Source organism: Canis lupus, chromosome 19, assembly GCF_048164855.1.
Source record: "Canis lupus baileyi chromosome 19, mCanLup2.hap1, whole genome shotgun sequence".
Lineage (NCBI taxonomy): Eukaryota > Metazoa > Chordata > Mammalia > Carnivora > Canidae > Canis > Canis lupus.
The window spans coordinates 48,739,614-48,810,242 of NC_132856.1; the positions used below are offsets into that span (position 1 = coordinate 48,739,614).

At 44.0% G+C, this 70,629-nt stretch overlaps 4 protein-coding genes and 2 long non-coding RNA genes across 9 annotated transcripts; 1 reads left to right on the forward strand and 5 right to left on the reverse strand.

Moving 5' to 3' along the window:
* Positions 1-3,652: 3,652 nt before the first annotated feature.
* Positions 3,653-10,958, reverse strand: TEKTL1 (tektin like 1). The gene is made up of 7 exons (XM_072786950.1): positions 10,280-10,958; positions 8,782-8,886; positions 5,548-5,746; positions 5,021-5,187; positions 4,800-4,895; positions 4,598-4,711; positions 3,653-4,026 (listed from the first exon to the last, which is right to left on the reverse strand). The coding sequence occupies exons 1-7, from the start codon at positions 10,847-10,849 to the stop codon at positions 3,778-3,780; spliced, it is 1,500 nt and encodes a 499-aa protein (XP_072643051.1). The 5' UTR covers positions 10,850-10,958; the 3' UTR covers positions 3,653-3,777.
* On the forward strand, positions 3,801-48,234 carry SLC1A6 (solute carrier family 1 member 6). 3 transcript variants are annotated; one of them, XM_072786948.1, is made up of 10 exons: positions 3,801-3,946; positions 37,688-37,899; positions 38,089-38,226; positions 39,740-39,944; positions 40,706-40,748; positions 41,232-41,575; positions 44,108-44,341; positions 45,532-45,726; positions 46,713-46,847; positions 47,656-48,234. In XM_072786948.1, the coding sequence occupies exons 2-10, from the start codon at positions 37,695-37,697 to the stop codon at positions 47,849-47,851; spliced, it is 1,695 nt and encodes a 564-aa protein (XP_072643049.1). In that variant the 5' UTR covers positions 3,801-3,946; positions 37,688-37,694; the 3' UTR covers positions 47,852-48,234. The 3 variants fall into 3 exon arrangements, with proteins under 3 accessions (XP_072643049.1, XP_072643048.1, XP_072643050.1); XM_072786947.1 differs by lacking the exon at positions 3,801-3,946 and adding an exon at positions 31,202-31,354; XM_072786949.1 differs by lacking the exon at positions 3,801-3,946 and adding an exon at positions 31,514-31,538.
* On the reverse strand, positions 23,267-32,074 carry LOC140610656 (uncharacterized). Of its 2 annotated transcripts, none has more exons than XR_012012233.1 (5): positions 31,624-32,074; positions 30,533-30,648; positions 27,734-27,881; positions 24,971-25,076; positions 23,267-24,852 (listed from the first exon to the last, which is right to left on the reverse strand). It is a non-coding gene; the product is annotated as an uncharacterized lncRNA (long non-coding RNA). The 2 variants fall into 2 exon arrangements; XR_012012232.1 differs by having other exon boundaries at positions 27,734-27,886.
* LOC140610655 (uncharacterized) lies at positions 48,140-49,706 on the reverse strand. Its single transcript, XR_012012231.1, has 2 exons — positions 49,372-49,706; positions 48,140-49,009 (listed from the first exon to the last, which is right to left on the reverse strand). It is a non-coding gene; the product is annotated as an uncharacterized lncRNA (long non-coding RNA).
* A 417-nt stretch (positions 49,707-50,123) lies between these two features.
* On the reverse strand, positions 50,124-51,113 carry OR7C2 (olfactory receptor family 7 subfamily C member 2). Its single transcript, XM_072788180.1, has one exon. The coding sequence runs from the start codon at positions 51,111-51,113 to the stop codon at positions 50,124-50,126; it is 990 nt and encodes a 329-aa protein (XP_072644281.1).
* Positions 51,114-64,932: 13,819 nt separating this feature from the next.
* LOC140611416 (olfactory receptor 7C1-like) lies at positions 64,933-65,871 on the reverse strand. The gene has a single exon (XM_072788181.1). It carries the CDS (start codon positions 65,869-65,871, stop codon positions 64,933-64,935), a length of 939 nt encoding a protein of 312 aa, XP_072644282.1.
* Positions 65,872-70,629: the final 4,758 nt, after the last annotated feature.

The window sequence follows — 70,629 nt, forward strand, 5'->3', positions numbered from 1 at the left end:
ATGTCATAGTCCAAAAAACACCTTGCATCCTGAGAAAACCACTCCAAAATTGCACCTTGTCTTTTCCTAAGTTTTTCAGTAGTTTTGCTTAACAATCCTCAAATGGATTAAATTTTGGGCCCTGTGGTAGGCAGCTTCTGACATTACTGGCAAAAGTTTCCACCTCCTGGTATATACTTCCTTGTGTAACCTACTCACCTTCAGTGTAGGCTGGACCAAGTGACATGTTTTAATGAGTAGAATATGACAAAAGTGATGGGATGTCACTTCTGAGATCAGATTGCGAAAGGACTGTGACTTTTGCAGTCTTTGACTTGTCTCATTTGTCTTATTTTTCACACTATGACGATATGAGTTGCCATGTTGGAGAGGCCCATGTGGCCAAGAGCCTGTGAGGAACTGAATCTGCCATAACTTGGTGAGTAAGTCTGGAAGCAGAGCCTCTCTCAGTAGAGCTTTCAGATGAAACCAGAACCCCAGGTTACATCTTGCCTTCAGCTTTGTGAGAGACCCTATAACAGAAGACTGAGGAATAATGTTATTTCAAGCCACTGAGTTTTGGGATAATTTGCTACATAGCAGTAGATAACTAATACAACCATACGTTGCTGACTCCTTAAAAGAAAACAATGTACTCTTGAAATTTTTGCAATGCTGATTCCTACAAACAACCATAATTAAAAACCTACTTCAGGATGCCTTGGTGGCTCAGCAGTTGAGCATCTGCCTTCAGCTCAGGGCGTGATTCCAGAGTCCTGGGATCAAGTCCCACATCGGGCTCCCTGCATGGGGTCTGCTTCTCCCTCTGCCTATGTCTCTGCCCCTCTCTCTGTGTCTCTCATGAAAAAAAATAAAAGAAACACTATTCCCCCCACCCCCCACCAATTAGAATATTGAACAGAATAACCTTACTTTTGTGGGGTTAGTTTTAAAATATATATCAAATATTGGTTCTGAGAGTTGGTTCTCTGAAGGTGAGACTCTCTTGTATGTTAAAAAAATTCTCAGCTCTCAAATTTATTCCTGAGTTTTTCTTTTTACCATTAAAAACTGAGATAAAATTGACATATAACTCATGTAAGTTTAAGGGGTACAACATATTGATTTGATACATTTGCATTACAATGTGATTGGCTAACCAACTCACATTGGCTAACCACTGTCACATTACCAAGTTATCATTTCTTCTAGGGGTGGAACAGTGAAGATCTTTTCTCTTAGCAAGTTTGATTTTATAATATAGCTTTGTTGTCTGTCATTACTGTACTGTGTATTAGATCTCCGAGCCTGATTTATCCAAGAATTGTATGTGCCCTTAAACAAAATTCTTAATTTTCTTGAACAAAAGGAACTTACTCTATTCCCAGAGAAAGAATCTTTAATATTCTGCACAGAAGGATTTGTCCTTTGCTAATGACCATGGGCTGCTCTGTGTCAACTCTTTCCCCTCCATTTACTAATGAGGGTCTTAAATCCTCACTCTCCTATTTGAATCCCATCATTGCTTATTTGATGTGTATGGGGGAGATAATTTACTGTTTGGTTTGCTGACTACAAGGCCATGGAATCTCTGCATTTGGACCTAATGGAGAAAACTGAGCATCACCCAGAGGTCCTGGAGTATGATGGGACTTTGGGATGTCACCCTACATGGAAAGAAGGATGGATGAAATAACTACTCTCAAATGTTGTATTTCCTTCCATGATCTGCAAGAATTTTTGACTCACAAACCCAAAGAAGCAGAGAGTAGAATGGCAGTTGCTAGGGGCTGGGAAGACAGGACATGGAAGAGATGTTGATCAAAGGATACAAGCTTTTAATTATGCAAGATGAATAAGTTCTGGATATTTTGTGCACAGTATGGTGACCATAAATAACAATACTATATACTGGAAATTTTCAAAGAAGGTATATCTTAAGTGTTCTCACCACATACAAAAAAAAAAAAAGAAGAAAATTGGTAACTAAGTGTGGGGTGATGGATATATTAGATTGATCATGATGATCATTTCATCACACATATGTATATCAAACATTAAGTGGTACTTGTTGAACATATACAATTTTTATTTGTCGATCATACCTCAATAAAGCTGTTAAATTTTTTTTGACTTTGAAGATGATTCTGAGAAGCACTTAATTTAGTCCACAGTTTCTCAACCTTAACACAATTGACTATTTTCAGTCAAGTAATTCTTTGTTATAGCGGGGGTTGCCTTGGACACTGCAGGACACTTAGCATCCCCTACCCCTTGCCCTTAGTTGTGACAACCAAAAATGCCTCCAGACATTGCCAAATGTCCCTGGTTGGGGGCAGAATTACTTCTGATTGAGAAACTGTTTTCATCCAACCTCTTTTGGATAAAAACTACTGTTTCAGTTACTTTTTTTTTTTTTTTTTTAGGGATGAAATATTTTTTCCTATTTTATTTTTTGTTTCAAGTTTTAATTCTCATGAATTTAAATTCTAGTGTAATATTGGTTTCAGGAGGAGAAATTAATGATTCATCACTTACATACAACACCCAATGTTCATCATAACAAGTGTAATCCCTGACACGATAATATGATGACACCCACTTTATGGTGTCACTGAGAGGCTTACTGGGTGCCCATGATGTGACCTGGGGCAGTAACTGAAATCTCAGCTTGGAGGCAAGAGAGGGGATTATGCAATCGCTGTTGTGGAATACTGGGTGAGCAGAGTGACAAGCTGGGGCTGTATCAGCAAAAATGAGGGTGGCAGATTGCAATCCAGAGTGTAAGACATTGTATGCAAAAGAAGTATCTGCATCTCTATGCAAGGTTTTGGGGCTTGATGGATCTTTGTCCAAAGATGCAGGGGAAGGGACAATTCCCAGCCCCAGGAAGCATCTGCAAGAGACTCAAAAGTCAACAGGGTGGTGGCAGCTCTGTGCCCTAAAGGATATATGGACTGCACCTAAGGGGTTCTTTTTTTGTCATTGGCTTCAACCAATAGAGAACACTGGTCAATGGAGAGAGCTGGGTAGGGGCATGAATTCCTCTAGCATCCACAGGGCAGCACTGCAAGGCTGGCTGCTTTTGATTACCTTGTCCCTTCAGATTTAGGAGTGGCAAAGGTGGCTCTCCACAATTACCAGCACCTTGGTACTGTGCTTTCCATTGAGGATTTTCTCTATCCTGCTTACACCTTTGCAAATACAGTTGATTCTCATTATATTTGTAGTAGTTATGTTCCATAACTCTGTGTGTGTGTGTTTGTGTGTTTGTGTAGTGTTAATAATGGCAACCAGTGGGGGGAACCTGCGTTCATTTAAGAGAACAGAGGGGAGCTTCAAGTTTTGCCCAGAGTGTAGACTTTAGAGCAGGGATTAAAATTTTAGCTCTTCTGCTTACTAGCTGTGTAACATTGGGCGGCCACCATTCTACAGGCCTTACACATTATCCTTATGCCAAGCCTTTGAGCGCTGTAATCCTTTCCATTTTATAGGTGAAAGCACTGAGGCTAGAGAGGAACAACGACTTGCCCAAGGCTACACAGTTGAAATTGGGGAGCTGGCATTTGAATCTCAGAAATCTGGTGCCCAGATCCAGCCTGTTAACTCCCAGGATACAGTGCCCATAACGTGTTGTAGGGTAAGTGACTGATATACAGTAGGAGCCTAATAATGGCAATCATTGTCATTTTTAATCATAGTTCTGCTAGAGGATGCTTAAAGGGAGGGTAGGTCAGGCGAGAGGGAGGGCCACTGAGCTGTGAGTGGGCGGGATGGCCGGGGCAGGGGGAGAGGCTGTCATTTCGCTGCAGCATCCGACTCGACGCGCGGAGGCGTGCGCGGATCCCAGTCGTTGACCAGACGCTGCGCCTGCTCGTAGCACACGTGCGGGTGCCGCTGGCGGAGGCGCAGGCGCACCACATTGTAGTCCACTTCATACCCGGTCTTCTTGCAGTTGAGGCTCCCGGTGAGGTTCTTGTGCGTGGCGAGCAGCTCCTTCAGGTTTTTTTCCACGTGCGAGATGTGGCGCTGCAGCTTGTCAGTACCCTGGGGAGGAAGCGGGACCGTGCTGGGGGCCGGGCACTGTCTGGGGTGGACTACCGCGCCGGGGCCAGGTGTGCGTGTGAAAGGAGCACACCTTTAAGAAAGGGCAGGCCTCAGAAGGGGAGGGGCACACCCGGGCCACGTGTGCTGGCGGAAGATCCCCCCCCCCCATCCTCCCCCTTCCCGGGAAGGAGCACAGGAGAGGGGGGACTCGCAGAGATTGGGGGCAACGTTCTCCGGCCAGAGGCGCTTTGTAGACAAGCCCGCGACAGGGCGGGGCCGAGGGGCGGGGCGGGAGGCGGACGCACCTGGAGACCCGCAGGGCTGACCTGGGATGTGGGGTGCATCTGCGCAAGGAGTGCTGGGAGGAGCTAGGCTGAATGAGGGCGGTATCAAGATGGAGTGAGGCGGGCACTTTTTTGATAGAGGTGTGGGTATCAGAGGGCCTCCTCCAGGGCGGCGGTGGGAGGACCGGCGGACCTGGGTCAGGTGTGCTTGAGGAAGCGGTGTTACCATGATGAGGCTGTGCCTAGAGACGGCGGGGAGGCTCGGAAGGGGCCAGGTGGGAACATACCTGAGCGAGGCGCGAGGCTTCGGGCAGCTGGGTGCCCACGTGTCTCTGGTACACCCGAACCAGAGGTCTATCCAGTTTCTCTCGAGTCTCCAGGTGACTTTTTGACAGAGGACCCTGGCAGAATGTGGTATGCGGAGCAGTGAGGCTCAGGCTAGGCGAGCAAGCCCGGCCCCACCCCCGCACACTCTTGTACAAAGCACACCTTGATGAGGCCCCGAGTGATGTACATTTCCTGGTTGAATTTCGTGCACCGATGGATAGTTCCCCTCATGAGTCCTAAGGTCATATTCATTCTTTCCTGGGTGAGTGAGAGCACAGAGGGACCACGCTGGCTTCCTGGCTTCTCTCTGCCCCGTGTCCCCCTCTCTGTCCTCTGCAGTCCACCCTAGCCTCGCGCCGCCAACTAGCAGTCGCCGCACCCACCTTCAGCTCCAAGGTCTCACGCATCTTCTGCGCCAGCGAGGCGCACACTCGATCGCTTATCAGTTGTTGTTGCTCCTGGATGGCCTCCTCGTTCTTTGCCATTTCTAGCAAGGTGTCCTTGGACTCCATCAGCAGTCGCTTGGCTTCGTACAGCGCCGTGGCGCACTCTGCGGGCAGGGAGGGGCATGCGTGGAGAGCCAAGACCTCCTTTTCCTGATCCTGGCTTTCTGAGTTCCCCTCTCTATCCTCAGGTTGTGTTGGGCCCTGGGCGAAGGGGTTTATGGAAGGATTTGGAGAAAGTCCAGAGGAGGGGCTGCTCATCTGAGATTGACTGAGGGAGTGCTCACTTGCAGGAGTGTGCAAGGGGAAGAGCTGATCAAAAACATGGTCCCAGGGGAGATGGGCTCTCAGCGCTCTCACTTGGTCTAGGGGCGCAATTCCCCAGGGAAGGCAGTGGCTGAGAAATAGAGGAGGATTGGGCACCCAAGGGTACCTATGATAGTGGGCTCCTTTCTGTGGGGGCTTACCTGGGGTATAGGTGCCCACAGGGTCGGGGGGTGGCGTTTTCTGGCCCTGAGTGCGGGGGGAAGGAACGCGGGACAGGTTCACCCAGGAGTGGCGGCCAGCCTGCTCCAGAACCTTATCCAGCGGCTGGTTCATTAGGTCCACAGCTTGGAGCCTGTCCTTACAGCAGAAGGCCAGAGTGTCACGACAGGAGGCCAGGGCCTGGAGGCAAGGTAGCAGAGAGAGGCAGAGAAAAAGGCAGAGTGTGAGTGGGGAGGTTCTCCCTTTTCAATTTCAGACTTTCTTGAAGGATTTTTCAGGACTCACCAGATTTAAAGGAATGTGACAGTGACCTGGGGGTGTGGTGGGGTGAGCTCAAGGAAGGTTCTGCACCACGGACAGTGGTGTGCCAGCTCCTAAATTTCCTCCCCCAACCCCATCCACCACCCCATCTGCCTCTTATTTGAGTGTCTTTATAATATGCACTCTGTGAGGGCAAGGCCATTTCTGTCCTCTTCACTACTTTGTTCCAATGCCAAGCAAGGTGCCCAGACACCAGGGCACTGGATTAGTATTTGTCAAATAGATGAGTCAAAAGCACACACAGGTTACCAGCTAACTTTAACCAGTCCCAGGGCTCTATCAAACTCAGCTGCTCTTTCACCTCCATTAGTGCCCTCATAAAGAAATCTTCATTGCAAGGGTTAAGGATATAGTGAGACCATCTTTGGCTGGAGCTGACAAAGACTGGGCACATATTACAGTGTAAAGAACTAGGCTCAAGACACTTGAACTGAATCTATAAGGTAGTTCTCCCATTTCCTGGTATATATCCAAAGAAGATCAGGATTTCAAAGAGATAGTTGCACTTCATGTTCATTTCAACATTATTCACAATAGCCAAGACATGGAAACAATAAAAATGTCTCTAGGCAGGTGAGTGTATAAAGAAAATATGATATATATACTATTGTAATATTAATGTGTTAATAATCAAAACATTGGGCAGCCTGGTGGCTTAGCGGTTTAGTGCCGCCTTCAGCCCAGGGCATGATCCTGGAGACCTGGGATTGTGTCCCACGTTGGGCTCCCTGCATGGAGCCTGCTTCTCCCTCTGCCTGTGTCTCTGCCTCTCTCTCTGTGTCTCTCATGAATAAATAAATAAAAATCTCAAAAAATAATCAAAACATTGATATAGTAATATATTATAAATAATTCTATAATAAATAATATATTATAATATGTAATATTTCATACAATATATTGTTAAACAATATCATATATAGAAATTACACATAATATGATTTAATATATAATTATTATATAACATATAATTATATTTTATATCATATAGAAGCTATAAAAATTTATAATAATAAATTATATAATTATAATGTAATATATAAAATATAATATAATTATAATATACTATTATATAAAATAATATAATTATATTATATAAAATATAATTATAATATGTATTAAAAAGATACTTAATGTAAATGTCCATTTATATTATACATGCTATATATTATTATATTACAACATATAGTATATTTTAGTATATATAGCATACATAATATAGTATATGTAGTATATAGCATATTGTTTTTTTTTTTTTAATTTTTTTTTATTTATTTATGATAGTCACACAGAGAGAGAGGCAGAGACACAGGCAGAGGGAGAAGCAGGCTCCATGCACCGGGAGCCCGACGTGGGATTCGATCCCAGGTCTCCAGGATCGCGCCCTGGGCCAAAGGCAGGCGCCAAACCGCTGCGCCACCCAGGGATCCCTATAGCATATTGTTATAGAATATATTAATATGTAATATAACATAATTGTTTATAATCTAATAATAGTAGAATTTATATTTATATTAATTATTATATAATTATATAGTATGTATATTAATAATATAATAGTATATGACATGTAATACATAATGTAATATGTATATAATAAAATATATACAATGGAATATTTAGCCTTAAAAAGGATACCTTGCCATTTGTGACAACATAGATGAGCCTTGAGGTTCATTATATATATGCTAAGTGAAATAAGCCAGATGCAGAAAGATCTCACTTGTATGTGGAATCTAAAATAGTCAAATTCGGAGTGCCTGGTTGGCTCAGTGGTTGAGGGTCTGGCTTTGGCTCAGGTCGCGATCCAAGGGTCCTGGAATCAGCGCCCTGCATCAGGCTTCCCACAGGGAGCCTGCTTCTCCCTCTGTGTCTCTGCCTTTCTTTGTGTCTCTCATGAATAAACAAAACCTTTCAAGAAAAAAATAAAATAGTCAAATTCATAGCGGCAGAGTGTAGAATGGTGGTTGCCAGTGCCTGAGGGGGAGGGAGAAATGGGGAGATGTTGGTCAAGGGGCACAAAGTTTTTGTTATGCAAAATGATTAAGTTCTGGAGATCTAATGTAGAACAATGTGACTATGGATACCAATACTGTATTTTATAATTGAAATTTGCTAAGAGTTTGGATCTTAAGTGTTCTCACCACACACATCAAGCTAACTATGCGAGGTGATGGATATGTTAATTACCTTGATTATGGTGATTATTTCACAATTTACACATATGTCAAATCATCAAGTTGTGTTCAATATACATGATTTTAAATTGTCAATTATACCTCAATAAAAATGGAAAGCAAAAAGACGCCTGAGCTGAAACCACAGCCCTGCCCCTGGCTAACTCTGTGCTTTGGGTGAGTCTATATCTCTCTGAGCCTCAGTTTCCCCATTTCTAATAAGGGGATCTGTGTATGTATTTCACAGGAATGTTTTAAGAAATTAACTCAGTGGGGGCACCTGGGTGGCTTAGTCAGTTAAGTGTCTGCCTTTGGCTTAGGCCATGATCCCAGGGTCCTGGAATGGAGACCTACATCACATCCGGCTCCCTGCTCAGTGGGGAGCCTGCTTCTCCCTCTCCCTCTGCTGTTCCCCCTGCTTGTGCTCTCTGGCTCTCGCTCTCTGTTAAATAAATAAATAAAATCTTAAAAAAAAAGAAGTTAACTCAGTGACTGCATAGGGTTCAGCAGGGGTGTTCATTGTTATTTTGGGGTTCACTCCATCTGTCAAAGCCTCAGTTTCTCTACTGCACCAAATGGAAATATAGTGAGTGTCAGGGCAGAGTGGGTAGGGGTATGGGTTGAGGGATTACTGTGGCTACAGTCCCAAATGTCAGAGTGGTCTGCTAATTCAGATTCGCCTCCAGCCCTCCTCACTTGGCCCTAGGTGTTCCCAACCTTGAGCAGGGCCTCTGATTTTTCCATATCTTTTTCCATCTTCCTCTTCATGCTCTGTAGCTCCTCCCTCTCCCAGGTGAGCATGCTGTCAGCTTTGTCAGGGACCTAGAACAGAAGGAAAGAATCTCTCACACTTTCCAAAGGGGGCTGGAGGGAGATTTCTCCTTTCAGGGTAGTAGAGGTTTGCCAATTTCATAGACTCTAGGCTTGGAGAATGGAGTTGGGGGTGCTGTCACCCTTTGGGAATCTCACTCTGAGAAGGCTTTATTCTTTCAGAGGCTTTCACTTGGTGGGGGAGGCCTTACCCTTTAGAGAGTGGGGCTGGGGGCTTCTCCATTTTATAGGTAGGAGTCCAATGAGATGGGATGAAGTGACTTAACTTGGGGGAAGGCTGTTCTCATACCCTGGGCCTCGGGGGAGTTCACCTTCATTCATGATGGTCTTATCCTCACTCCTTGGCTATATAGGGATGATGAGGGGGTTGCCTTTTTGGGTTCTTACTATCTGGATTTCGGGGCTGGGCGTAAGAATTCCACCTGGTGTATGTATAGTGTGTGTATTGTAGTGTGTGTGTGCGTGTGCCTGTGTGTGTGTGTGTGTGTGTGTGTGATTTCTTCCTAGGGAGGCTAGAATGTTCCTCACTTTTGCAGTTGTGGTCTGCAGTTTCACTTTAGGGGAAGGATCTCACCAGGGCTGAGACTAGGGGTCTTATTCTTTTCTTTGACTGGGGACCTAGCTCTCAAGTGCAGTGGCTTGGAGTCTGAGGGTCTCAACTTGTTGGCAGGACCTGTTTCTTTCTCCTGAGAGGACGTCTGGGGAGGGGTTCACACTGTCTGAGACTATGGGGCAGGATTTGGGTTTAGTAAAACATTTTGAGGAGGGGCGCCTGGATGGCTCAGTTGGTTAAGTCCCACTCTTGATTTCAGCTCAGGTCATGATTTCAGGGTCCTGAGATTGAGCCCCGCATGGGGCTTTTCTGCTCGGTGCAGATTCTGCTTATCCCTCTCAGTTCCCCTGCTTGCTCTCTTTTTCTCAAGTAAATAAAGACTTTAAAAAACAAAACAAAACAAACTCACAAAAATTTTGAGGAGCGTTTCATGTATTGGGACCAGGACATCACCCACTTTCCGGGGAGGGGGGTTGGGTGTGTTTTCACTGGGGCCATTGAGGGTTTCCTGCCCATGGACAGGTCTCACTCTCTGGGCCTGGGGGCTGGGTGGGTGATTTCATACCTGGGCTGGGATCTGTGATTACTCTTTGGGAAGAGTTTCATCTAGTGTGATTCAGAGTCCCACCTTCTCTCCTTGGCTGGGGGACTGGAATAGCTTCTCTGGGGCAAGGGGGCTTGGGGATCCTGTCCCCTGGGCTCAGAAGGAGGGAGCGTCATCTTGTGCCCTCACTCTGTGGGGGCTGGGGCCTGGGGTGGAGGTGGGTGGTCTCTCTACCGTCCCGGAGCTGAGAGGCCTGGGTCTCCGCGAGGGTGGGGGGATGGTCCCACCTTCTCAGACTTGGGCCTGTAGCCCCGAAGCTTGCAGCTCTGCTGGTTAATGAGCAGGCCTTTGCGCACCTCGCTGAGCCTGCGGTCCGTAGCTTCCCGCTGGCGAAGCAGCAGCCGCAGCTGCCCATTGATCCGGTGCTGCGCGCGGCACAGGCGGGCGGCTGCGAGGCGGGCCCCTCGCGCGTGCGCGTGCACCACCTCTGCGGTCTGCAGGGCGCGAGCGTCGCGGTGCATGGGCAGCGGCAGGCGGGCGTGCCAGGCGGGGGGCTTCATCTTGCCTTTCCACAGCGTGACGCCCTCGCCCGGCGGCGGCTTCTCCACGGTGCTGCCGCCCTTGAGCATCTCCACGCGGAAGCGCCAGGGCAGGATGTAGGCAGCGCGGCAGAGGTGGCGCGCCACGTGCGGGTCCCTCACGCTGTCCTTGGGTTGCCACATGGTCACTGCCTCCTGCCCGCAGCGGTCGGTCAGGTGGTGCGCCTTCTGCGTCATGGCTTTGGCCACCTCGCGCCATGCGGGAGCCCCTACGCGCGTGTCCTGGCGGCGCTCCGCTGGGGGTATCAACACGGGCATGGTCCCTGCTGGCTCTCGCGGGGTGGCCCGGGGCCCCCACGAGGAGGGGCAGGGACTCCCGAAGACGCGCCAACTCCTTCCTGGCTTGAGCAGTGAGTGCAAACGGAGTGCCCATCACCATGACGACGGTGGCAACGGCGCAGAGTTCCATGGGTGGGGGAGGGGAAAGGCTACAGAGAGGGTGCACCGTGTTAATGCTTTGGGACTTGGCCACGTTGGCTTGGAATTCTGGCTCCTTAAGAAGGCAACCTCATCTAGCACATCTCTCACTAATGCTCTTTTTTTTTAAGATTTTATTTATTATGAGAGACACAGAGAGAGGCAGAGAGACACAGGCAGAGGGAGGAGCAGGCTCCCTGCGGGGAGCCCGATGCGGGACTCGATCCCAGGACCCCGGGATCACGACCTGAGCGGAAGGCAGATGCTCAACCACTGAGCCACCCAGGCGCCCCTCACTATTGCTTCTTACCCCCAGCAAGACAGTCCTTCTTCCAGCTCTTGGGAGAGGCTAAGCTCTTTCCCGCCTCAGAGGCTCACAGTCGCTGTTCCTTCTGGTTAGCATACTCCCTTCCAGTCCTTTCCATGGCTGGTTCTTCTCCAGTCTTCAGAACCCAGCTTAAATACCACTATGTCAAAAGACTCTTAGTACTATATCTAACTCCAACTCTTCTTTCCCATTATTCGGGATTTTTTTGTGCAAGACACAGAGACAGAAAAAATGGCCTCACAGTCAGAATCATACCCCTTGAATATAAAAAATAGTGAAAGGGAATAAAGGGGAAAGGAGAAAAAATGAGTGGGAAATATCAGAAAAGGAGACAGAACATGAAAGACTCCTAACTCTGGGAAACTTACTAGGGGTGGTGGAAAGGGAGGTGGGCGAGGTGTGGGGGTGACTGGGTGATGGGCACTGAGGGGGGCACTTGACGTGATGAGCACTGGGTGTTATTCTGTATGTTGGCAAATTGAACACCAATAATAATAATAAAAAAGAATCATACCCTTTCCCCCAAAAAGGCATGCAGTGGCTCTTGAGAACATCATGGCTACTATTGCAGAACTCCTAGCTGTATTGTCTCTCTTGGAGGCTGCCACTTTAGCCACCCATGGAATGTGTTCTCTGTGGCATCTGCTTCTTTGCCTTTCTGGTTCCTGGGGTCTTAACTGGGCTGCATCTAATTGGTTGCGTCTGTGACACATGACCATGCCTTAGCTTCCAAGGGAAGCTGGGAAAGTGAGTCATTTCTGAACTTCCTGTTTCTTTTTAAAGATTTTATTTATTTGTTAGTGAGAGACACACAGAGAGAGGCAGAGACATAGGCAGAGGGAGAAGCAGGCTCCCTGTGGGGAGCCCAATGCGGGACTTAATCCCAGAACCCCAGAATCACCACTTGAGCCAAAGGCTGACTCTCAACCACTGAGCCACCCAGGTGCCCCAGAACTCCCTGTTTCTTTGGCAGGAATGAGAACTTTATTTTCTACTGAGACTCATCTGATGTGGATTTCCCTCAACATAGGAAGCAGATTAGAGTCTGGGGAAGACAAAAGAGATCTGCCCACCATCCCTCCTCCATGATTCTCCATCACATCACCTTGTTTGTTTCTTTCTAACAGTGGCATTTTTATGTGAGCATTTGGTGGGCACCTCTAACTCAATAGGTCCTAAACCAAACCTTTGATTAATCTCCCTGATCTTTTCCCCCACTAGTATTGCTTGACTTGATAGTTGGCCCACCATCCCCGCCACCCCCCTCCCAGCTGCTTTTATTAAAAACTTAGAAGCTTCTTTAATCTTTCATGTCTGCATCCAACCCATCAACAAGTTCTGCCAGCCTTACTTTTAAAATGTATCCCAGGAGATCCCTGGGTGGCTCAGCAGTTTAGCGCCTGCCTTTGGCCCAGGGCGTGATCCTGGAGTCTCGGGATCGAGTCCCACATCAGGTTCCTTGCACGGAGCCTGCTTCTCCCTCTGCTTCTCTCTCTCATTCTGTGTCTCTCATGAATAAATAAATAAAATCTTAAAAAAAAAGAAAAAATGTATCCCCCAAATATTCATCCTTTTTTCCATTGTTACCACTATTATTTTTTTGGAAAGATTTTACTTATTTATTTAGAGAGAGACAATGTGAGTGTGGGGAGGGGCAGAGGGAGAGGGAGAGACAGATTCTCAAGAGACACCATGCTGAGTGCAGAGCCAGATGCAGGGCTCGATCTCACAACCCTGAGATCATGACCTGAACCGAAATCAAGAGTTCTGCTGAGCCACCCAGGCGCCCCCATGGCCAACATTCATATTCTTGCTCCCATCACCATGTTGCATTCATATGATCTCTCTGCCTATTCCTGCCCCTGCCCCACTTGCCTCCTTCAGTCCATTCTCCACACCACAGCCAGCACTATGTTTTAAACTAGAGCACATCTTTTTTTTTTTTTTTAACTTAAAACACTTCAGTGAATCCCATTGTATTTAGAATAAAATCCAAACTCTTTACTCATAAGGCTCTGCATGATCTGACTTTTCTTACTTCCCTGAACTAACTCATCTTCTACCTCCCACCCCCAGGCCCACTCATTATGCTTCAGCTTCCCTGGCTATCTTTGAATTCCTCTAACACATCATGTTAGTTCCTACCCCAGGGCCCTTGCATTTGCTATTATCTTTTGGTCAGATCTCTTTCCCTGAAGATTTTTGCCTGGGTGGCTGCTTGGTGTCCCTCAAGGAGGCCTTCCTTGACTACTTACTCAAAAGTAGCTCTCTTAGTCTTAAAGTTCCTTCATATAGTGTCTTCACAGCACTAATCACTACCTGGAAGTCTTTTATCTATTTGTTTACTTTTTAATTTTTGATCTCCCCCCGTCTCCTGGAAGAAACCGTGCTCTTATTTTTTTTAATAATAAATTTATTTTTTATTGGTGTTCAATTTGCCAACATACAGAATAATACCCAGTGCTCATCCCATCAAGTGCCCACTTCAGTGCCCGCCACCCAGTCACCCCTACCCCCCGCCCTCCTCCCCTTCCACCACCCCTAGTTCGTTTCCCAGAGTTAGGAGTCTTCCATGTTCTGTCTCCCTTTCTGATATTTCCCACTTATTTTTCCTTCTTTCCCCTTTATTCCCTTTATATTTCCCAAATGAATGAGACCATATAATGCTTGTCCTTCTCCAATTGGCTTATTTCACTCAGCATAATACCCTCCAGTTCCATCCACATTGAGGCAAATGGTGTGTATTTGTCATTTCTAATGGCTGAGTAATATTCCATTGTACACATAGACCACAGCTCCTTTATCCATTCATCTTTCAATGGACACCGAGGCTCCTTCCACAGTTTGGTTATTGTGGCCATTGCTGCTATAAACATCGGGGTGCAGGTGTCCCGGCGTTTCATTGCATCTGTATCTTTGGGGTAAATCCCCAACAGTGCAATTGCTGAGTCGTAGGGCAGGTCTATTTTTAACTCTTTGAGGAACCTCCACACAATTTTCCAGAGTGGCTGCACCAGTTCACATTCCCACGAACAGTGTAAGAGGGTTCCCTTTTCTCCACATCCTCTCCAACATTTGTTGTTTCCTGCCTTGTTAATTTTCCCCATTCTCACTAGTGTGAGGTGGTATCTCATTGTGGTTTTGATTTGTATTTGTATTTAAGAGCCTAGCATAGCTCATGGCATACAGTAGGTTCTCAGTACGCATGTGATGAAGGAATGCTGTGATCGTGTTATTTGTTTCCTTTTATTTTTTAAAGATTTATTTATGAGAGAGAGAGGGAGAGGGAGAGAGAGAGAGAGAGAGTGCATGAGTGGGGGGAAGGACAGAAGAAGAAGGAGAGAGATAATCCTCAAGCGGACTCCCAGCTAAGCATAGAGCCTGACATGGGGCTCAATCCCATGACTCCGAGATCATGACCTGAGCCAAAACCAAGGGTCAGATGAGATGCTTAACCAACTGAAGCATCTAGGCACCCCTCCTTTTTTATTTTTTGAGGTGAAATTCTCATAATAGAATTAATATTGTTAAAGCACACAATTCCGAGGCATTTAGTATATTTACGATGTTGTGTAACCACCAGCTCTATATAGGCCCAAAACATTTTCATCATCCTCACATAAAACCCCGTACCCATCAGCAGTCACTCCCCCTACACCCACTCCCTACCCCACTCCTGACAACCACTAGTCTACTTTCTGTCCCCATGGATTTGCTTGTTCTCATATTTCACGTAAATTAATCATACATTGTGACCCTTTGTTCTCTTCCTCTTAGCATAATGATTTCAAGGTTTGTTCATGCTGTATCATGTAGCAGTTTTTCATTCCTTTTTTTTTTTATGACCAATTTCTACTATACTTATATACCACAACTTCGTTTATCCATTGACGGACATTTAATTTTTTTTTAAAGATTTTATTTATTTGGATAGCCCCGGTGGCTCAGCGGTTTAGCGCCGCCTACAGCTCAGGGCGTGATCCTGGAGACCCAGATAGAGTCCCACATCAGGCTCCCTGCTGGATCCTGCTTCTCCCTCTGCCTGTGTCTCTGCCTCTCTCTTTCTCTCCTCTCTGTGTATTCTCATGAATAAATAAAGTTAGCATACAATATTTAAAAAAAAAGATTAAAAAAAGATTTTATTTATTTATTCATGAGAGAGAGAGAGACAGAGACAGAGACATGTATTTATTACATGATATATGAGTATGTGCTTTCTTGTTGAGTGTTTGAATGGTGCAAGGATGAAGAGGGAATGAGTGACCCTGGATTTGGAAACCAAAGGATCATTCAATAATGGGGAGGGATAAGATGGCCCATGGAAGCTTCCCAGGCCAGCCATGCTGGAAACCTACCAGGGTCACCAGGAAGTGATGGAGGCAAGTAATCTTTGGTGATGGAGACGTATTTCCAGGATTTACAAGAATGTGGATTTAGCATAGTCATGGGGCCCAGTGGTATATGGTGCAACAGACCTTCACTAGAGTCAGGATGGTGCTATGGTCAAGATTCTGGAGCTGGGGGATCCCTGGGTGGCGCAGCGGTTTGGCGCCTGCCTTTGGCCCAGGGCGCGATCCTGGAGACCCGGGATCGAGTCCCACGTCGGGCTCCCGGTGCATGGAGCCTGCTTCTCCCTCTGCCTGTGTCTCTGCCTCTCTCTCTCACTGTGTGCCTATCATAAATAAATAAAATTAAAAAAAAAAAAAAGATTCTGGAGCTGGAGGAGTTGAGTGCACATTATGACTCTGACATAATGTTTGTGTGATCTTGGGCAAGTCTCTGGCTTCTCTCTCCCTCTGTTTCCTCATCTGTGAACTAGGATAATAGGAGCATGGCATGGATTAAATGTATTAATATGAGGAAAGAGCTTAAAATGATGGCTCACATAGAATAAGCATGATTCAAGTGCTTACTTTTCATTTTTACTACTTGAATGAATGGATGCACTACTCTAACAGCAGGAGAGGCAGAAAGGGTTTCCCAAAGAACCAGGGAGACCGCTCACTTGGGACAACATTCTGTGCTTAGTCCATTTAGTGCTCCTATTTTCCCAACCAGAGGATTATACTGGGTTGCTGCTGCCTGGTGTACAGAGCACTGTGCCTGCCAACCTACCCGAGGGACACCTGAGAAGGCTTTTTTGTGCCAGACCAATATGAAGGATTGCTCTAACAAGCATCTGAAGGATTGCTCTAATAAGCATCTGTGGTGAAATTCATTAGGGTTATGAGTGAAGGTGTGGTCAGTTCTGTTCTGGCTTTTTATTGGCTCAATCCATTAACTTCAAAACACTCTCAATGTCTACCACCATTTTTGAACATTGAAATTGGTGCATACTACTGCCCAGTGCTTAATCCACCAACTTCTAATTTTCATCTTCAGACCCAAATTTGACTGTATCAACTTCTAAAACTCACCTCTGGTTCCTGGCTCTGATGGCCTGTTTTAGATACCTTTCACTAGCCTGACACATATAAGCGTGTGTTTGGGGGAATGAGTGAACTGTCTTCTGCACTGTTTTCAAAGCCTAATGGTCATAGCCTGGATTGACATCTGCTAGAAACTGAATGTTTGTGTCCTCCCAAACATTTTATATGTTAAATCCTAACGCCCAGTGTGATGGTATTAAGAAGTGGGGCCTTTGAGAGATGGTTAGGTAATGAGGGTGAAACCCTTATAAATGAAATTAGTGCCTTACAAAAGAGACCCCAGAGAGCTCTCTTGGCTCTTTTTCCATGTAAAGTCATAGTGAGTAGATGGCTGCTTATAAACCAAGAAGTCCTCTCGAGATGATGAATCTATTGGCATCTTGATCTCATATGTCCCAGCCTCCAGAACTGTGAGAAATACATTTCTGTTGTTTTTAAGCCACCCTGCCTATGATACTCTGTTATAGCAGCCCTAACACTCTAAGACAGCAGGTGTCTGGAAAAGAACCATAGAAGCGCTGGAATTAGTTTACAGTCTCCAAGAGATTCAACTACGTGTGGTTGGGCAGCAATTATGAGATTCAGAAAATGCCGCAGAAACATTTATATACATGAGCAGAGGGCTAGGAAAATTTTTCATTACTCTTCAAATACAAATATTCTCTTAAGCTAACAAATAAGCCCGTTTTTACGCCACAAAAGTAACAGATACGCATTGTGTAAAACGTGTAAAATACAGAAAGTCAGAATGAAGAGAATGAGAATCATCTGTAATTTTATCATCCAGAGACACCTATTATGAACATGTTTGATTTTACTCCAGCTATTTCCCTATATTCCTTCCTCCCTATCTATAGTTATGGTTATACACATCTCCCTCCTCCCATCATACCAATGTTCAAATATTTCTAACGCAGCCCAATAGGGAATAATGTTTGTGAAATTAGCTCTCTGGTTTTTGTTATGAAGAAGGCTTTACAGCAACTCCTTTTTGTAGCCATCTCTGCTGGACCACCTGTTCTGCCTAACAAGTACTGCAAAGTGGGGAGCAGAATTTTGCCCTTGGATTTAATAGTGTGAAATTGCAGGATGTATGAAGAAGGAGAGCCTTCTAAAACTTCTAGCTTTTCTTTCTTTTTTTTTCCTTTGGTATTACATGGAGATGCCCTTCACTCTGAAATTTTGGCAGGTAATTATCAGAGACTCCTTTTTAGGTTCCCCAATGTCTTTCCTTCTGGGGCACCAGGTTCTACTTTTAGCAGGTGCCCCCCTTTCTCTTGGAGATAATCACATCAGTTGGTCTCTTGTTCCAGGGGGATATGACCTAGAATCAATTTTGTCTTTGAGAAATGAGGCCACTCTCCTGGGGGAGGTGTCAGGAGACAGTGGGAAGCCCCAGGCTGGGAGAGGAGGTTCTTCCCAGTCACCTCCTGCAAAGGTGGTGACCATGCTTGGTGAGGGATAAGGACTGGTCCCTATAACTCTAGTCCCCACCACTCCCCTGAAATGGTTCAGGCAAAAGGTCATCAATGTTATCTTACAATTGACAAATTCTGTAGTTTCTTTTCTGTCCCATTCAACTTGACCTCTAGGTAGCATTTGAAATTATCAACCACCTGGAACTTGGGTCTCCTCTCCTAAAACTCATTCACACCTTTCTCCTTTTGCCTCTAGTCTTGGTCTTTCATGGGCTCGTTGTCTGCCACCCACCCATCAAGTGCAGTGTTCTTCAGGTTCTTCTTAATTAGGTGGCCTTGAAGTTGGCCCCCAGTGGTCTGTACCTTTTGGTCTTCATACCTTGTGTAATCTCCTCCCTTTGTGGGCTAGAGTTAATGATTCACTTCTAACTACTACAATATGGCAAAAGTGATAAGATGCCACTTCTGAATTAAGTTATAAAGACATCGTGGCTTTTGTCTTGCTCACTCTTAGCAATGGGGAAGTCCACATGGCAAAGAATTGAGGAAGCCTCTGGCTATCAGCCAGCAATGACCTGAAGCCCTCAGTCCAATATTCCATGAGGAACTGAATCCTGCCAACAACCATATAAGTGAGCCTAGAATCACATTCTTTCCTAGTCTAGCCTGGAGAAGACATAGCAGCCCCAGCTGACATCATGTCTGCAGATTGGTTAGAGCTTGAGCTAGTAGGCCCAGCTAAGCCATGCCCTGACCCACAAGAACCCATTTAATTAATATGTGTTGTTTTAAGCTGTTGAGTTTTGGGATAATTTGTTATACAGCAAGAGCTAACTAATATATGAGGTTTCCATCCCCCATTCACTTCTCATTTCTCACCTTCTCCTTAGAAAAGCTCATCCATGCTAGTGGATTCAGGTATTACTGGTTAGGTGAGGACAACTGTGGCTTCAGTCTAATGGGTAGATTCAGTGAGGTGAGCCTTAAGTTTAGAAGAGCACCCAAATTTCTTACCATGATCTCCAAGTTGCTTGTTCCATGCCACTTTGCTTCTGTCTACCTTTCCTTCTCCATTTCCTGCCACTCTGTCCTCTAATCATAAAGGGTCAGCTATGCTAGTGCTCAGACTCCCCTCTTTGGAATGTTCTTCCCTCTCTGAGATGTTCTCCTGCATCTTTTTTTTTTAAAGATTTATTTATTTATTTATGATAGACATATATATATATATATATAGAGAGAGGGGCAGAGATACAGGAGGAGGGAGAAGCAGGCTCCATGCCGGGAGCCTGACGTGGGACTTGATCCTGGGACTCCAGGATCGTGCCCTGGGCCAAAGGCAGGCGCCAAACCTCTGAGCCACCCAGGGATCCCTCTCCTGCATCTTTATATGGTTTACTCTCTCTTTCATACCTTATGTCTCTGCTCAAATATTATCTCCTAATGGATACCTGTTTGATTATCTGATCGGAAATCATGCCACTTACCAGTTTGTGATTGTTACCACCCTCTCTAGATGTCAGCTCTTTGAGGAGGATCTCCTCTGTCTTAGTCATCACTGAATCCACAGTACCTAGGCCAGTTCTTGGCACAGAGCAGGCCCTTAATACCTATTTGTTGAATGACTGAATGACAGTGGCCTTGCCACACTTGGACATAATCCATGTGTAGAGCAACAGAAAAGACTTTGAACTGCTTCTGCTATGGACATTCCTGTTCTGGCCACTCATCCCATCCTCCAAACACCCTTTTCATTTATGGGAGAGTCCAAATTAGGGGGGAGGCAAGACTGCTGAAGGGTCTTATCTATTGTCGTAGTTTGAATTGTCCCCTGCTCCACAAAAGATATGTTGAAGTCCTGACTTCTGGCACCTGTGAATGTGAACTTGGCAATAGGGTTTTGCGGTTGTAATGAGTTAAGTTACCATGAGGCTATGCTGGAACAAGATGGGTCCTTGATCCAATGACTGACGTCTTTATAAAAAGGCTATGTAAAGACACTAGGCCATGTAAGGAAGGAGGCAGAGACTGGTGTGATGCATCTACAAGCTGAGGAACACCAAGGTTGTTGGTAACTCCTAGAAAGTGGAAGAGGCAAAGAAGGATCCTCTCCTGGGGCCTTTGGGGGAAGCATAGCACTGCCAACACCAACACCTTGTCTTCTGGGCTCTGGGAGAGTAAGAGAATATTGCTGTTGTTTTAAGCCTCCCAGTTTGTGATAATTTGTTAAAGCATTGTAGGAAACTAAGATAATGGTGTCTGCCCCTTTAGTCTGGGGTCCCCTGTATACTCCTGGTCTATCTCTATGTGGTGTTCCCTGTCACTTGGGCATATTGCAGACACCTTTTCAGTGCTCAGAGTGCAGAACCACAGCCATTTCCTCTCCTGGCTACCTGAGCTCACCTTCTAATTGCCAGATTTCCCATCATAATCCTCTCTGGAGCTTTCATCTCTTGCTGGAGCCTTCTTTATTTTGTTTTATTTTTAAAAAAGATTTTATTTATTTATTCATGGGGCGGGAAGAGAGAGAGAGAGAGGCAGAGACACAGGCAGAGGGAGAAGCAGGCTCCACGCAGGGAGCCCCACGCGGGACCCGATCCTGGGACCCCAGGATCATGCCCTGGGCCAAAGGCAGGCGCCAAACTGCTGAGCCACCCAGGGATCCCTGGAGCCTTCTTTAAATGGAGCCTTACAGATTTCCCAAAGCAGGGAGTCTATTGATTGATACGGTCCACAAAGATCTGCCTCCTGCAGTGCAGAGCAGGTTGGAGATAGATAGTGGACTCAGGGGTCCACTAGAAAATCTCTTTCCTAATGGGCTAATTGATTTGACAACTATTTACTGAGCACCTGCTCTGCGTCAGGCACTGGGCTGAGAAGAGAGCGACAAGACAAAGCCCCTTCTCTTATGGAGCTTCTTGTCCAGTGGTGGAGACAGAACATGAAGAACTAAAGTAAACTACCAAGATCATGGCAGATAGAGGTGATTGCTTAAGGCGTGTGACAAATAATAATAATACTGTGATCATCATGATAAACTGCCAAAATGACGTGATTCTAATTCTTTTTATTGTAGCAAAACATACATGGCATAAACTTTATTATTATAACCATTTTTTTAAGTGTATAGTTTAGGGGCATTGGGTACATTCACATTGTTGTGCAACACTCACCGCCATCCTTCTGCAGAACTTTTCCATCTTGCAAGCTGGAACTTTGTCCCTGCTAAACATAACTCCATTCCTCCCTCCCCTCCACCCCCAGTCTCTGACAACCACCATTCTATTGTCTGTCTCTATGAATTTGATTACTCTAAATACTTCATAGAAGTGGATTCACACAGCACTTGTGCTTTTGTGACTGGTTTATTTCACTTAGCAAAATGTCCTCAAGGTTCACTCATGTCATAGCATTATCAGCAGAATTCTAATTTTGAACTAGGAAAAGTATCCCCGCCTGGAAACGAATCCACCAACATTTTAATGGTAATTAGTAATAGGATTAAGATTCTACATTTTCTGCATTTGAAATTTTTTCTACAAGGGACACGAATTACCTTGATCATAAAAGAAAGTCTTTAAAATGTCTGCTTTCTGGTCTTTCTCTCATGTCAATGGTGCTGCTTTTCAATGTTTCCCCAGCTTTTCCATGTTCCACCAAGGATACTTCTGCTACTACTATTTCCATAGCCTGTTTATTTATGTTTTATTTTCTTGAGTTGAGATGGCTAATTTTATTAATTTGTTTTTTATTGAGATAGAATTGACACACACAGTAGTTCCCCCTTGCCCTTGGTTCTGCTTTTGATGGTTTCAGTTACCCTCAGTCAGCTGAGTTCTGGAAGCAAATGACCCTCCTCCTGACGTATTGTCAGAAATGCCTAATGATATATCACAATGCCCCAGTCATTCCCCTCACTTCATCTCGTCATGTAGGCATTTTATCATCTCACATCATCACAAGAAGAAGGATGAGCACAGAACACTAAGATATTTTGAAAGGGGGAGGAGAAAGAGTAAGCACGTTCACACAAATATTGCAGTATATTGTTATAGTTGTTCTATTTCAGTATTATTGTTAATCTCCTACTATGCCTAAATTATAAATTAAACTTTATCACAGAGGTGTATGCATAGGAAAAAAAAACATACTATATATAAGGTTGTGTGCTATTTGGGATTCAGTCATACAGCGGGGAGTCTTGGAACTTCCCCCACAGATAAGGGGGGGCTACTACAACATTGTGTAAGTTTAAAATGTACAGTATGTTGGTTTGATACATTTATATATTGCAATATGCTTGCTACCATAGCATTAGCTAACACCTCTCTCTTATCACATACTTATCATTTCTTTTTTGTGGTGGCAACAATTAAGATCTAGGCTCAGCAACTTGGAAGTTTATGGTACAGTATTGTCATCCGTAATCCCTATGCCATGCGTTACATATCCTGGACTTATTTATCTATGCCTATGTATTTTGCTACTGCTTTTTCTAAATGCCTTTCTAGTCGAGAGTCTCAGCAGGAAGCAGATGCACACTCAAACTGGGTAGTGTGGTGACAGTTTGGTGAAGAGGTGGTGGGGAGGGGGTGAGGAAACCATACGGGATGGTGCAGGAGCCTGGAGCTAGTGGTGCCTGGACAGAACCAGAGAGGGAAGAGGGAGTATTTAGTGCCAGGACTGGGAGAGGGTCACAGTCTACGGTCTAGGGGCACAGTGAATTTGTGAGGAGGAACCTGAGGGAAAAATACCCTGACCTCAAGTTCCTGCATCCCTCTTACTTCCTGCAAAAGTCTCCCTTTGCCTGAACCCAGGGAGTGAGGGAGCCTGTTGGCATGATCCATGACAATCAGAGTCCTAGGACACAGAAGAAGGGGAGGACAGAGAGTCTCAGGAAGCCATATGAAAGTTATGCAGTGCTGTTTCTCAGTCAGACAGAGCTCTGAGGGCAGGGCCATGCCTCCCCACTCAGTATAATGCTGGGCACAAAACAGATGTCCTTAAATGCTGAATAAGTATTCATGAACTGGAAAGAGACTAATTTTTTTTAAAAGATTTTATTTATTTATTTGAGAGACAGAGTGAGTGAGAGAGAACACACGGGCAGGGGCAGAGGCAGAAGGAGAAACAGACTCCTTGTTGGGCAAGGAGCCCAGCAGGATGCAGGGATGGGGTGGGGGGTTCAATCCCAGGATCCTGGGATCATGACCTAAGCCAAAGGCAGACACTTAACCAATTGAGCCACCCAGACACCCTGAAGCTAATTTTTAAAATTGTAAACTATACATAATGTAAAATTTTTTTTAATAATGTAAAATGTTACCATTGCAACCATTTTATCAGCTTGATGGAGATACCATTGATATATAGCATTGTGTAAGTTTAAGGTGCATGATGCACTGATTTGATACATTTATATATTGCAAAAGGATTATCACCACAGCCCTTGCAACCGCTTTGAGGTCACAACTTGATGGTTTTAAGTTCATTCACCATGTTGTACAACCACTACCATCATCTAGCTCCAGAACATTTCCATCACCCCCAAAAGAAAACTTTACACACGTTAGCCGAAGCTCTCCATTCCCCATGCCAGCCAGTACTGCCCGGGGCCCCATCGCCCCCACAATTACCTATTCTGAATATCTCATATAAATATAAATGCAGACTGAATTGGGAGGTAGGAAGGAAACTAATCCCCTCATCTCTTTCTTCTTCTTCCCCACCCTGAAATTCTGCTTGTGGTTTCAGGCACTTGCATATCAGGCCACTCTGGTAGTAGGAAGGGTGGGTTTCAGAGAAGGAGGACCTGACCTTCCTCTCCCTTTTCCTAGGCTCCCTATGGGGCCCCAGGAATGATGGGGAAGCTTAGCTGATAATGAGACCCCCTCTCCCTTAATGACTCTGGGGGCTGCGGGGATGCCGCAGGCTAGCTCTGCCCTAATTAATTAATAGGGAGCGCTTCCCACAGAGGAATTAGCCTCAATTCTTACATTTCAGGCTCCTCTTGGCTCATGCCCTGCACAGGCCCCACTCCACAGCAGGGACAGTCTGGGGATGCTCCACCAGCTGGCTTACCTTCCTCATGCTAGAACCAGAGTTGGAACCACTGGTCAGAGGGGTCTACGGAGGGGGCTCAAACCCTGGCCCCACCACTTATTAACCATGTGGACTGCAACTCAACCTCTTTGAGACCCTTTTACATGTATAAAAGGGAACCAACAGCCTTTCCCTTCTTAAGAGATTGAGAGAGAGAATCCTGGGGCCAGGAATAGGGCGAGGAGAGTGAGGCATTTGCTGGAGGCATGAAACATAAGGGAGGGCCCAAACACTCTGCAATTAAGAGAAATAATACCAGAATATTCTTATTGGAATATTGTTGGTATGGTAACTTTGAGAGGTGATGAATATGTTTATGGCCTTGATGATGGTGATGGTTTCATGGGTGTATATTTATTCCCAAACTCATCAAGTTGTATACATTAAAGACATTTAGCTTTAGAGGTGCCTGGGTGGCGCAGTCAGTTAGGCATCCAACTCTTGGTTTCCACTTCGATTGTGATCTTGGGGTTGTGGGATGAAGCCCCACATCGGGCTCTGCACTCAGCATGGAGCCTGCTTGGGATTTTCTCCCCATCTTGCTTGTTCTCTCTCTCTTTCTTGGATAATCTTTTAAAAAAATTAAAAAAAAAAGACATTGAGCTTTTTACGTGTTAATTATATTTCAATAAAATGGTTTAAAAAAGGAAATGAAAAAGGCATTGAGATAGTGACTCTAATTACCTACTTTCAAAACAGTGAAATATATCAGGTTTTTTTTCCCTTTATTGGTTATTCTTTGGAGATATAATTATATTACATTTTCCCAATTCAGAGATAATAAAGGTATTCTCCTATAAAAAGAATAAATCATATTTTAATGTGAATAATTCAGCCCTTCCCCCTCAAAAAATTAGTGCAAAAATCCATAGTGAGCAAAGTATAAAAAAAAGCATCGGTAAGAGTATTGAGCCAAGCCATATGGGAGCCTGAGCAAGAGAAAAAAATCAGGAATTCTGATCCTGTCTTTATTTGGAAAGTTGATATTTTCTTCATTGTGAATTTTGCATTCACTTTGGTTTTTAAAAAATTTGGGTTGAAATGTTCCTTATCTGAAATACTGAGTTTTGGGCACCACTTTTCTTTTTATTAAGGTGGAATTCATACCACATAAAATTAACCATCTCAAAGAGTACAATTCAGTGGCCCTTAGCACATTCACAATGTGGTGCAATCATCATCTCTATCCTATCTAGTTCGAGAACGTTTTCATCACCCCAAAAGACATCAGTACCCAGCATCAGTCACCCCCCCAGTTCCCCCACTCCCTCCAGCATCATTAGCTTATGCTCCACTGGTGCAAGAGCAATGGTGAGTAACAGTTGCTATCACCTCAGCATGAATGAAGTTAGCCGCACCAAACTGTACTGAGTCCTTATATCCTTCACCACCATGCTCACAGCCAAAAAGAAGAAAAGCCAATTTTATTTTAGTATGTCTTTGACGAAGCAATAGCAACTACATTTATTTTATTAAACCTCAACTCTTGAGTGCACGTCTTTATTTTTTCTGATTTTAATGGAGTGTTTTTTAAAACTTTATTATGTATGTATGTATGTATGTATTTATTTATATTTCTTAGAGATTTATTTATTTTAAAAAGAGAGAGACAGTTGGTGGGGGGTGGGTAGGGGCCAAGGGAGAAAGAGTCTGAAGCAGACTCCATGCTCAGCATGGAGCCCAAGGTGGGGGGCTTGATCTCATGATCCCAAGATCATGACCATGAAATCACGCTGAGCAGAAATTCAGTCTGATGCTCAACCGATTGTGCCACCCAGGTGCCCCAAGACTTTTGTTTTAGCTTCATAGTCAAATGGAACAGAAGGTACAGAGGTTTCTCATATGCTCCCTGTCCTGGCACATGCACAGCTTCCCCATCATCAACATCCATCCCCCACCAGAGCAGTGCATTCGCCATAACTGATGAACCCACATGAACACATCATTATCACTCGGAGTCCACAGTTTACATTAGGGGTCACCCTTGGTGTTGTGTGTTTTATGGGTTTGGACAGATGTACAATGACATGTATCCACCATTATAGTCTCAGACAGAGTAGTTTCACTGCTCTCTCCTTCACTTACTCTTTTCTCTCTTTCCCCTAACCAAACACTGATCTTCTCACGGACTCTGCAGTCTTGCTTTTTCCACAATGTCATAGCTGGAATTACACAGTATGCAGCTTTTTCAGATTGGCTTCTCTTACTTAGTAATATGCTTTTAAGTTTTCTCTCTGCCTTTTCATGACTTGAGAGCTCATTTCTTTTAAGTGTTGAATAATATATCATTGTCTAGATGTCCTACAGTTTATCCATCCATTTGCCTACCAAAGGACATTTTGGTTGTTCCTGAGTTTTGGCAATTATGAATAAAGCTGCTATACCTATCTATATGCAAGTTTTTGTGTAGATAGAAGCTTTCAACTGCTTTGGGTAAATATCATGGAGGGTCATTTCTGGATTATACAATGAGGATGTTTAGTTTTGTAAGAAACTGCCAAACTGTTTACTAAATGGCTGTATCAGATGATGTCTTTTTAATATTCTGTAGGATAAAATGGAAAGTGTGCATAAAGCATTTTTGCTGCATGCTGAACTACTATGGTAGCTGTCTCCAGGAAAAAACGCCTGCATTGTTGTTTGATTTGCAAGCTGAACCAGCCACTTTTTAAATGGGATACCATTTTTGGATATGCAAACCTCAGTTCTGAAATGGATATTATTTGACAGACATTCTTCACACGAGTGAAAGAGAGGGGCCTGTCACTTCAAGAAAAACAACTGACAGTATTTTTTTTTTTTTTTACCAGTGATAATATTTGAATTTTTAGGTGAAAACTAGAATTTTGAAAAATCTGTATTTACCACAGTGATCTTAACAGCTTCCCAATGTTTAAAGGCTTTTCTCAGAAGATTGGGAGTCATACTAACAACTGTGACTTTTGGGTAATGAATAATGAAATGTGTTCATATTTGGAAGATCTGTGTAATTCAGTGAACTAATATTTTTCAAATGACTAGTGCATGATGTTTCAAAATCATGCACGCTAAAAGATGCACTCAATGGATTTTAATGTTAGTAGAATACAAAAGATTCACTGGCAGTCTCAGATCCCACACTGCTACTATTCTTTAAGAAATTAAGACGTATCAAGGGGCTCCTGAGTAGCACTGCTGGTTAAGCCTCGGACTCTTGGTTTCTGCTCAGGTCCTGATCTCAGGGTCATGAGATTGAGCCCTGCATTGGGCTCTGCACTCTTTGCAGAGTCTGCTTAAGATTCTCTTTCCCTCTCCCCCTGTCCCTCCCCACCTCCCCCTCTCTCTCAAATACATAAATAAATCGTAAAAAAAAAAAAAAAGAAACTAAAACATACTGAGTTTTGGTATAATCTCAAAGAATAGCCACAAGTATCTGAAAAGCTGATTAAAATATTCTCCTTTTTCCAATTACCTGTCCATGTGAGGTTGAGTTTTCTTCATACGGGCTTTAACCAAAAACAACACATCATGAGCGATTCAGTGCAGAAGGTACACTTGATTCTTATTATGCAAGGTAGTTTTGTTCTCTCAAGTTGCCTTAAGTACTGAATACTGAGCCACTGCCCTTAGGGAGAAATACAGGGTTAGGTTCCTGCAAGCCTCTGCCCACAACATTTTTTTACAAGCAATCATTCACCAACCAATACTTTACTTTGTTTTATGTGTGTTTCTGTTTAAAGATACCTTATTTAATAAATTATTAAATATATTATTATTTATTATATTTAATATATACTGTTGGCTTGTTAACATTGAATTCACAAACAGCAGCACTGTAATTATTGCCTTAGTGAAGCTCATCTAGCACATGAATTTTCTCAGTGAGGCACATGGCAGCCTTCTTATGCTAACCGACCTTAGCAGTACTCAGCGCTATGCCTGAGGCCATTTTAAACATCAAAAGAGCACAGAGATGTGAAGAGCACACACATGTGAAAAATATGGCACTAAATAGACCGGGAAAATGACATCTTTTATAGCATGGTATCTGAAACAGGAAGGCAGAGCACAGCCTTGTTCAGCGTCAGCTGGGAAAGTGCATGCCAGCTAGTTCAGATTTCATATCACTCAGCATGTCTGCTAATGGCCACAAAGTGCCAAAGGTATTGATTTTGGAGTCATACATAAGTTTAAATTGAGTGGGTGAACTTGTAAATATGGAATCCTCACATAATAAGGATTGACTGTGTAAGAACCCCGATTTCTTTCTATTAAGTGAGACACGAAAGCAATTTGCAAAAGCGTAAAACGTTGCTTTTCTCATAATTTTTTCTTTTGGAAAATATAGTTATTTTTCATAGAACATGCTATTTATATTAACATATAATGAGCTTATTTTTAGGTTACGATGAGTAAATAAATATTTTAAAAGCTTTCTCAGTCTTAACTTCTAACACAGTAAATAAAGATGGATAAGTATAATCCACAGATGAAAACTTTTCAGTGTCCCATGATCTTTTAAATCAACAGACACAACGTCTTTGAACAGTTTTGGATTTACAGAAAAATTGAAAAGATAATACAGAGACTTCCCATATCCACTGCCCCCCCACCCCACCCCGCCATAATTTCCCTTGTCTTCCATCTGTATGATATGTTTGTTTCAGTTAAGGAGCCAATATTGATACATTATTACTAAAGACCACAGTCTATGGATATGTCCTCAGTTTTTTCCCTAATACCCTTTTCTGTTCTGGGATCCCCTGTGGGATCTTACATTACATGAGGCTACTCTTTGCTGTGATAGTTTCTCAGACTTTCCTTGTGTTTGATGGCTTGACAGTTTTGAGGAGTCCAGTATATTGTAGGATACCTCTCTATTGGAATTTGATTTTTTAAAATAATGATTAGGGTACTTGGGTGGCCCAGTGGTTAAGCATTCAGCTCAGCTCGTGATTGAGGGTCCTGGGATGGAGTCGTGCATCAGGTTCCCTGTGGGGAGCCTGTTTCTCCCTCTGCCTCTCTCTCTATGTCTCTCATGAATGAATGAGTGAATGAATGAATGAATAAATAAATAAATAAATAAATAAATAAATAATTATGATTAGGCTGGGGTTTTGGAGGATCTACTCTAATTGTTAAAAGTGTAAAAGAGGGGGGCACCTGAAGACAGTTGGTTAAATGAACAACTCTTCATTTTGGCTCAGGTCATGATCTCAGGGTTGTGAGATGTAGCCCCAAGCTGGGCTCCACACTGAGCATGGAGCCTGCTTAAGATTCTCTCTCCCTCACACACTCTGTCTCTCAAAAAAAAAAAAAAAAAAAAAAGTAAAGGGATTCTGAGACCCAATCAGAACTGCTTCGATTTACTTATTATTTACTAATTTTGTGTAAAAAGAGCAAAGGAGTGTTCTGTCTTCTTTCCTGCTCAATCCCCAGCTTCTAGACAGGCCAGCTCACTGTGAGCACACAATAAATATTTGTGGAGTGAATAACTAAGAGCCAGGAGCTCTAGGCTCAGGCTCAGAGACAGGTGCAGAATCTTCACGTACAGCCAGTGACAGAAAAAAGGGAATGGGGACGTTTCAGGGAGGAGTGTGGCCCAGGAGACCTGACATCTAGGGCAGGGGCTCAACCTTAGCCACACACTGAAATCACTCAGGGAGCATGAAACTTGATGCTGATACTTGAGCCCCACACCCAGGGACACTGACGTGATTGGTTTAGGATGTCACTGGGCATCAGAACTTTTTAAAAGTTCCCCTGGTGGATTGATTCTAAGGTTCAGCTAAGTTTGAGAACCACCTATCTGGGGGCGGGCGCTGTCCAGGAGGAGAGATCAGGCAGTAGGACAAAGATTTGAACTGAGATGGCTGCTGCCTGCCTGTGTGATGTTGGGCAAGTTACTGAACCTCTCCGAGCGCCTGTTCCCTCATCAAATGGGGGTAGTGGTATCTACTTCAAAGGGGCGTGTAGAGCAGCCCCGATGGCCCAGAGGTTTGGCCCTGCCTTCAGCCCGGGGTATGATCCTGGAGACCCAGGATCGAGTCCCACCTCGGGCTCCCTGCATGGAGCCTGCTTCTCCCTCTGCCTGTGTCTCTGCCTCTCTCTCTCTCTCTCTCTGTGTGTCTGTCATGAATAAATAAATAAAATCTTAAAAAACAAAAACAAAGGAGGATGTAGATGAACTCTTAGAGCAAATGAGCCTGCCTAGCCTAGGAAATTGCCATCAACACTTGTTCCATGACAACAATACTAGTAACAAACATACACTGATTTTTATGACCTGAGGGAAATGACAGCTTTCAGGGGAGGCGGGGGAGGTTGGAAGCGACCAGATCCGTGCCGTCAGAGAAGCAGCGCAGGATCAACGTTGACAGGTGTACTCTAAAGACAGCAAAGAATAATATTAATTACAACAGTAGAGGAATCATTCGTCTCCCATCTGTACGAGGCTTCACGCGGGGCGCACAGTATTTCCTTTGCAGCTTTAATTTTCCGTGGGGTCGGCCGAGTCATCTCCGTGGTTTAAATAAGGCCAGGCTCAGAGAGGGAGAGGGACCGGCCCAAGGGCACGCAGCGGCCAAGCGGCCGGGGGCACCGGGACCCTGGCGCTCGCCGGGCCCAGACCTCCGCGGGGATGCGGGCCGGGCCCGGCGGTCCCGGGGCGGGTCCCCGCGCTCTCCCGGGGCTTGGGGCCTGGGGGGGTGGGGGGGCCGGGAGGCGGGGGCTCGGAGGCGCGGCTCCGGGGCGGGGGCGGGGGCGGGGGCGGGCCGCGGGAGAGGCCACCCAGCGCGCGCTGCCCAGGATCCCCTCCCTCCCCACCCACCTCGCGCGGGGGAGGCGGGGGGCATCCCGGAGGGGATCCCGCCCCCTCCCCCGGCCGGCCCGCGCCCCCGCACCCACGTGAGCGCAGGGCCAGCCCGGCTCCCGCCCGCAGCACAGTGCCTCCGCCGGCCGGTCCCGCACCAGCGGCGCCATCCCCGGCGGTCCCCGCAGCTCGCCGGCCGCTTCGCCGGGCTCCGGCACCTGCATCCGGGCGCAGCGCGCAGGCCGAGGCGCGGGCAGGCCGCCCCCGCCGCTCCGGGCGCGGGTGAGTGGGGACTCGGCGGCCCGCTCGGCCGGGGGCTCTGGGTCGGGGCGCGCGGGGTCCGAGGCGGGCTCGGCCCGCCCTGGGGTCAGGCGGGTGGGGGCCCCTGAGTGCGAGTTCCCGGCTCCCGGCGCCTTTGTCTCAACTGCCCCTCCGCAGGGTCGCCGCCGCTCATCCGGTCGCCTTGGTGAGTTTCCTCCCCCTTAGTTGTCACCTAGGTCTCCCTGCCCATCTTCCCTCCTCCCCTTCCCACCCCAGGGTCCGTGCCTCACCTCGTGCACAGGTTTCCATCTCTGTGCCTGATGCCTCCTCCGTTTCCAGGGCTGGGCTCCCTTCCCTACTTTGGGGGTGGGGTGGGGGGTTATCCCCCCAACTCTGGACAGACCTGTGACGGAGACTTTGGCACCGCCGCACGGGGGCTGGGTTGTGGGAAGTTGCGAGTGGGGTGGTGGTGGTGTGGCGTGCGCGTTGCAGGCTGAATTTTTGAGTGGGCTTGCCTTCCTGAAGAGGTGTGTGTGGGCTGGATGTTTAAATGTGGGAAGGAATTTGAATTGTTGAAGTTTTGTGTCTGGAGTCCCAAGTTGCGCGGGTGTGTGTGTTTGTGTGCAGCAACTCTATGGCTTTCATTGTATGGAGTTTCATTTCCGAAGGGGAATTGTGCAGGGTCTTGAAGGTGTGTGTGTGGGGTTGTCTGATGGTGTGCATGAATGTGGCAAGTGTGTGTGTGTGTGCATAGGGATTGTATAACTGACACTGCAGGAGTGGAGTTGCATTTCTGGAGGTGTGCGTGGGCTTGTGTGTCTGAAGAGCTCTCTGGGTGTGTGACTGGGTGTGTGGTTGTATTTGTGTCCATTGCACTCAAAGGCATGTGAGGCTGTGTGTTTGAAGGTGTGTGTGATTCCTCTCCTCTCTTTCCTTCTCTGCTTCCTCCTCTGGCTAGCAGAGTGTTGAGATAAAATGTATGGGAAGCATACATCTGCTCAAGCTTGCTTTGGTTTTAGGATGTAGGCCCTTCCTCTCTTTCCTTTGGCTCCAAGGGAGGGATGGCCAGTGCATCTCATCACATCTGAGAGTCTGGAGGTTGGGGGAACCAGGTGGGAGACCCATCCTGAACTCCTGCAGAGACTGGGGACACTAGAAGGGCCATTTCCCAAGCAGCAAGCCTAAGAAACAGGGTCAAGAGAATACCGAGGACCAGGAGAGACTGGAAAAGAGAGAATCCAGGGGTCAGAGGTTGTCTCTGTCCTCATTTCTGTGTCTGTTGGCTTTCTGCTTTTTATCAACCACAGTTGAGATCTATGTTGTGCCCACCAGGCGCTGTTCTAAGTGTCATTGGGCCATTAAGCCACATAGAAAGTGATGTCTATCTCCACCGGCAAGGTGGAGGGAGATTTGAAATGAACTCAGGTATGCTCTTCTACTAAGCTAGGGCCTGGCAAATTTTGTTAGTAAAGAGCCAGAGAGATTGTATTGCAGCCCATATAATCTCTGTCCCAACACCCCAGCTCAGCTGTTGTAATATGAAAGTAGCTGTAGAGGGTGCTTGGGTGGCTCAGTGGTTGAGCATCTGTCTTTGGCTCGGGCCATGGTCCCGGGGGTCCCAGGATCAAGTCCTGAGTTGGGCTCTCTGTGAGGAGCCTGCTTCTCCCTCTGCCTGTTTCTCTGCCTCTCTCTCTCTGTCTCTCATGAATAAATAAAATCTTAAGAAAAGTAGCCATAGACAACATGTAGGGAATGAGTGGTGGTTCTGTGCCAATAAAGCTATTTATAAAAAGAAGCAGTGGGCTGGGTTTGGCCCTTGGACTATGGTTTGTCCATCCTTGCTTTATGCAGCATTGCTTCTTGTAGGGAAGAGAAAGGAAGGAGACAAAAAAAAGCTCTGGCTAGTTCGTGGCTAGCTTGTATCTCACTTGAACACTCCCTTGGGACCCACCAGCAATTCTGCGCTACTACTTGGTGACTGGGAACATATATTCTATTTTCTTTCTCTTTTTTTTTTTTTGGAACATATATTCTAGAGAGAGGGAGGAATTAAGAGTTTCCTGTGTAGTCTGTGGTCTCATGTCTGGGATTTTTCACAGCGAGATAAGAAACAGCATTATGGTTTCAAAGCGATGGACCCAATTGGAGCAGGACCCAAACTAAGGTTTGGCATTGAGAATAAGGGCTTGGATCTGGAGGAAGCAGGTCCTGGAAACGTGAGGCAGGTGTCCCAACCTTTGGATATGGGGGGGGGGGAGGGAGTGGGGGAATCAGGGTAGGGCAGTTGACCCCAGAAAAGTAGCTGCACAGCCAGTGGCAGAAAAAAAAAAAAAATCCAGGGATCTGGATCTGGTGGAGCCAAGACTTCTCACAGGCTTCCAGACTCCCAGTCCTGACCTGGATGAAGTTCAGCACAGAACAGTATTGACTGTCTACCTTTGGCTTGGAGAGTTTTTTCTTCTTTTTTTTTTTTTTTTGTTTTTGGTTTTTTTTTTTTTATTTTTTATTTTTTTTTATTTTTTTGTTTATTTATTTATTTTTTTTTTTGAGAGTTTTTTCTAAGAGCCAGATAAATCTGGTGTGTTTGTCCGGAAATAGCACACTCGAAAAGCAGAATTGAAAGGGTATAAGTTAAGGGCTATTTACAAAGATATGAGCAAAGTTAAGGAAAACCAGTAAGGTTGGGGTAGTAGCACTCAGGGACCAGCAAGAGCAGGAGTGGGGGGGGGGGAGGAGGGTGGGGAGGGGAGGAAGGCCGGAAGGGAGCAGGACAAGGCCAGAGCCTTGGCTGCAACAAAAAATTGTGTTTCTTTTTTATTTATTTATTTTTATTTATTTATTTATTTATTTATTATTTATTTATTTATTTTTAATTTATTTTTAATTAATTTATTTTTAATTTATTTTTTATTGGTGTTCAATTTACCAACATACAGAATAACCCCCAGTGCCCATCACCCACTCATTCCCACCCCCCGCCCTCCTCCCTTCTACCACCCCTAGTTCTAGTTCGTTTCCCAGAGTTAGCAGTCTTTACGTTCTGTCTCCCTTTCTGATATTTCCCACACATTTCTTCGCCCTTCCCTTATATTCCCTTTCACTATTATTTATATTCCCCAAATGAATGAGAACATATAATGTTTGTCCTTCTCCGACTGACTTACTTCACTCAGCATAATACCCTCCAGTTCCATCCACGTTGAAGCAAATGGTGGGTATTTGTCGTTTCCAACGGCTGAGTAATATTCCATTGTATACATAAACCACATCTTCTTTATCCATTCATCTTTCGTTGGACACCGAGGCTCCTTCCACAGTTTGGCTATTGTGGCCATTGGTGCTATAAACATCAGGGTGCAGGTGTCCCGGCGTTTCATTGCATCTGTATCTTTGGCATAAATCCCCAACAGTGCAATTGCTGGGTCGTAGGGCAGGTCTATTTTTAACTCTTTGAGGAACCTCCACACAGGTTTCCAGAGTGGCTGCACCAGTTCACATTCCCACCAACAGTGTAAGAGGGTTCCCTTTTCTCCGCATCCTCTCCAACATTTGTTGTTTCCTGCCTTGTTAATTCGCCCCATTCTCACTGGCGTGAGGTGGTATCTCATTGTGGTTTTGATTTGTATTTCCCTGATGTGTTTCTTTTTTAGTTGAAATATATTTGATATATAACATTGTATAAGTTTAAGGTGTATACCATGTTGTTTTTATACATTTATATATTGTAATATAATCCTCATTGTAGTAATAGCATCTCTATTAGGTCAAGGGAGCCAGGAACACTCAAGGAAGAAAGGATAGTCTCTTCAACAGGTGTTGGGAAAACTGGATAAATACATCCAGAAAAATGAAATCGGACCCCTATCTTACACTACTCAGAAAAATTAAGTTGAAATGCATCCAAGTCTTAAATGTAAGACCTGATACCATAAAACTCCTAGAAGACAACGTAGAGAAAAAGCTCCTTGTCGTTGGTCTTGGCAGTGTTTTTTTGGGGTATAATTCAAAAGTATAAACAAAAGCAAAAAAAAAAAAAAAACATGGGACCACATCACATAAAAAACCTTCTGCACAATAAAATAACAAAATGAAAAGGCAACCTACAGAATGGGAGACATTTTTGGTAAACCAGGTATCAGATAAGAAGTTAATATCCTAAATATATAAAGAACTTACACAACTCAACAACAACAATCTGATTAACACATGGACAGAGGAACTAAATAGATATTTTTTTTCAGAGAAGACATTCAAATGGTCAACAGATATAGAGGATTGTTTGACAGGACTGGTGGCCTGAGGCAAAGGAACACAACCACTGCTAAATAGAGGCTTGGTGGGAAGAATTAATGCTCCTCCCACTGGCCAGACCAAAAGGGGAGTGAGCAGGCGAGGGATCCCAGGCAAAGCCATCCCTGGTGGTCAGCTGTTTGCACCAGAGTGAATCTAGAGGGTCAACAGAATTCCCTGGATGCCTAGAATATGGGCACTGCCTCTTTCTTTCTTCCTTCCTTCCTTTCTTCCTTTCTTCCTTCCTTCCTTCCTTCCTTCCTTCCTTCCTTCCTTCCTTCCTTCCTTCCTTCCTTCCTTCCTTCCTTTCTTTCTTTCTTTCTTTCTTTCTTTCTTTCTTTCTTTCTTTCTTTCTTTCTTTCTTTCTTTCTTTCTTTCTTTCTTTCTTTCTTTCTCTTTCTTTCTTTCTTTCTTTCTTTCTTTCTTTCTTTCTTCTTTCTTTTTCTTTTTCCTTTCTTTTTTCTTTTTTTCTTTTTTTTTTTGCTGTGAGATCATTGTAGGCCACTCTGCCTATTGTTCAAGAATAGGAGGTCCAGGGCCCAGGCCCATGATACTTTTAGGGATCCACAGAAATGCTTTCACTTTTTAAAACATTTAATTTAATTTAATTTAATTTAATTTTTTGTTTTCACTTCTTTAAAATCAGAAGAAAAAACTACACTCTTAGATAAAAAAAAAAAAAAAGGGTAACATTTTCACCTAACATTACATTAGGTGAAATTCACATAACAGAAACCCTATCATTTTAAAGTGGTGTCAGTGGCATTTAGTACATTCTCAATGTTGTGCAACCATCCCCTCTATCTAGTTCCAAAATACTATATTCATTTTTATATCATTTCAATTGTAAAAAATAATTATATATATTATATATTTTATATATATATATATAATATATATATACTTTTTTTTTTTTGTCTTTACCATGTATATATACTTTTTAATAGAAGAAGGAGTCCACAAAAACAAAATTTCCTCTGGCTCATGAAAGTCACATTTCCAAGCTGCCCCCTACATGTAAGGTGTTTATTTTTTATTTTTCAAAAATTATTTATTTATTTATTCATGAGAGACGCAGAGAGAAGAGGCAGAGACATAGGCAGAAGCAGCCTCCCTGCAGGAAGCCCAATGCGGGACTCGATACCAGGACTCCGGGATCATGACCTGAGATGAAGGCAGATGCTCAACCACTGAGCCACCCAGGCATTCCTACATCTGTTTAGTTGGTAAAGGATAGGCAGGTTTTCATTTTTACATGCATTTCATTTAATGTATATTAAAATACAATTTGCATTTCAAGCAATAATCTCAAGTTTCCCTTTAAGATAGATTTATTTAAATAAATAAGGTTACAGGGATGTGGTCAAGTACAGAGGAGACACAAAAGTCTGAAGTTTGGGAAACACCCAGAGAGATTCTGAACATCACATTTCCCTTCAAAGATGGATCCTGAAGAGCCCCTGGGGTCAAGGATTGTCACCATTTCTTTCCCAAGGGACCACACCTCCAGCCCTTTTGCTCACCTGAGCACTCATACAGGGACTTGCATTTATTGAGGGCTCACTGTTGCCAGGCACCTGCTGATTTTGTCGTTGTGATAAGGCCACTTGTCAACACCACCAGGCCAAACACCAAATCATATTAATTTGAGGGGCTAACCCCAGTTGCCTTGTCTAGGGCTGTGCATACAGTTGGTGCTCAACAAAGGCTCGCTAGTTTGTGAGCTGGGAGAGCCCCCAATTCCTTGTGATGGTATAACGTAAGGAGGGCTCTGGAATCAGGGAATGGTGAAAGCATCCATTATTTACATTGTGGTCTCCTTCCCTACTATGTTGAGGATCGGATTCTGGAGATCTGGACCCTTTCCTGCCACGATATAACCCTTGAACCCCAGGCAGTGTCCTCAGGTGTCTTAGCAGGGGCACACCCCAACAGGTGGAACCTCCTCTCCCCTGCTGTCTGGATTCTATCTGAGTTCCTTGCCACTTTCCTTCATGCTTTCCCCTGTCCCCACATCCACCCTCTGTTCTGCCCGTCACCAGAAGGCCCTTCTGTCCCCTGCAGATAGACGATGAGCAGCCACGGGAACAGCCTGTTCCTGCGGGAGAGTGGCCAGCGGCTGGGCCGGGTGGGCTGGCTGCAGCGGCTGCAGGAGAGTCTGCAGCAGAGAGCGCTGCGCACGCGCCTGCGCCTGCAGACCATGACTCGGGAGCACGTGCTGCGCTTCCTGCGCCGGAACGCCTTCATCCTGCTGACCGTCAGTGCTGTGGTCATTGGTGAGCCAGCTGGGAGGGGCAGGGACTTCAGAGAAATTCCTCCATGCGCACATCTTTGCTCCTCCCACTCATTCTCACCTGCACGTGGATGTGCCACCACCCCCAGCTTTGCCTCTCATGTAAGGACACATTCACCAAAATGGGGCGGAGTGACCCAGCCACTCCACGGAGTCTTCCTTTTGGTCCTAGGGGTCAGTCTGGCCTTTGCCCTGCGACCGTACCAGCTTACCTACCGCCAGATCAAGTACTTCTCTTTTCCTGGAGAACTTCTCATGAGGATGCTGCAGATGCTGGTGTTGCCACTCATTGTCTCCAGCCTGGTCACAGGTGAGAGAACCTAGCCGGTCCTGGCGTCCAGAGCCCCAGTTCAAACCTGGAGCCAAAGCTATCCCAAGCATGGGATCACCTCCTTATCTTAGGACCCCAAACATGAAGCCAGCACCTAGCCCTGAGTTCTTGGCCAAACCCCAGATCTTCATCAAACTCAGGTTCCAGACCCCATGTGACCTATGCCACTTACCTCAGTAATTTTACTGTGCTTTTCCATGGAGGTAAAATATCAGCCTTCCAGGGGTTTACCATCATCCACAGTTGAAAGAAAGGCTGTGATAGAGCAGCCAGGTAACAGAATGGCATCATTGGTCAAGGAGTGGGAGGTGGGTGAAGGTGTTTGAGATAGAGGTGACAGGATAGTGGGTGGGGGCCGGGGTAGAAATAGGGATGAGTTATACAGAGGTATGCAAATTCTTCTGTAAAGGGCCAGATAGTGAACGCTTTCAGCATTGGGGGCCATACAATCTGTCGTAACTGCTCAGTTCTGCGATGGTGGTAGCAGACCCATCTGTAAACAAATGGGTGTGGTTGTGTTCCAATAAAACTTTATTTACAAAAACAATCAGGGGGCTGGATTTGGTTCCTAAGTAGTTGATTGCCAATCTCCAGATTTTGGGATGGGGATGAAGATAAAGTCCTGAAAGAGTGGTGTCTTGGGTTGGCTTTCCCAGAAGCAGAGTCTAAGATGGGGATATTTGCACAAGTGATTTATTGGGGGATAACATTCAAGACAGACCCCTGAGGAAGTGAGAGGAGCGAGATGGAGCAGGGAAAGAATCCAAGCAGAGATGCGGGTTTGGAAGAAGGCTAGCCTCTCAGCCTTTTATCCCACAGGTAGCTCTGGAGCAGGAGTGATGCTACAGAATTGTTCTTCCCAACTCTGCCTCCAGCTGAATCAAAGAAGCTGGCCTTTTTAATCCCTGTACCAGGCAGCCTTTGGCTTTAGGTTTTCCATGGGGTATTTCTGGGCAAATCAGCTTTTGTTCTGCTGAGGGCAGTTCTCCAGAGAAGGGGGCCACACAGACTGTTAGCAGCCAACAATGCAGCAGGTGGAGGGTTGGCGTGTCAGCCTGGTAAAGGGCTTTTGGATGGAGCAGCAAAAGAAGTCTCTTTCACAGATAGCGTACAGTGAGGTGAGTTGGAGGGGGTATAATCTTGGGGTTAATAGCAGGATGAAGAGTGGAATGAAGATGATGTCATGGTATAATCCAGGCATAAGTGGAGGATGGGGTGGGAGTTGAAAAGGTTGGCTTGATGTAGAGGGAAGGTTAGTGAAGTGGGGCTTGGGATAAAGGAACGGGTAGAAGGTGTACATAGAAAATAAAATGGGGCTGAAGAATGACGAGAGGAGACGAAGGATGGTGTGGGTGCTAGGGTGGGGCACAGAAGGAGATGCTTGGTAGGATGCTTGTTGAGCTGGTGGTGAGGGAAGTCAAGCCAATGGATGGGAGGGTGGGTGGTGGGGGTGCAGATGGAGTTTCTCAGGGCTCTACCACCCATCCTCTAGGTATGGCATCCCTGGATAACAAGGCAACAGGGCGGATGGGGATGCGGGCAGCTGTGTACTACATGGTGACCACGGTCATTGCTGTCTTCATTGGCATCCTCATGGTCACCATCATCCATCCTGGGAAGGGCTCCAAGGAGGGGCTGCACCGCGAGGGCCGTATTGAGACCATACCCACAGCCGATGCCTTCATGGACCTGGTCAGGTGACGTCTTTTCTAATTTTGATGGGAACTCTGGCCCTAGATACAACAAGCCATACTCAAGGAGAGACAAAGGGGACAGGTGACTCAGCCTGGAAGTGCAACACCCAAGTTGAATCTAGGTTATTGGTACCCATTTTCTGCCCAGAGCCTTGCAAAAACCCTCTGAGAGTAGCTGGCTCCTAGGGTGTGATCTTTGGCCCTTAGACTCAGGAGGCTTCAGCTGTATTCTGAGATGGGCTCAGAACAGGTGGCGTTTGGTGTTCCCAAGCTTCATTGGAGGATGAATGAGTCTCTTAAAGAAGCAAGATTTTGCCAGCTTGTCATAGTTCTTCCCTAGTCACTGACTTGGGGAAAACCCAGATTTGAGGTCCACAAGTTGTCGGTGTTTTTTGAGGCATCACTGGTACATGTGTGTGAATTGAAGTCTGTGAAGTAGCATAGGGTTCTACTGAAGGGCTCAGAGAGGTCTGGATTTGAGGTCCATCTGCACCCCTTATGAGCTGTGTGGCTCTTGGTAACTTCCATAGGTTCTCTGCTCCTTGGTTTCTTTGTACATAAAAAGGGGACCTCAATAGTGCTCACTTCTAGAGTTATTTACTCATGAGCACTTACTCATATGGGTAAGTGCTTGGCCTAGAGTAAGCATTCACTTGTTGGCTGCCATTATTATGGTTGGTACTATTGCTATTATTATGACTATTATCACGCTGGACTCCTTCCCAAGGTCTAACCACCTCCCTTCCTCTGATGTTTTTCTGCAGAAATATGTTTCCGCCCAACCTGGTGGAGGCCTGCTTCAAACAGGTCAGGGGGAAGTACACAGTGTGGTCAAGGAGGCTTGGAGGGTGGGGGGAGCTTGCTGCCCAGTGAGTGGTCCTGGGATGAGGGATGGGAGGAAGGGCTTGCTGGAGCCATGGGCTGGGGCTTTTGGAAGAGTCTGGGAGAAAGAATGTACTTCCCATTGGTGGGGTGATCAAGGGAGGATTACAGAAAAGGATTTAGGCGAAGAGCTGCCTGGGGATGGTACTGGAGCCTCACCATGGATGGTTGAGGAGAGAGGCCCCCAAATCTGTTTGAACAAGGGGCTTTGAAAAATGCAGAATCTGTACTCATTCTGCCATGCGTTCATTCCCTCATTCATGTATTCCTTCACTTGTTCTTCTATCCTTTGGTCAAGTCCTCCGAATAAGACTCTCCAGGGGTGGCAACCAGGAATTGGTGTTCTAAATATATTTCTCCAGGAGATTTGGATGAATTGATTTTGGCCCTGATCTCTCCATATTTCAGTTCAAGACGCAGTATAGCACGAGGTTGGTAACCAGGACCATAGTGAGAACAGAGAACGGATCCGAGCTGGGCACTTCCATGCCTCCTCCATCTTCAATGGACAATGGAACCAGCCTCCTGGAAAATGTCACCTGGGCCTTGGGCACCCTGCAGGAGGTGCTGAGCTTCGAGGAGACTGTGCCTGTGCCTGGCTCAGCCAATGGCATCAATGCCCTGGGCCTTGTTGTCTTCTCTGTGGCCTTTGGGCTGGTCATTGGTGGCATGAAACACAAGGGCCGAGTCCTGCGGGATTTCTTTGACAGCCTCAATGAGGCTATTATGAGGATGGTGGGCATCATTATCTGGTGAGTGCTGGGCTGTGATGTAGCGGGGGTAGGGTTGTAGGGGGGCTGGTGATGGCACATGGGAAGGGTGGAGCTGGGCTTGGGAAGTCAGGCTGTGGGGCAGCTGTTCAAGGGACCATTGGGGTCATTTGGTCAAAGTCATTCATGTATATATTGGTTAATTGACTCATTTACTCATAAACTCATTCACAGACTCATCCATGCATTAATGAAGTCATTGATTGATTGCCTGACTGATTTACTCACTCCACTATGTATTCATTCAAGCTCATTCTTTGGGCCACTCATTCATCTCTGCATTTGTTATTCTCCCATTTACTCACTACATATTCTCTGCATTCCTTCACTTAACATGCTCATTCATTCTCTTGCCTGTTCATTTGTGCCTCATTTGCTCATTTTCTTTTTTTTTATTTGCTCATTTTCTTGTTTATCCACTCACTAGTTATTCTTTAGTTGATACACGCATGCATCCATTCTTTACATTTTTCCATTCCTTCACTGATTTCTTCACTAATTCAACATACATTTCCTGGGATAACTGTCTGGAACACAGAGATACATTGAATTCAGTCCCTGTTCCCAAGAAGCTCAGAGGAGTCTGAAGTCTTGGAGGAGACAGACACACACTAGATAAATGTAATGCAAGGTGGAATGTTCTAGAGCAAAGGGACATTCAAAAAGTGTTGGGAATGGGGAGAAGTGAGCAGCCAGGGGAGGAATCATGCAGTGAACTCTGCCTGGGAATGTGAAGAGGGAGTCTTGGAAAAGGTCGCCTTGTGGTTGGGTCTTGAAAGGCAAGCAGAAACCGAAAAGGACAGGAAGAGGAGAGAGGCCCTCCAAGCAGAGGGAAGAGAACATGCAAAGCCTGCAAGAGCCTGAGTTGGTTGGAGAATGGCGGGGAGTTCAGGGAGGTGGGAGCACAGGGTAAGTTGAGAGTGGTGGTGCAAGATGTTAATAAGACTGCTTAGTGCCAAACTGGCACTAATTAGAAAGTTGTGTATGGGGCTTAGAGTCAAGTGTAAAGCTTGGAAAAGCAGCTGAGGGGAATGTGAGAGGGGAGCTTATCAAGGATAGCCAAGAAGAGTGAAAAGATTGAAGCTCAACTGGATTGGGAACCATTAATTTATAGTGGTGTCATTGGCAGGGCTGGGCAAAATATCCAGATGTGCCATCTGGGTGAGTGTAGAAGGAAGGAAGGCCATGCAATTGACTTGGGTTGAGGAATTTTGTGGGGGATGAGGAGGAAGGATGAAGATGAGGGAGCTGGGGAGGGGGTTCACAGAACAGTCATAGAGGTAGGTCTAGACTGGGAGATAGCTCAGCAACCTCCCATCGGGTCTCACCCTGAGCCCGGCTGAGCCCAGGGGAATACAGATGTGGCCAAAGAAGTGCCCACATCCTTCCCACCACCTCAGGGTGGGTCTCATCATTTCTGACCCAAGCTATTGTACCAATTTCCCAAGAGGTCCCTACCTCCTCCAATGCCTCTACCATGAGAACAACCAAGCGTATACTTCAGTTTCTAAAGAGAGAGGAGTAAGAGCTGAAGCCTGGTGACGGGGGAATGAAGGCACCACTGGCAGGAACTCGCAAGACTAAGATGTGCTGGTTTGTGGGGAGCGCAGGTGAGCCCCTGATGTACTCACTTCTGTCTCCTCTCACTCGCCCCTCTAGCCACACTGGTCTGCTCTCTGCCCCTTCAGCACCTCGAGCTCATGCTCATCTCAGGGTCTTTGCATAGTGTCTGCAATGCATCCCTCTCAGATAGATGTGTCCCTTCTCATTGTTCAGGCCTCTGAGTGAATGTCACATCTCCAGAGAAGCCCTCCCTGACCACGCATGCTGATGCAGCCCCACTCAGGGGCGCTGTTTTGCAGCTCTCACTGCCCGAAGTTTTTAATTAGGCATTTCTGTGTGTACTGCCTCTTATCCCCGTTGAAATGTAGGCACCACAGGGGCAGGGACCATGTGACTGGAGCAGAGGAGACACTCAAGAGAGTGGTTGAATAAATAGATGATTTGATAAGATGCCTGGTTTGGGATGTCTGTGGGGGAAATTCAGGTGACATGGCTCCGGTCTGGTGAGTGAGTGAGGAGATGTGCTTCAGGGCATTGAGGTTACACATTTAGAGCAAACAGAGTTGGAGGCAGTGAAAAGGCCAGTGATAGGGAATGTCTGGGCCACATCTAGGGAGAGAGTCCCAAAGTCAGTTGGCTATTTGGGGAGAGACTTGAATGGCAGAGTAGAGGAAAGAGAGACCTTATAAAATTGTATGCCCTGGACTTGTAGGAGCTTTTCCCTGCTGTTCTGGGCATGAGCTGTGGGTAAGCAGGAGGAAGAAATGGGATGTGTTTGTGGGGGTCCATCCCTGTTTGTCAGTGTGTGGGGAAGGTTGGGGTGGAGTAGGGTGCTGTGTGGTGGGCACTGTCTGGCTCCAGGGACTTATATGGGCAAAACCTTGGGGATGCCAGCTCTGAGCATTGGGGGAAGTCATGAGGGAGCTTTGACAGGCGTCTGGCTTGGCCTAGGTATGCACCTGTGGGCATCCTGTTCCTGATCGCTGGGAAGATCCTAGAGATGGAGGATATGGCTGTCCTGGGGGGTCAGCTGGGCATGTACACCCTGACTGTCATTGTGGGCTTGTTCCTCCATGCCGGTGGTGTCCTGCCCCTCATCTACTTCCTCATCACCCACCGGAATCCTTTCCCCTTCATCGGGGGTGTACTGCAGGCCCTCATCACTGCCATGGGCACGTCTTCCAGGTATGGCCCCATCCCCCACCCCGGTCCTTTTCTGAAGTTTGCTGCTCATGGTTCACAGGCTCTCTGGGAGTCCTGTCCCCCTGTCCCTGTACTGAACCTCATCTGAGCTGCTCTATTATGTCAGTGGCTCTTGTAGGTCTCCAGATTGATGGATACCAAGGTGGGGAACTCCATCCCGGGCTGGCTCTCCTGTTTTCCATATTTTCTATTTTTCTAATTTATATGGAGAAGAACCAGCTGCCATTTTTGAGATTAGGACCAAGGTTCCAACATGCCCCATATTCTCTGTCATTTTTTAGCTCAGAGTCTCATTTCCCCTCAAGATGGTCTCTAGGAGTTCTCTTGGCTTCCTTCTCCTTTTCTTGTGGTTTTATGGGGTTAATAGAGCTTCCCTTTTCCCCATGATTCAAATTCAAAACAGTTTGAGAAGTATCACGAGAGCCAACTGGGTGGAAGAATAATATCACTGCCATTGCTCATAATGCTCCCTGGAGAATGTGCCTTTTGGTCTGTGGCCAATAGGATTGGTGCCATTGTAGCCCAGAGTGAAACTTACCTGATCACCAGAGGGCTGGATCCCCAGAGGCCTACTCTGTGGGTCCAGGCTTCTCACCGCATGACATCAGGCTAACCAGACAGAGCACATGCTTTGTGGACAGGTCGACTCCAAGAGAGATGCTCACTCCTTCAACTAAACTCACCAATCAGTTAGGTCACTCATCCCCCTCCCCGCCCCAGGGAGTGGTGAGAGAGAGACCAGGAGGGTTGGTGTAGCTGAGGTTGCTCCCTGAGCCATAGGAGTGGGTACTAGGGGTCCCTGTAATATTTCTCTCCTACTCTGAGGGCTTGTGAGGTCAGCAGACCCCCAGTCTTTTCCTTTCTGGGAGTGGACAGTTCACTAGTGACATAGACAAGTGTCTAGTAATTAGCCTTAACCTATTGGCTTTAAGTGGTTCAAGAGACCTTGACCTTTGGAGACCACCATTGCCGTGTGCTTCCTGCATTGTGAGGAGCACCTCTTCCCTGTGCCGTTATCAACCCCTGAAATATTACACACCTACCATTCTCCCCTTGCCCTTGCTCCCACCTGCTCTTCCAGTGTTCTCAGCAGAATCCCTCCTTTGGCCCATTGCTGCTCCAGCCCCACCTGGCTGCCCCCTGTTCTCAGCTGCCAGGACTCTCTTCCCTAGCTCTGCAACACTGCCCATCACCTTCCGCTGCCTGGAGGAGGGCCTGGGTGTGGACCGACGCATCACCAGGTTCGTGCTGCCTGTGGGGGCCACTGTCAATATGGACGGGACTGCCTTGTATGAGGCCCTGGCCGCCATCTTCATTGCCCAAGTCAACAACTATGAACTCAACCTGGGCCAGATCACGACCATCAGGTGAGGCAGTCTTGGGTGGGATCTGCCAATAGGTGAGACCTAAGAAGCCATTAGCTTGGCTAGGGCTGGAGGGAACCTTAGCTTTAGGTCAAGGGAGGCTTTGAATGTTGGGTGGGGGGATGTGGGAAGAGCCCAGCCACCCCTGCCAAATGAAGCTAAAGGTGAGACTTTGCAACCCGAGCCTGTCAGGAGCTGGCCAGATGTTTCAGTCTCATCTTCTCTCACATGATATCATGGGAGGTCCTTCTGCCCAGTATTTTTGAAAGTATGGCTGGTGGAACCTAATAACCAGAGGCTCTTATAATAAGGATGGATCCCTGGGCCTCATCACCCAAAGGTTCCAATGTAGTCATTATAAATATAACAGCACACATTATCACCTCCTTTAGGACTTTGCTGCGTTGTCCCTGCTCAGGGAAGTGGTCCCTGAACATTCTACTTAAAATTGCATGGTCTGGATTTTCATAGGCTGAACTATTTCTCTGTAGCATCATCTGCCTTAGTATATATTTTAATCACTCATCTTGCTTATTGCCTGTCTCCCCCACTAGAATGTAAGCTCTGTTTGGGCAGGGATTTTCTTCTGTGGGAATTTCTAGTAGGTGTATAGTGTGTAGGAGATGCTCAATAAATATGAGTTGAAAGAATACATTTATTGAAGGCTGCTTTTTTTTTTTTAAGATTTTATCTATTTACTTAAGAGAGAGCACACAGAGGGAGAGGGAGAGGGAGACAGAGGCTCCCCACCAAGCAGGGAGCCCAATGTGGGGCTTGATCCTAGGACCCCAGGATCATGACCTGAGCCAAAGGCAGATACTTAACTGACTGAGTCACCCAGGTGCCCCTGATGGCTACTTTTTATTTTCAGGCACTTACTTTAAGATGTCCCAGGGAACTGCCTTTCCTTCTGTTGTCCCCTTTCTCACTCTCTTCCTTGTCCTCCCCTTCCCACTTCTTGCCCCTCTGTGTTCTCTCTCTGTGTACAGTATCACAGCGACAGCAGCCAGCGTTGGGGCTGCTGGCATCCCCCAGGCAGGTCTGGTCACCATGGTCATTGTGCTCACATCGGTCGGCCTGCCCACTGAAGACATCACACTGATCATAGCTGTGGACTGGTTCCTGTGAGTGTTCTTCAGATCCTTGCACTATGTCACAACTCCCCCTGCTTTCCTTGCGAGACGCCCAACCCGTGGGCCCTCATTCCATCAAAGACACAGAGTTCTAGAATTTTAGAGTAGAGGGGAAGCCTTGGAGAATACTCCTAGCCATAGCCTGTGATCTGAAATTCCATAGAGTGAACCTTGGGAAATAGGGTGGAGAGGAGATGAGTATTGGGGGCTTTATCTATCAGCCTGAAAAGCCTCCCTTGTACTTGCTTTATGGAGAAGTCACAAAAAGGTGATCCATAGGATAGAGCTGGCTTGCAAATTTTTGTTGTTATTAGTTTGTTTTTGTTTTTAATTCTCAACTTTGAAAAACAGGAGGTTTACATTAAAAAACAGTCTGGGAAAAAAAAAAAAAAAAAAAAAACAGTCTGGACTTTCCTCCCCATGTGGGAGTTGTCAGGTAGATCCAAATCCCATTTAGATTAGTTTCTATTCTGACCTCAGTAACTCATGGTGGTTACCTTCTGCATGCTGTTTAGCCCACAACCCCTCATTTTCTCTATCAGCTGTTTATATCCTTAAAAAGAAAGAATTGCATAGCTAAGAGCAAATGTGTGCCTATCGGAATTGATCCAACCTGCATTTGCTAGGAGGGGAAACTGAGGACATCGAAGGGGAGGGACCTGCTTGAGGTTATGTGGTCATGGATGGGACATAAACCTCAACTCCCAGGCACAAGGAACCCCCCACCCTGCTGTACTCTCTCCTATGAGCTCTTCAGACCTTGGCTAACAGTGGCTTCTCTCTCCCTATCCCTCCCCAGTGACCGACTTCGTACAATGACCAATGTCCTGGGGGACTCTATTGGAGCAGCCGTCATTGAGCATTTGTCTCAGCGAGAGCTGGAGCTGCAGGAGGCCGAGCTCACCCTCCCCAGCCTGGGGAAACCCTACAAGTCACTCATGGCACAAGAGAAGGGGGCGTCCAGGGGACGGGGAGGCAATGAGAGTGCCATGTGAGGGGCCCCCAGCTCTGCTGCCCAGAGAGGAGGGAACGGGGCTGGGGGGAGGGGGAGGTCCTAGGGAAGACCCACTGCCTGAATGACTGCACTGAACACACATGTTCTGTCTAGCTTGTTTGGTGGAAACTGAGATAAAGGAGCAGGAATGAAAGGATGTCCAAAGCCTCCGTTTCTCTGTGAATGCATGGGGAGAACTTGTGGAGGGCAGTGAGTCAGGTGGGATGGGAAGGAAATGCTTCCCCTGGGACTGGGAGTATGGGCAGCTTTGAGTCCAGCAAGCTGAGGAGTCGGTTCATGTTCTTTATTTTCTCAAAGAGTGGTGGAATTGAAGGAGGTAAAGGAAAACCATCATTTATTATAATAAAACAATGTTCTGTGTCAGATTTCCCCAAGACCTTCAATGATTTCCTAGAAGGACTCATGGAACTCAGAAAACTGTGATGCTCCCAGTTATGGTTTACTGCAGTAAAAGGATACAGATTAAAATCTGCACGGAATAAAGTTGCCTGGGGTAGGGTCCAGAAGACACCAGACATGGGCTTCCAATTGTCCCCTCTTAGGGGAGTCCCTTGGACGCCTTTAATTCTCTCAGCAATGATGTCTGAAAGCATCTATGAATATTTCCAGTCAAGGAAGCTCACCTGACCCTTGGTGTCCAGTATTTTTATTGGGGGTCTGTCTTGTAGGCATGGAGTGCTTGCTGACCTTCACTACTCATTCTTCAGCCCCCACAGAAGTCAAATGAATATAGCATTGCCCAGGGTCCCAGGTGAACAAAAACATGGTAAATTACATTTTCAGCATAGTCGATCTGGCATGACTCAAAGCCCCAGGTATACAAAGACTTTTTTATCAGGGAGGATATTCCAAGGGCTTGGAGGTTATTTCCTAGGAGCCAGTCAAGAGCAAGACTTTTCTCTGGATGTGCAGACTTTGAGCACCTCTAGCCCTCTGAGTTAACCCTTTATTTCAAACACTCATGGCTGGGAATAGAGGAAGTAGCTTCCCATGGGGATGAGTAGCTGAGTCTTGTAGTCCCAACTCTTGATTTCTGAAACCCGTTGTCTCAGATATCCCATACTGGCCTCAGGAAGCTCTGTGTTCTCCAGGCAAGCCCACGAACCAGGTGAGACATTAAGCGAGACCTTAATAAAGGCTTGGGGGAAAACACAAATAGTAACATGATTCCAGATGTCATGGGCATAACTCAACTCTATAACCCTTTTGTCTGGGAAACACTTTATCTATCTATCTATCTATCTATCTATCTATCTATCTATCTATCTATCATCTATCTATCTATCATCTATCATCTATCTTTCATTCATGAGAGACACAGAGAAAGAGAGGCAGAGACACAGGCAGAGGAAGAAGCAGGCTCCATCCAGAAAGCCTGGTGTGGAACTTGATCCTGGGACTCCGGGATCATGCCCTGAGCCGAAGGCAAACACTCAACCACGGAGCCATCCAGGCGTCCCTTTTTTTCTGAATCAAATTAAGCTTCACTTGAGCACCTACCTCTCAAAGGGAGATGGGACATTCAAACACAGATATATGTGGGGATGCCTCCTGCCCCATTCTTTAGGATCCCAAGAGAACCACTGGGCATACATAATTGAAATAACTTGGAAAAAGGAATCAGAATCCTTTTACCTAATGCAGTCACCGTGGAAACATTTGTGTGAGAGATTGGAAAAGTCCATGCAAAGGCAAGAACCATATAAAACATCCTACTCCACATTTGATCCTGGGGAGCTTTGCTTGGGATCCCAGTCTCAAACCAGAATTTCTGCCTCTAACCCATGGCCAAAGTTCTGTGTCTGCAGAAAGCTCCTTGTGGGAGTAGGGTATATTAGTTTGCTAGGGTTGCTATGACAAAGTGCCACAGGCTAGGTGGCTTAAACAATCGGAACTTATTTTCTCTTAGTTTTGGAAGCAAATCTTTGGCTTGATTCCATTCACAGAACTTCAGAAAACATCTCTAAATGAGTTTTCAGGGCAACATTTCCCGATTAGGCACATATCCCATCACCTTGAGGATACACATTCAATATGTGAGATTTGGTTTATTTTAAGAAATCCAAACCATTACTGAAGATTACTGAGAAAATAGCAGGTTCTATTCATACCAAGTTAAAATGACTAGTTACAGAATGAGAAAAGGAATCCACAATGGAACATGAAGAAAATAGAGGACAGGGAAGAACCAAGGAAAGTCTTGCTCAAAAACACATAAAATTAGGAAAAATAAAAATATTGCATGAAGGAAACTAAGATTTCTCATCTTCATTATTGTGTCCCCAGCTACTCATGAGAGTCCTGATGCTGACAGGTACTACCCTGCTGAGGAGCCTGCCCAGGGCCCCCTTCATGTCCCTGTTCTTCAAGCTGTAGATGAAGGGGTTCAGCATAGGGGTGACAATGGTGTACATCACGGAGGCCATCAAACTCATCTTAGAGAATGAAGTCACTGCAGAACTGAGGTAGACCCCAAGGCCTGTGCCACAGAACAGGGAGACCACCAAGAGGTGAGACCCACACGTGGAAAAGGCTTTATATTTGCCCCTGGCTGATGAAATTCTCAGGATGGAGGAAAAAATCTCAGAATAAGAAAAGAGGGTTCCAGAGAGAGGAAAAACACCTAGGACAATAGTCACAAAATACACCACTATGTTATTGATGAGGATGTCAGAACAGGCGAGCTTCAGGACTTCAGGAAGATCACAAAAAAAGTGTGGGATTTCCATGTTTGTGCAGAAGGACAGCCTCAAAAGGGTCAAGGTCTCAAGAAGGGAGCCTGTTACACTGATGCACCAGGACCCCAAGATGAGCAGTTCACAGAGCTGGGGGTTCATGATGACTGTGTAATGCAGGGGGTGACAGATAGCCACAAAGCGGTCATAGGCCATTACGGTCAGGAGTAAATTGTCCAGGCATCCAAATACAATGAAAAAAAAAATCTGGCTGAGGCATCCTTCATATGTTATGGTTTTGCTCTGAGTCTGGATGTTCAGCAGCATCTTAGGGACGGTGGTAGAGGTGAAACAGATGTCAGCAGAGGACAGGTTGGCAAGGAAGAAATACATGGGTGTGTGGAGATGGGAGTCTAAGCAGATGGCCAGGATGATGAGCAGATTCCCAGTGAATGTGACCAGATACATGGACAGGAACAACCCAAAGAAGAAAGGCTGTAGGTCCAGTTCCTCTGTGAATCCCAGGAGGAGAAAGTTTCCAACTCCTGTTTGGTTTCCTCTTTCCATGGGGCTACTGGGTGTGTCCAGAAGGAGGAAAAAAGTAACACAAGATTCACTCTAAATAAGCATTCCCCAGAAGGATAGAAATTTCCTTAATCCAAACCCTGAGGATTCATGAAGTCATTCATTTTGGCTAATGATTGGCTTTCTTTGCTGACAAATTGTGGTAACCATTGCTACCTGGAAAAATTGTCTCTAAGATCAGTGGTTCTCAAATCATGGTCCTTGACCAGCACCGTCAGTGTCACCTGGGAACCTGTTAGAAATGCACATTTTCAGACCCGCCTGACCTAATGAATCAGATGCTCTGGGTGTGGAACCAGCACTCTGTGCCTTGACAAGCCCTCCTGGGGACTATGACGCACACCCAAGTTTGAGGATATTGCTTTCGTGCTTGTCTGCATCCCTAAGCAATCGTCCCTGATGCCTGCTTTTGCATTTTCTGCTCAGTGCTTGTGGGAATGGGGAATTCCCTAATGCCAGGCAAAGATCTTCTAATCTTTGAGAAGTTCTTTCATTGTGCTGTCTTTCTGTAATTTCTATATCTTAGATCTTCTGGACCTTGGGTACTCCTTCTGCTAAAAAATTAATAACCAATATTATTATTCTTAGTTATCATTTATATTTCATTTGTATTATCAGTGTCCCTATGTAAATTCAGCAAAAATTGAATTTATAAATATACTCTCATAGAGCTTCTTATTTACTTATTTATATATAAATTTTAAAAATTATTTTTCTAAATTCCAGTATAGTTAACCTACAGGGTTAGATTAGTTTCAGGTGTACAAATGGTGATTCAACAGATCTATCCATGTCTCAGGTCTCATCATAAGTATACTCCATAATCCCCTTCACCTATTTCACCTATCCCTCACCCACTAACCACATTTGTTCTCTATCATTGAGTCTTTTTTGTCTCTGTTTTTATTTGTTTTTTAGTGTTAAAATGTAAAATCTAGTTAATTTACATACAGTGTAATTTTTAGAATTTAGTGATTCAACACTTTCATACACTTGGTGCTCTTCCCAAGTGCCCTCCTTAATCCCCATCTCCCCCTGCCCACCTCCCCTCTGGTAACCATTAGTTTGTTCTCTAGAGTTAAGGGTCTATTTCTTGGTTTGTCTTTTTTCCCCCCTGTGTTCACTTGTATTTTTTCTTAAATTCTGCATCTGAGTGAAATCATGCAACATTTGTCTCTCTCTGACTGATTTCACTCAGTAAGATACCCTCTAGAGCCACCCACATTATTGCAATGATGCAAAATAATGATTATATTCTTTTCTATGGCTAAGCAGTATTCCATTGTATATGCAGTATATACATACATAGAGTATATGTATATACCACATCTTCTTTATCCATTCATCTATTGATTATAGTGTTCAGAATTTGTAAATATTGAGTTTGTCTTCACCTAAGTTCATCTTTTATTTCTAGCCTTTATAGTTAATTACAAAAAATTGCACATATCCAACATATACATGTTGATAAATTTGCACATACGCATTCATCTGTGGTATCATCACTATAATCAAGGTAATAAACATATCTGTCAACTCCCAAAGTTTCCTTGGATTGTTCTGAGTGTTTTTTTTTTTGTGTGTGATAAGAATATTCACAATTTATTCTCCTAACATATTATTTTATTTTATTTACTTTATTTTATTTTATTTTATTTTATTTTATTTTATTTTATTTTATTTTATGATTTTATTTATTTATTCATGAAAGACACAGAGAGAGAGTCAGTGACATAGGCAGAGGGAGAAGCAGGGACCCTGATGTGGGACTCGATCCCAGGACCCCAGAATCATGACCTGAGCCAAAGGTAGACACTCAACCACTGAGCCACCCATGTGCCCCTCCTCCTAACATATTTTAAAGTGTACTGTCCTGTATTATTAACTATACTTACTAAGTTATACACCAGATCTCTAGAAATTATTCATCCTGCACAACAGAAACTTTATACCCATTGAGCAACAATTCTCTATTTTACTCTCCTCCCAGCCACTGGCAACCAATATTCTATTCTCTGCTTCTATGAATTTGAGGATTTTAGATGCTTAATGTAAGTGGAGTCATGCAGTATTTGTATGTCTGTGTCTGGCTTATTTGACTTAGGATAATGTCCTTCAGCTTCATTTCAGGGTTCATTCACAGAAGGCAAGATTTCTACACAATATTTTAATGTATTTTAGGTTTTATGTCATTAGTAGTGATTTTCTTCCAAATTATATCTCTGATATTACTATTATATATACATATATATTTTTTAAATATTTTATTTAATATATAATTATTCATGAGGGACACAGAGAGAGAGAGACAGGCAGAGACACAGGCAGAGGGAGAAGCAGGCTCCATGCAGGGAGCCCCACGCGGGACTCGATTCTGGGAATCCAGGATCACGCCCTGGGCTGAAGGCAGGTGCTAAACTGCTGAGCCACCCAGGGATCCTCTGATATTACTATTTATATTAAGAAAACTTTTGAAGTGAGACAAGATTCCATCAAAATCCTAGAGAAGAACACAGGCAACACCCTTTTTGAACTCGGCCATAGTAACTTCTTGCAAGATACATCCACGAAGGCAAAAGAAACAAAAGCAAAAATGAACTATTGGGACTTCATCAAGATAAGAAGCTTTTGCACAGCAAAGGATACAGTCAACAAAACTCAAAGACAACCTACAGAATGGGAGAAGATATTTGCAAATGACATATCAGATAAAGGGCTAGTTTCCAAGATCTATAAAGAACTTATTAAACTCAACACCAAAGAAACAAACAATCCAATCATGAAATGGGCAAAAGACATGAACAGAAATCTCACAGAAGAAGACATAGACATGGCCAACATGCACATGAGAAAATGCTCTGCATCACTTGCCATCAGGGAAATACAAATCAAAACCACAATGAGATACCACCTCACACCAGTGAGAATGGGAAAAATTAACAAGGCAGGAAACAACAAATGTTGGAGAGGATGTGGAGAAAAGGGAACCCTCTTACACTGTTGGTGGGAATGTGAACTGGTGCAGCCACTGTGGAAAACTGTGTGGAGGTTCCTCAAACAGTTAAAAATATACCTGCCCTACGACCCAGCAATTGCACTGTTGGGGATTTACCCCAAAGATACAAATGCAATGAAACGCTGGGACACCTGCACCCCGATGTTTCTAGCAGCAATGGCCACGATAGCCAAACTGTGGAAGGAGCCTCGGTGTCCAACGAAAGATGAATGGATAAAGAAGATGTGGTTTATGTATACAATGGAATATTACTCAGCTATTAGAAATGACAAATACCCACCATTTGCTTCAACGTGGATGGAACTGGAGGGTATTATGCTGAGTGAAGTAAGTCAGTCGGAGAAGGACAAACATTATATGTTCTCATTCATTTGGGGAATATAAATAATAGTGAAAGGGAAAATAAGGGAAGGGAGAAGAAATGTGTGGGAAATATCAGAAAGGGAGACAGAACATAAAGACTGCTAACTCTGGGAAACGAACTAGGGGTGGTAGAAGGGGAGGAGGGCGGGGGGTGGGAGTGAATGGGTGACGGGCACTGGGTGTTATTCTGTATGTTAGTAAATTGAACACCAATAAAAAAAAAAAAAAAAAAAAAAAAAAAAAAAAAAAAACAGTGAGATGCCCAGCCCTGTGTCTTTATTTGGGCTAAATACCTCCATACAGAAAAAAAAAAAAAAAAAAAAAAAAAAAAAAAAAGAAAACTTTTGAAAACTTTTGATTTTTTGGTATTATGAAGTATGTGCATTTTCTGGATTTTATTAACAATTTTAAGAGTTTCTATAGTATTTACATACTTTCTCTAAATAATACTAATTTATAACACCTATTTATCTTTAGGTCTTTTTGCATTGGTATGAAATTCCACAACACTTCTCAAATTTACAGTAAAAGTTGTTCTTCATTTCATTCAAAAGAATAATACTGGAATTTTGTAATTTAATAAGATGTTCATCATAATTTAGGATATATAAAAATACTTTTGTCAAATTAAGTTGAATTTTTTATTACTACACTTTAGAGGATCTTTTAAAGGCATAAATGTTTTGTGATTGACAATATAGGAAAAATAATGTTAAATCTGATATCCACATTCCCTAATAAACTTTTTTCAAACTTTTGTTAAGTTTTAATTTAAATTCCAGTTACTTAACATACAGTGTAATATTAGTTTTAGATGTAGGATTTAGTGATTCTAATATTTACTTTTTTTTTAAAGATTTATTTATTTATTCATGACAGACGGAGAGAGAGAGGCAGAGACACAGGCAGAGGGAGAGGGAGAGAAGCAGGCTCCATGCAGGGAGCTCAATGTGGGACTCGATCCCAGGTCTCCAGGATCACAGCCCGGGCCAAAGGCGGTGCCAAACCGCTGGGCCACTGGGGCTGCCCTACATTTTTATTTTTTTATTTTTTTATTTTTTATTTTTTTTCTTTTTTTTTTTCATTTTTTTTTTTTTTAAAGTAAGCTTTACACCCAATATGGGGCTTGAACTCATGACCCCAAGATCAAGAGTCGCATGCTCTATTAACTGAGCCAGCCAGGTACTTACATTCCCTAATAAATTTCAATGTTTAATGTTAAGTGTAGCACAAGAGACCATACAAGCTGTCAGAAGATAATAAAAAACATAGGTAACATAAATTTATATATGAAGATATATAATCTTTGAAAGTAGTTATCTCTGAATAAAAAGTCTAGAAATAAGACAATAGAAGAGAAATAAGAAAGATCAGTTAGTGGGTCATAAATGGAAAAAAATTCTTAATGATAAAATGTGCCATGCAGAAAATTAGATTATAAAAAATAATCAAAAGGAATGAAATTTTGCCATTTACAACTATGTGGATGAGACTAGAGGGTATTATGCTAAGTGAAATAAGCCAGTCAGAAAAAGACAAATACCATATAATTTCACTCCTATGTGGAATTTAAGGAACAAAACAGATGAACACAGGAGAAGGGAAGGAAAAATAAAATAAGAAAAAGACAGGGGCACCTGGGTGGCTCAGTCAGTTAAGTGGCTCCCTTAGGCTCAGGTCATGATCTCAGGGTGCTGGGATCAAGCCCTACATCAGGCTCCCTGCTCAGTGGGGTGTCTACTTCTCCCTCTCCTTCTGAATTCTCCACCCTGCTCATGCTCTCTCTCTCTCTCAAATAAGTAAAGTCTTAAAAAAAGAAGAAAAGGAGGGTACTTAAAAATTTTTATTTAGATTCAATTAATTAACATATAATGTGTTATTGGTTTCAGAGTTAGAGTTCAGTGATTCATCAGTCTTATATAATGCCCAGTGCTCATTACATCACATGATCTCCTTAATGCCCATCACCCAGTTACCCCATCCCTCCACCCTCCTCCCTTCCAGCAACCCTCAGTTTGTTTCCTATAATTAAGAGTCTTTTATGGTTTGTCTCCTTCTCTGTTTTTGTCTTGTTTTATTTTTTCCTCTCTTCCCCTATGATGGACACAGATTTAAGGACATGCACAACTTTGCAAGATAATATTAACTATAACTCCATGGTACAAATTGGAAAATCTCTAAGAAATAGATTTATTTCTGGGAAGATGTAACTGTCTGAAGTTGATTCAGGATGGAGGATAGCAGACCAAAATTAAGGAAGGAATGAAATAAACAACAAAGCTTACCTCCAAATTGCCCTGGCGGGATCCTGTGGCAGGAGCAATAAGAAAATTCCTCTTTAAGTAATAAAGATGAACATAGGGGAAGGGAAAGAAAAATAAAATAAGATAAAAACAGAGGGAGGCAAACTATAAGAGATTCTTAACTACACAGAATAAACAGGGATGCTGGAGGGGAGGAGGGGGAGGGATGGGCCAGATGAGTGATGGGCAGGCATTAAGCAGAGCACTTGATGGAATGAGCACTGGGTATAGTATATAAGTGATGAATCACTAAATTCTACACCTGAAATCAATACTACACTATATATTAACTAATTTGAATTTAAATGAAATCTTGGAAGAAAAAAATGACAATTTGAGATACACACACACACACAAAAGAAAAGAAAGAAAGTCTACTATTTCAATTGTTGTTTATCAACACCTGGGAAACGATACCTAATGGAATTCAAGGAGAAAAAGACATAAGGGACATTAAGTATAGAAAGCACAAGTTTTCACTGAAGATAATGGATTGGCTGCAGGTAATGAATTGGCATCTGAAAACCTCTGAACTGAGTATGATTTTAGTAATGCAGTTGATACAAAATACATATATAAAAACCAGGAGCCATTTTAAAGTGGCATGAAAATACATTTGGCATGTTTAGCAATCATTGCTTCTATCTTGTTCCAAACGTTTTCATTACCATGGGAACTCTGAACTATTTTTGAAACTTTTCTGTAAATGTAACATTATTCAAAAATAAAAATTAGCAAAAAGAAAAAAGTGGGCACAAGAGGAAAACATGCCAGCAGTGTTCATATGTGCAGTTATGACTCTAGAAAACAGATCACAGGGGCACCTGTGTGGCTCAGTAGGTTAAGCGTCCAACTCTTGATCTCAGCTCAGGTCTTGATCTTGGGGTCGTGAATTCAAGCCCCTTGTTGGGCTCCACACTGGGCAAGGAGCCTACTTAGAAAAGAAAAAGATCAAAATTTTTTCACACGTTAGCACAAATATAAATCTCCTGAAATAGGGACTGGAAACTTGCAAATACACAGTGAATGAGAATGATGAATTCATTAAATTAGCTAAAATTTTTTGAGGACCTCTATGTGTCAAACACTTGTGCTGTATTTTTTATGTCTTAGCTTATTTTATCATAATTACTATATTTTTATTTCATAAACTAATGTGTTTGCAGTAATGCAGTGATAATAATAAACAGGCATAGGTGCTCAGTAGGTGATAGAGACAATAAAAAAACCCTCTTGAGCATTATCTTCTTTAATCTAATCCTCATGTTAACCTTCTGAAGTGGCTACTATTATTCTCCTAATTTTACAAATGTAGAAAATAAGGCACAGAACATTAAGTAGCTTAACAGATCAGAAGATGTATGAATGGATTTGTAAGTGCTAACTGTGGAATCTCAGGGAACGTTTCTTGCTTGAATGAATAAATGAAGATTTTCCAGATGAAGGAATATAGGAGCATCTTTGATAGAGGAGAACAGAGGTGCTTGTAATGGCTCCTAAAAAGCTGAGAGGAAGAGAAATTGAGGGACACAGGGATGGGGTTGTGTAGAAAGTTTCCATTAAGTGGACTCTTACCAGTGTGTTATCCCCATTTGTACCAGCCAAAATTCATCCTCTGAGAGCTTTCTTCCCCTATACTTGTTTCCCACAGCAGACACTCTGATGACACTGGGGCACCTCTAGTTCTTTATATTCCCTGGGGGATAGATTTTCAACTCAGCTTCAAGGAAGGGCAGGGAGGTGGCATTAGGTACCTATTCTCTGAAATGGTGCAACTGAAGTCCCTCTTTCCAGGACAGTTGAGCTGTAGATGGGGGAGGAGGAGCATATTTACTATTTATAGGTCCTCAGAGTTTGGAATCTGACAGTTCTCATTAAATTAGTTGTGCTGTTATTACTCTGTTCTCTGAGCAACTTGTTTCCCATGGGTGAGGGAGCCAAAATGGAAAATAATTTCTCTTCTGCTAGGTTTGTCCTCTTGGGAGCATCTTGGGTGTCAGATATGTGTATGCCATCCCATGGCCCCTAAGTCATGGCATTCTTTTCTCCATGAGCCTGACCTTCACTGTCTTCTTTCATGAACATTTCCTCAACATTTGACATGGAATTTCTTTGTCTATCAATGGCAGAAGCAGGTGTATTTTTCAAGACTTTGTGAGTCCCAAGTGCTTTGACTTGGGATTGTGAACAGGGTTCTGGACCACACTCAGCTCCCAACAAGTATTGGGTAGTTACATGGAAAAAGGGTGGAGATGGCTCATTGTGTTTGGTGGAGGGTAATAATAAAGCTCATTATTTGCACACATGGAGTTTTCTTTGCAAAAGTCCCGCAGGTCCACTTGTTTAGTTTTTTCATCTGGAGTAAACACATTCATATCTATAAGCTCACATGGCAGAATTTTTCTGGCTATATACCAGGTAGGGTATTCAGGGCATTCTTTCCCAGGGGAAAATCTACTTTGGAAATACTAGTAACTGACAGTGACTTAGAGCAGAGGTTGGCAAACATATTTATAAAAGGCTAGATAATAAATATTTGGGGCGTTGTGGGCCCTGTGTTCTCTGTTGCAACTACCTCATGGCCATCATGGTGCATAAGCACGTATAGACAGTATGTGCACAAGTGGGTGTGGTTGTGGGTATGAATGTCCTGTGGCTGTTCTAACAATTCACCACAACTGAATTACTTAAAACAGTAGGCATATATCACAGTTCTGAGAGGCCAGAATTCTGAAATCCAGGGCTCAGTGTGCTGCCTCCTGAGGCTATACATGGAATTCCATTCCTTGCCTTTCCTGCTTCTAGTGACTCCAAGCATTCCTAGGTTTTGTGGATGCATCCGTCCAATTCCCGTAGTCATGTAGTCTCCTTCTCATCTCTATGTACCTCTTGTCTTTGTGTCTCTTATAAGCACGTCTGTCACTGGATATAGGATCCACTTGGATAATCCAGGATGATTGCATTTTGACATCCTTAATTGTATCTGTAAAGACCCCTTTTCCAAATAAGGTCATATTCACAGGTACTGGAGGTTGGAATGTGGCATATCGGGACCACCATTCATCCCACTACACTGTGTTCCAGTAAAATATTTTTATAAAAAAAGGCTGGTGGATTAGGGGCACCTGGGTGGCTCAGCAGTTGAACATCTGCCTTTGGCTCAGGTTGTGATCATGGGGTCCTGGGATTGAGTCCTTCATCAGGCTCCCTGCAGGGAGCCTGCTTCTCCCTCTGCCTATGTCTCTGTCTCTCTCTATGTGTCTCCCATGAATAAATAAATAAATCTAAAAAAAAAGGCTGTGGGTTAGATTTGATGTATGGGCAGTGGTTTGCTTCCCTTCTTAGTAGATTTAGACATGAGGAGCTGATAATCTTAGAAAACATTGTAAAATTAAAGAAAAATTAAATACGGTTTATCTTATGCTAAAGGGGCTCACCTACTAGAAGTTCATCATGCAGGTTTGCAGTCTCCCCAGACTATGGCTGATTTAACTGTGAGACCCATCCACTATCCTGACCCTCTTTCCAACAGAACTGCATCCTATGCCAATGTACTCCATTAAACTCAACGTAAAGAACTTCAGGGGTGCCTAGGTTAAGCATCAGGGGTGTCAGTTAAGCATCTGCCTTTGCCTCAGGTCCTGATCCCAGGGTCTTGGGATTGAGCCCCTCACTGGGCTCCCTGCTCAGTGGCGAGTCTGCTTCTCCCTCTCCCTCCTTCTGCTCTCTCTCTCTCTTCCAAATAAATAAATAAATAAATAAAGTCTTAAAAAAACAACAACAACTTCAAATCTTAGCTATAGGAGAGTGCCAAGTGGAGACCCAACCAAGGGCTGTCCTTTGGTTCTTGTGCTGATTATTCCAACAGCCTGACAAGCAATTCTCTTACTAAGATACCTGGGAATAGCCCTTCTGAACCACCAAAGCCTAGTGTAAAGAGCACAGACTTCCTGGATTAAATTGTGGCAGCCTTGACCAGGGTGTGGGAGGAGAGAGGAAGGGCTAGGCTGTGTAAGCCTGGTCCCTTCTACCTAACTGGTAAGAGGAGTCATTCTCTGTTCCGGGGTAAGTGGGAGGCCAGAGGGTCAGGAGTAAGAGAGCTGCATGTGGTAATTTCAGCTCTGGCCTTGACTGGAAGATGCCCAGGTGAGCCAGTAACAACTCAATGTGCGGGTCTGAATCGAGTGAATTTTCCCATGCCTGTGTGCTCAGGAACGGGTACCTCTCGGGTCTTCCGGGCAGCCCAGGCGAGCACTATTTTCTTTGGTGCCCTCTGTAATTTGCCAGTGGCTCAGCTAGTCTTTCCCCTCTGGTGCCTTAGGTTTCCAGAAGCTCAGATACAAACCAGTTTCCCCTCTATTTCCCCATGTCTTCCGTTCAGCTCAGGGATGGCCCCATGCAGGGCAGGACCAGGATTAGGAAAGCAGGGTCAGGGATCCCTGGGTGGATCCCTCAGAGACAGAGCAATGCAGGGTAAGGTAAAGGGAAAAGCTTTAATGCCATTTGCAATCTATCCATGGAAGTCACACTGCCATTTCTGTCATATCCTATTTGTTTCACAGGTCAGCCCTATTCAGTGTGGGAGAGGAGTCCATGGTGTGTGTGCATGAATATCAGGTGGTGGGGATCACTGGAGACCATCTTGGAGTTGTCTTGCCTGAGCAGGTTGCTGCAAATCTAATTATAGGAATGATGGATGTCAAAATGGAAAGAGACTGAGATCAGAACTGCCTGAACCATAGGAAGGCAGGATTGTCTATAAAAGTCTTTGGGGGAACAATTGGTTAACATGAATAAAAACAATTCATTTTCAAGGTCATTCCAAGTGTTGGGGGAAGAGAACAGAGTTTTCTCTGGTATATGAAAGTCTGATCCTAACCTGTGAATACAGCACATTTAGTTTACCCATTCATCAGCCATGAAAAAGAATGAAGCATTGAATCAAGCTATAACATGGCTGAACCTTGACAACATTATGGTGAATGAAAGAATCCAGACATAAAGGTCGTATATTTTGTGATTTCACTTACATGAAATATGCAGAACAGGCCAAGCACAGAGACAGAAAGCAAATCTGTGGTTTCTAAGGACTGGGGTGAGGGAGGGAAGGAAGTGGGGAGTGGCTGGCTGCTCATGGATGAAAGGTCTCTCTTGGGGTGATGAAAATGCCCTGAAAACTAGACAGTGGTGATGGCACAATATTGTGAATATATGTAATGCCCTTGGTGATACACTCTAAACTGATTATACTAGTAAATTTTGTGCTGCATTTATTTTACCACAGTAGAAAAAGTCTGGTCCCTCTGGATGTCATCTCACTGCCACACAATAATTATAATGGTGATAACAACTGGAAAGTGAGAGTCATTGAACTGCCGCAGGCAGTGGCAGTCCACACTGGGCTTCTCATGGTAGCTGTTGCTAACATCAGGACGAATGAACCACTGCTGTGCTCTCTTGGTGTGGGCCACCTCTGTGGTCCTTTCATGATGATTCAGCCTCATTTCAGCCCCTTCCAGCCCTGCACAACCTTTGTCATCATGAGTCCATCTGTTTCTTGACTAGGCTGTCCACAGCAGACATTGTGTGGTATTATCTGGTCTCTCATCACAGGGGCTAGCTTCCAAACTTAGGATGTTCAGCTCAGCCTTCTTTGCCTCCCTTTGTGTCTTTGGAAATCTTGTGACCCTTATATGTGACAAATGGAGCCTCATAAGAGCCAAGGAGGCTGAGATTAAAACCTATTGTCTCAGGTTGATCACTGAGATCACTGCACAGACATTCCACTTCTGCTACAGCAACCCCATTTTATGCAGGGCCAAACTATGTGACCATAATTTCCAAGATTCCTGAACAAGATATGAGAGATATAAGCCAAATTTATTTCTTTTTTAGCCTTTAGGATACTCCCTTGGGATCTTGCACCTGGAATTTTTCCATATGTTGTCTTCCTCTTTGGAAGACAGTCCTCTTGAAAGACCTAAAGTGAGACAGGAAATCTTCTATATCCTAGAGGGGAACACAAGCAGCAATCTCTTTGACCTTAGCTAGAATAACTTCTTACTTGAAACATCTCCAAAGGCAAGGGAAACAAGCAAAAATGAAGTATTGGGACTTCATCAAGATAAAAAGCTTCTGTATAGCAAAGGAAACATTTGACAAAACTAAAAGGCAATCTACAGAATGGGAGAAGATATTTGCAAATGACATATCTGATAAAGGACTAGTATCCAAAATCTATAAGGAACTTACCAAACTCAACACCCCAAACCCAAACAATCCACTTAAGAAATGGACAGAAGACATAAATAGACATTTTTCCAAGGAAGACATCCAGATGGCTAACAGGCACATGAAAAGATCCTCAACATCCCTCATTATCAGGGAAATGCATATCAAAATCATGATAAGATACCACTTCATACTTGTCAAAATGGCTAAAATCATCAACACAAGAAACAACAGGTGTTGTTGAGGCTGCAGAGAAAGGGAACCCTCTTGCCCTGTTTGTCGGAATGCAAGCTGGTATAGCCCTCTGGAAAACAGAATGAAGCTTCCTCAAAAAGTTAAAAATAGGGGCACTTGGGTGGCTCAGTCAGTTAAGTGTCTGCCTTCAGCTCAAGTCATGATCCCAGGGTCCTGGGATTGAGCCCCACATGCTTCTCCCTCTCCTCCCTACTTGTGTTCTCTCTCACTATCTGTTTCTTTGTCAAATAAATAAATAAAATCTTTTTTAAAAAGTTAAAAATAGAATTATCCTATGATCCAGCAATTGCACTACTAGTCATTTACCTAAAGGATACAAAAATATAGATTCAAAAGGGAACACGTACCCCAATGTTTATAGCAGCTTTATCAACAATAGCCAAACTATGAGGAGAGCCCAAATGCCTGTTGGCTGATGAATGGGTGAAGAAGATGTAATATATGTATCCAATGGAATATTACTCGGCCATCAAAAAGAATGAAATCTTGCCTTTTGCAATGATGTGGATGGAGCTGGATGGTATTATGCTAAGCAAATTAAATCAATCAGAGAAAGAGAAATACCATACGATTTCACTCATATGTGGAAGTTAAGAAATGAAACAGATGAACATATGGGAAGGGAAAAAAGAAAAAAGAAAGAGGGAAACAAATCATAAGAGACTCTTAAGGATAGTCTCAGTTGGTTGAGTATCCAAATCTTGGTTTCTGCTTGGGCCCTGATCTCAGGATCATGAGATTTAGCCCTGTCTTGGGCTCCATCCTTGGTGTAGAGTCTGCTTGAAATTCTCTTCTTCTCCCTTTGCCCTTCCTCCTGCTCATACTCTCTCTTTCTAAAATAAGTAAATAAAATATTAAAAGAAAGAGCAAACTGAGGGTTGATGGAAGGATGTGGGTGGAAAATGGGCTAGAAACCCATATTGCACCATATGTTAACTAACTAGAATTTAAATTAAAAATTTGAAAGAAAAAGAGGAAGACACTCGTCTGTGGTTCTCAAGTGGGGGGTGGTTTGATCCCAGTGGAACATTTGGGCATATATGGAGGCATTTTAAATTATTGCTGCTTGGCTGGTAATGCTACTGGCACGCAGTGTTTAGAGGCCTGAGATACTGCTAAACATGCTACAATGCACAGGACAGCTTCCATAGCAAGGAATCATCCAGCCCCAAATATTGATAATGCCAAAGTTGAGAAATTCTGCCTACATCAAAATCTCTTTCTTCCTAGGAGCACTGAGCTTTATGACTTAGTCATAATGGAGGACAGCATATAGGAAGAGAAACTAGCTTAATAGTACAGGAACAAAAAACTGGAACATCATAAAAAATTATCTCTTTTTCTGTAACAATAGCTGAAATTTACTTAGGACTTGCCATTTGCATTCTCTGTGCTGGAGCTTTACCATATTATTCTATTTAATCCTTTTGTCACCTGCCTGAGTCATGCATTGTTTTAGGACCACGGAGAAGTGGAAGTGCATGGAGGTTGAGCATTTTTCTCAAGATCATCCTCTATTGAAGGTGGCACCAGCGTTTGAACCCAGTCAGGGAAATTTCAGAGTCCACATTATTAAGTACCCTGTTCCGTTGTCCTTGATCACACTTGTCCAGGAACAGGGTCATTCTTGTTGTCATTGGGAGGATGACATGCTACAGAGAAGCTTTCTCAGAGCCCTCTTCATGTCTCTGTTCCTCAGGCTGTAGATGAAGGGGTTCATCATGGGAGTGACCACGGTATACAGGACTGAGGCGAACATCCCTGTCTCAGAGGCATGTGTCCAGGTGGAACTGAGGTAGACCCCCAGACAGGTTCCGTAGAATAAGGAGACCACGGAGAGGTGAGACCCACAGGTGGAGAATGCTTTATACTTTCCTCCCACTGTTGAGATATTCAATACAGAAGAGACAATTCGAGAATAAGAGAAAAGGATCCCAGCGAGAGGAAAAAAGCCCATAACGCCTGTCACAATATATAATACGACATTATTGGTGAAGGTATTAGAGCAGGCAAGCTTTAGGACTTCAGGGAGTTCACAGAAATAGTGTGGGATTTCAACGACTGCACAGAAGGAGAGTCGCAACATGGTTAAACTCTCAGGAAGGGCCCCCAGAACACTGATGAGCCAGGTCAGGGTGAGTAACTGGGCGCAGAGCTGAGGATTCATGATGACTGTGTAGTGCAGGGGATGACAGACAGCCACAAAACGGTCATAGGCCATTGCAGTCAGAAGTAAATTGTCCAAAAGTCCAAAAACTGTGAAAAAATACATCTGTGTGATGCAGCCTGCATAGGTAATGACTTTGTTCTGAGTCTGGATGCTCAGCAACATTTTTGGGATGGTGGTTGAGGTGAAACAGATATCTGAAAAGGACAGGTTGGAGAGGAAGAAGTACATAGGGGTGTGGAGGTGGGAGTCTGAGCTGATGGCCAGGATGATGAGCAGGTTCCCAAAGACAGTGACCAGGTACAAAGACAGGAACAGCCCAAAGAGAACAGACTGAATTTCTGGCTTCTCAGAAAATCCCAGGAGGAGAAACACTGGAAGCCCTGAGTGGTTTCTCAATTCCATGTAAAAGAGTGTCTGTCAAGAACACAAGAAGCAAGACTAAGTCAATGACCAACAAACAACTCAGAAGCATAATCATCTTTACCTTGAGCCTGATATTGAGGAGAGAATTATTTGCTTAATGGTTTCTTCTCTCTTGTTTGTCATTTTGGGGTTTCCAGATGCTGTCAAATTCCCCCGTGTTGCCACCACCATCTGGAAAACCTATATGAAAAGCTGATTTTGCACTCAGAGCTGACCTCAATTGTTCAACTGTACTGACACCTGATCACTTAACCTTAGCCTTCTTAGATATCTTTGAATTAATTCATGCTTTACTTTTAAATATAATAAAAGAATATTTTCTTTATAATAAAAAAATAGTTTTTATTATCATTTTAATAATGCAAAATAAAAAGTGTTTGGATTTATATATAATTTCCATAAGCTATGATAATGTCATGATATTTGCTGCTCACTTGACCATTCAAAATGTTTAATGGACTAGGGCGCCTGGGTAGCTCAGTTGTTTAAGTGCCCAACTCTTGATTTCAGCTCAGGTCATGATCTCAGGATTGTGAGATAGAGTGGGGCTCAGCATGGAGCCTGCTTAAGACTCTGCCTCTCCCATTGCCCCTCTCCTCTGCCTCTCTCTATCTGTCTCAAAATAATAAATAAAATAAAATGTATAATGGACCAATTATCAAAGAAATTGAGCCATCAACCAACTTTACCTCCCAGAAAGACATGATGCCAAATTACTGAAACCTTCAAATTACTTGGAAGTCTCACAAAATGTATTTACAATAAATGAAAATTATTTGGAGGCATGTAAAAATAAATGTCCCAGTGGTTTTCTAAAGCCATTTCTTTTTTTTTTCTAAAGCCATTTCAATCATGATACAAAAACCAACAGTCTTCTATGATAGGAGCAATATAACAAAAATCACAGATTAATCTCTTTAGCATATTAGGAAAAAGCCCAAAGACAATAGCAATAAAATATATTCAGCAATTGATCAAGCAAACCAAATACCATTACCAGGTAGCAGTCAACCCTGGAAAGCAACCAGCATTTCATATTGGTAATTTATTCATCATAATAGAGCCAATGAATAGAAAAATATCTTTCAAATATAATAGGATCTTTTTATTTTAAAGAAGATTTTATTTATTTATTTGAGAGACAGAGAGAGAGAATGAGTGAGAGAGGGAGCACGAGTGGGGTGGGGGGAGAAGGAGTAGAGGACCCCCCTTAGTAGGGAGCCCATGGTGGGGCTCCATCCCAGGATTCCAGGATCACTATTTGATCTGAAGGCAGATGCTTAACCATTTGAGTCATCCAGGTGCTCCTAACAGGATCTTTTTAAATGCTAGATATACTACATGAGAACGGGTCTGAGGACACAAAAACAGGTATTTCTTAACTATGATAAAATGGATCCCTTGATGATCAGCTAATATCAATCCTGACATGAAAATATTTGAGGAATCCTCAAGAAGTTCACAGAGAAGACAAGTATGCCTGCCTTTTACTATGCCATTCAAACCAATACAACCAGAGAAAAAGCAATGATAGGTTTATGTCTTAGGCAAAAGTAAATTGATCACATTTCTCAGGTGATGTAATCAGTTACATAAAATCAGCTGGAAAGCTGTTACAACTAAGAAGTCATTCTGATAAGACTAGATTTAAAAACAAACATGTCTCTTCTTCTCTAGTTCCAGCAATAAACAGGTACACAATGGGAAAAATAGCGTATTCAAAATTGTAAGAAAATGTAACATACACAGACCAGGGGCTGGCTCATTGAAGGTGCTCAGAAAATGATATTAAAGATTATATATTTTATATCAAGTACATTTGGAAACTCATTGAAGAGTTTTAAGTAATACAACAGTAACTAATATTTATGAACACTTCCAAGGTGCGGGAACCATGATGACCTTTTCTGAGTGGTCTCTTTTCATCTCTACAGAAACAAGTGGAATGAGAGGGTTGCCATCATTCATGCACATGGCAGAGACAATAGAGTGGCTGTAATGCTTGTTGAGTGTGTGAGTCTGTGAGGAGTATGGTCCCTCTGTTGTACAAGTAACATTAGGGTGAGCAGAGGGAGACTGGGCACTAGGTATGGTGTTAGGGGAAGCCCAAAACCACCAGGAGAGAACTAGGACAATTCCTGTGAGGAGAGGGAAGACTGTGGAAATGTTGAAACGAGCACAGAATGAAGTACACGCTAATAGAGAAGAGGGTGCTGTCAAACCTGAGGCTTCCTGGTTGGTTTGCCAGTTGGACACTTCAATATTATTGAATCATTTCGAATGTATAGACTTTCTCAGTTTCCTTACCCTTGGCTGTGCAGATAGGGAAACTGCTTTTCCTCCCTCTCATTTCATTTCCCAAGAATGTGCTGTGTTGCTCTTCCCACTAAGATGGAGCCATCTACAGGATGTGTTTTGGGAATCCTGCCTTCCCAGGCAGGTGAAGGGTGGAGGCAGCAGTTGTGCCTTCCACATCAGGAAGATGGCATCAGGCATGGATCCCTGGACCAGGGTGATGGTTCTGGGAGGCACGAGAGGGTTTCTGTCTTTCCTCAGACTTATGGACTGAAGTTGAGGGACAAGTTTTAATGAACTCCATGCTGAATTCTCATAGCTTCCTCTTAAATAAAATTTTCTGTTGTTGTAATCTTGGGGCAGGATAACTGCTAGGAATCTGGAGATTGTAATCAAAATGGATAAATTTCAGTCAATTGTGTCCTCCTGGGGCTATCTTTGATGTCAGAAGAATGTATCCCCTCCCACTGGGACCATTAAAACCCTTTTTAATTATGGAATATCCAAACACATACAGAAATAGAGAGAAGATACTAATGAACTCCCATCCATGTACTCATCATTGAGCTTCAATAATTATTAGCCCATGGCCTGTCTTATTTCCTTAGTAACCAGGCCACTCTACTCCTAGTCACCACAGGAGGATTATTTTAAAGCAATTCCCAGATAGGATATAATTTTACTCATAAATATTCAAGAACTTCAACATATCTCTCCTAATGAAGATGATTTAAAAAAAACCAAATAGGAGTGCCTGGCTTGCTTAGTTGGAAGAGCATGCAACTCTTGATCTCAGGGTTGTAAGTTTGAGCCCCATATTGGGTGTAGATATCACTTAAAAATAAAATCTTAAAAACAAATAACCCCTTATTATCCAGATCTACTTAGTTCTTCAATTTTGAATGGTAAGAACAATTTGATTTCAGATAGCAAGATGTCCATATAGTTATTTTGATTATTATTCTTCTAATCTTATCCAGTTGTAATAAAAAATGTGTGGAGACTAGCATAGAAGAAAGATAGTTAAATTTAGAATAACTAACAAGAATTTAAGTAAAAATTTAAAAAATATACTTTTTTTGCTGCTTACAAGAGATTCATTTTGTTTATTTTTTATTTTTTGTATTTTTTTATTGGAGTTTGATTTGCCAACATATAGCATGACACTGAGTGCTCATCCCGTCAAGTGCTCCCCTCAGTGCCCGTCACCCAGTCAGCCCAACCCCATGCCCACCTCCACTGCTGGGGATTTACCCCAAAGATACAGATGCAGTGAAATGGCAGGACACCTGCACCCCAATGTTTATAGCAGCAATGTCCACAATAGCCAAACTGTGGAAGGAGCCTTGGTGTCCATTGAAAGATGAATGGATAAAGAAGATGTGGTTTATGTATACAATGGAATATTACAGAACCATTAGAAATGACAAATATTCACCATTTGCTTCAACATGAATAGAACTGGAGGGTATTATGCTGAGTGAAAAAAAATACTTTTAAAAAATGTTCATTTTTAATGTCTTAGATTTCAAATTTTATATGTGAATTTGATAATTCCCAAATCCAAGTAATCTGGAGATACAAATAAAAAAAAAAAACACTCTAGGTATCTGTATTATAGCAATCAAAATTTTCTTTTTTTAAAGATTATTTATTTATTTAGTCATGAGACACACACACACACACACACACACACACACACACAGAGGCAGAGGCATAAGCAGAGGGAAAAGCAGGCTTCCTGCAAGAAGCCTGAGGCAGGACTTGATCCTGGATCCCTGGATCATGCCCTGAGCCAAAGGCAGATGCTCAACCACTGAGTCACCCAGGGGTCCCACAATAAAAATTTTCTATCCATTCTTCCAGAGTTACACAGGTAAAGGGATCTGTGTTTGACTTATTCTTCCTTCAATTTAAAATTTTCACAAAATGCTCATAATAAAATTTACCATCTCATTCATTTTGAAGTGTACATTTCTGTGATAGTAAGTACATTCACACTGTTGTGTACCATCAGCCACATTCATCCACAGAACAGCTTTATTTTGCAAAACTGAAACGCTGTCATTGTTAAAAAAAAAAACAAAAAACAACTCCCCATTTTCTGCCCACAGGCCCTGGTAATCACTATTATCCTTTCTGTCTCTATGAATCTGACTGCTCTAGTTACCTCATATAAATAGGATAATACAGTATCTTTTGTTAGGTTCCTTGTCCCCCCTTTAATGGTTTTACTATTATTTTCTTTTTTAATTTAAATTCAATTATCCCACATATAGTACATCATTAGTGTCAGATGTAGTGTTCAATAATTTCATCAGTTGCATCACACACCCAGTTCTTATCACATCACATGCCCTCTTTAATGCCCATCACCCAGTTACCCCATTCCCGCACTGACCTCTCCTCCAGCAACCCTCAGTTTGTTTCCTAGAGAGTCTC

Coding starts and splice junctions, on each gene's coding strand:
- SLC1A6 (XM_072786948.1), top strand. CDS start 37,695: ATGAGCAGCCACGGGAACAGCCTGTTCCTGCGGGAGAGTGGCCAGCGG. Junction 38,227..39,739: donor TGTCTCCAGCCTGGTCACAG/GTGAGAGAACCT, acceptor CCCATCCTCTAG/GTATGGCATCCCTGGATAAC. Junction 46,848..47,655: donor ATAGCTGTGGACTGGTTCCT/GTGAGTGTTCTT, acceptor ATCCCTCCCCAG/TGACCGACTTCGTACAATGA.
- TEKTL1 (XM_072786950.1), bottom strand. CDS start 10,849: ATGCCCGTGTTGATACCCCCAGCGGAGCGCCGCCAGGACACGCGCGTA. Junction 4,896..5,020: donor GTGAGACCTTGGAGCTGAAG/GTGGGTGCGGCG, acceptor TCACTCACCCAG/GAAAGAATGAATATGACCTT. Junction 4,712..4,799: donor TCACTCGGGGCCTCATCAAG/GTGTGCTTTGTA, acceptor ACATTCTGCCAG/GGTCCTCTGTCAAAAAGTCA.
- LOC140611416 (XM_072788181.1), bottom strand. CDS start 65,871: ATGGAATTGAGAAACCACTCAGGGCTTCCAGTGTTTCTCCTCCTGGGA.
- OR7C2 (XM_072788180.1), bottom strand. CDS start 51,113: ATGGAAAGAGGAAACCAAACAGGAGTTGGAAACTTTCTCCTCCTGGGA.